This window comes from Miniopterus natalensis, chromosome 1, assembly GCF_054644295.1.
Source record: "Miniopterus natalensis isolate mMinNat1 chromosome 1, mMinNat1.hap1, whole genome shotgun sequence".
Classification (NCBI taxonomy): Eukaryota; Metazoa; Chordata; class Mammalia; order Chiroptera; family Miniopteridae; genus Miniopterus; species Miniopterus natalensis.
This window is the reverse complement of record NC_142081.1, coordinates 201653754-201724402: the sequence shown is the minus strand read 5'-3', so window position 1 is coordinate 201724402 and position 70649 is coordinate 201653754. Positions and strand designations below refer to the sequence as shown.

The window sequence follows — 70649 nt, the reverse complement described above, 5'->3', positions numbered from 1 at the left end:
AATATATATATATATACAGTCAAAGGTGGTTAAGCACACAACTGAGAGTACAGATACCAAGTTATGATGAAAAGTACCTGGCAATTATGTGATGTTAGGAACCAAAGTTAGCTCCGTAACTTTAATCTCTTAAAAAGCTCCAATAAAGGAATTGCAGGTGACCTGCAGAGAAGGAAACGTCCCAGCAACTTGTCACTTATCAAGGACCCTGACTGCTGCAGTGATACGGGGCCTTCAGGTTTCTAGTGGGAAAAGTATTTTAAACTCTGAATTCTGTCCCTGTCAAATCGTTAGTCCAATGTGAGGGCAGATTAAAGACAACCTGAGAGCAACTTACGCCCTTTCCTATAAAATTAACTGAAGACGGTCTCCGACATAAGACATGTGTCGGGACAGAGAGGGCGAGACCTGTGACTTGGGACTCCCTGGAGCTGACCCAGGGAAGCTACTGCAGGGGCTGTCGGGAGGATTTCCACACCCCTGGCTCAGGGACACATCCCTGGGATGGGGACAGGGAGGAGGGCTGCAAGCAGCAAGTCTTCAATGGGGACGCTTCAAACACTAGAAAGACTTAAGGATATAAAGAAAAGCAGGTGATGGAAGAAGAAAAGGAAGACAATTAGAAAACATGTCTGTAACCACAGAGGACTCAGAAAAGTGGGGCATGGGCCGCAGTCATAGCCCAGGCACCTCCCTGAAGAGGTAGGAGGTCTCACGATGCTATTGTACTGGAGGACAAAATATAGATACACCTATCGAGGTGCACATTCTTTAAAGGGACTGATGACGGCAATGACCCCTAGGAAATAAACCCAGATAATGATATTTCTACTGTGGGGTGAGAGTGGGGGGAGGCGGGTCTCAGAATCTCCACCCTCTGCTGCAGGGGCAGGAGCTGGCAGGTCCTCAGGGGCACTGCAGTGGGGAGTGCAGGGCTGGCAGCGGCTTCCTTTCATTTTCTGCTCTTTCCTCACTGTCCCATTTTGTTTCGTGTGCATATTTTATTTTAACAAATAAAAGACATGAGAACGATAACCTGGGCGGATTAAAGGTGACGGAGGACTGAGTGGAAGCTACCCTGCCACTCTCCTGGGACCAAACTGGAATGACAACTAAACGACAGGAAAACCATCCTGAAAAACCAACTGCAACTGAAGACAAGCTGGACGGCACCCCCATAACCAAGGAAGAAAAGGGAAGATCGCAGAGACGGGTAGGAAGTGCGGAAGCACGAGAGTGCTGCATAGGCTCCCACAGGCAGCAGCTGAAGGTCCAGAGGGAGATCTCAGCTGTGGGGGGTTCCCACTGAGGACTCTGGGGCGTCAACCCCGGTGGGGCTCCCCAGCCCAGAGCACCAGATTTGAGACAGGTGCCCACATAACATCTGGCCCTGAAAAGCAGGCGGGTTTCTATCAGCCAGGGAGGGATGGCTGGAAATGCAGGCCCCCTCTTCAAGAGCCAACCCACAAAGTTTGGTGTGCAGCCACTCACCTTGGGCTCCAGCAGAGGGAGGACAGAGTGGACCGTAGCTGTGTGGGAAGAATCTAGGCCGAAGGCACCCCTCTGGATTCCGGTGCGGAGCCATTCCCCCAGACTGCAGAGGCAGACACTGACCTTTCCAGCAGGTTTTGCCTGAGGAGGAAGGAATTGCCCCCACCCTGCTAGAAAACCTCTCGCCCTACCCCCCTGGGGTTTCTAAAGCAGGAGGCTCATTAAGAGAATCAGGTTTATCAGCCTGCAGGCAGAGGCAGACCTCAGAGTGCTTTGAGTCTCTGCCTGATCTGCTTCTCAACCTGGGCCTTGCAAAAGCAGACTTAGGTGTGCATCTCGGTCCTGCCAAAACACACTCAGCCCTGAGAGAGGGGACCTCAAGCTGTGGGTTGCTGACAGCTCCAAACAGGATGCTCAAAGCCACTCACAAACAGCATCTGGCATTGGCCTGCATTAGAGACCCTCCAAAAGGACAGCTTGACCCAGCAGGCCAACCTAGTGAACAGAAACTTGCCCAGATAGGCAGCTATTAGGGCAAGCTTCAGCTTCTAACAGACCCCATGCAAAACAGGTCCACTGTCCTAAGGGTTTTACCTGTTCCTTTTTGTTTTATACAAACAAAATTTATTTGAAATGCAGATGTCCAGGGCCTATCCCCAGAAATTCTTCAGCTGAATTTGGAGTAATATCCAAGAATATGCATTTTAAACATGTTTAGATATTTATATCTGGATTACTGCCTGAATTTTACAACTGGCTTCTGTTTTTGTATTTGCTGAGACACAATGACAAGTAAATGGGCTTGAATTTGGAATGTCAAGATGGACCAGATATATTATATTTGAAGTTAATGTAATACTCAACATAAGATTAGTGGTGTACGCCTCTCTCGTTGCTTTCTATTTGTATAGGGTTAGATATGTTTGTATTTCTCAAGGTACCGCTTCCCATTTTAAGTCTCTTTTTGCACATTAACTCCCTCATATGTGCTGATGTCTATTATGTATTTGTTTAACAAACCAATTAAAATCAGTATATTTACTTATTTACTTTATAATCAAACCTCCATTACGCCTCTGACTCAGACACTCCAAAATCCTGAGGCTGTGCGTTCCTATTGCCTCCTTCATAAAGTAGTAAACTCCTACCCTATTACTTAATGAAAAAAGAACTTTCCTACACTGAAAAGGGTTATTGGAAACAAGGGGAGAGACGTACAGAATTATATAGTTACAAAGATGACGCAAGAAATTGAGCCAAGACAGACTTTTGGAAATGGATTTGTGCCCCTTTTTTGTGGCTCTTACATTATGATTATTTTCCTAAGTGCTAATGAAAAATCTTCAGGGAGATGATGGCATCTAACAAAGTCATGACTTCAGGGATGCGTGACCTCCTTCCAGTCAAAAGAAGAAAAAGCTGCCTGACGTAACATTACAGGCATTAGTTAACTCCTATGCCCAAGTCCAAATTCAGGTGATGAAAACCCATAGCCCTAAATAAAAATTTAACTCTCTCTCTCTCTCGTTTTTCAGCATTGTGCCCAGAAGAGGAAGATAAATGGAAATAGGCATCTGGGGTGAAAAATTATACAAATTGAAGGGAGATATAAAAATTATCAAACGAAGGCTGAGAAATTCAGGAATATGGTCTTAGAAATTTATTGTAATCTCCGAAAATTAAAAGAGCATAAACCCAAAGAACAAAAACCACTTTCTACACAGAATTCGCATACAAGTGCCTAACAGAGCGCACGCCGTCCTCACACAATCAACCTCACACAGAAGGAAACGGCAACGGGACGCACTGCCCAGCTCTGGCCCGGCCGAGCGCGGACGCGGGAGGTCGCGGTGCCCGCGGCGCGGCTCTCAGCGGAGCGTCGGGTCACCACCGGACAGCGCGGAGCGTTCCTGTGTTTGCTCAGGAAGCGCTCCCGGCGTCCCCGAGGCGCCCAGGGTGCCCGTCACGGGGGCTCCTCCCGCCCGCCCTGCCCGCCGCGGCCGACCGCACAGGACCCCTGGCGGGCGGGGCTCAGCGCCCACGTTACCTCAGAGCGAACCGCGACGCCCAGGCGCCTGGGGCCGCCTCCACCTCCGCTCTCAGCCACTTCCTCTCCCAGAATCCCCGGTAAATCTCCGCCTCTTCGTAACCGGCGGAGCCTCTGAACGGACGGGGCGGGGCCAGAGGAGACTCAGCCAATCAAGGCCGCTCGCCCGTCTCCACGGCGACCGCGCCGGCCGCTCCCTTCCTGCCTGCTGAGCTCCTCTGCTGAAGGTCCCCGCGGTTTCTGAATCGTGTATAAAATAATCTAATAAATAAAACAGACTGAAGAAGAAAATAGATCCAGAGACACAGAAGCACGGAACAGACTGAGGACTCTCAGCGGGGAGGCGGAGGTGGGGGAGTGGGTGGGGGGAGATTCATCAAAGACCTTATGTGCAGACGCAAGGCAACTGCGTGGTGAAGGACTGGGGGGGCGCGGGGGGATCCATGGGGACAAAAGGGAGGGATATATGTAATACAGCTCAAATAAAGTCAGACCCGCTACCAAAAGCAAAGGAAGGTGCAGGATCCAGGCGACACACAACTTCACCACATGGGCGGGGAACCAGCAGGCTCAGTGGGCCCTTTCCTGGATCCTAGCACCGGGTGGGGTCCAAGGGGTGGTCTTGGGGGAGCATCTTTGGAAGCCTAAGGACTGCACCAAGTAATGCTAATGTAAGAAATTCAAACCTGTGAAGATTTTTTGTGAGTTTATTGTAAATGGTATACATGCAATCCATTGGTGATAGATTAGGGAGGTGGGAGAAAGCAAAGCAGGGAAACCTCTGCGATTGGATAAAAAGTACAATGATAGACACATACTTCTTTTACATGGGTGGGTACAGGATAGTTAACAGCAGTTAAGATATCAATAACAATGAGAAGATTCCTGGTCTCTGCCCTGTTGCATTGAGGGCCTGGAAATTACTTTATTTTGCAAAGACATGTGTTAGGTATGTCATCTCAGATGCAAAAGACAACAGGTTAATGTGAAAATTAACCTTTCTCAGTGAAAAATACTGCCTCAGGAAAAGGCTACGAACCATAAGACTCTGATTGCTCAAACCGTATGTCCTCTGGCCACCAGGCCGGTGTTCGAGCGGTGGGAATGAAAGAGACAGACAAAGTTATGGGATCAGGAGGACTGCTCTCTGACGAGGAGCAGCCCCAAATGGCTTCAATGCCTTTAGTATATAGTAAGTGACAATTGGTAATGAGGTGAGGGTGATACAAAGTAGTGCCTTCAAGGCTGCATAAACACTCTTTCAGAGTAAACTCCCTGCCTCCCGTGTGAGCCCAGACCGTGGTAATTTCTTTATCTCGGCTCCTCATGGGAACTTGTGGGGAGGGTTGAGTCCTTGACTTCAGACCCTCAGGTGACATGGGCCACGTCCAGACACGTCACCAGCTCCCAACAGGCTGGAGAAAGGGCTGCTTTACTTTCCCTTCTTGTCCAGGATCGGGAGGGCGAGGCAGTAATTCTAGCTAAAAGAGAATAACTACAAGCTTAAAACTAAAATAACGCCTGGCGAAGATGAACTGGCACCAAAGGTACGAGGCATGTCTTCCCTCCAGTCTGTGCAAGCAGACACTCTCAGGTGACTGAGGATCTATCTCCCTTGTGATGTGCAAGGGCCTCAGAGGGACTCCAGAGTACAATTGTAATTAGACTTTGACCCATCTGGGAAGTGCATATAAGGTTTGGTCGCTCAGCATTCAGGATCCTCAGGGTTGTTTTAGACAGCCTGTGAGAGAAACCGAGGCACGTAAACTGAGCGAGGGTGACCATCAGGCTTCGCAGCCCCTGAGAGCCTCCTACACAAACAGCACACACTGACCCACCAAACTGATCCCCAAGGATTCGGCTCGCAGCCGTGACCCTCGCACCCACACTCTCGCCGTACACTCCTATCACCCATGTGTTGTTACGATTTAATAGGCCTCACCTGCCCAAGTGGTCTGTTTAACCTACACTCTCGCAGGCCTCCTTGCTCCAGGAACACTGTTGCATTTGTCCCTCAGTTAAAAACTGGACAGGAACCGTTAGACAGGAATCACTTTCTAAGACAGGAAATAGAACCTCCTCTCTTTACCTGTGCCCTAGTGACATTGTAGGGAACATCGCTGGGCTAGCTCTTTATTTTATTTTTAATATGCTTTTATTGATTTCAAAGAGAGGAAAGGAGAGGGAGAGCTAGAAACGTCAATGATGAGTCAGTGATCGGCTGCCTCCTGCACGCCCCCTGCTGGGGATCGAGCCTCAACCGGAGCACGTGCCCTGACCAGGAATCGAACCTCGAGCTCCTGGATCCTAGGTCGATGCTCAACCACAGAGCCACGCCGGCCGGGCTGGGCTAGCTCTTTAAACTGGCAACTGATAACCTGTATCTGGAGGTGTTTAATGCCAAACTCTTTGCAGGAAAAGAATAAAGCCAGTCGTCCTCAACACTGTGGCTTGAAGGACAAGGTTAACTGTGGTCTCTTTCCTCCCTGCATCTTTTGGTAACTATGGAGCCCCCCACCCCCACCCCCCCCACCCCCGGAGACTGCCACACTGTGCAGGCATGGGTGGAGTATTCAAGAGCTACTAGGCACTCGCCACTCCCATGACTGGATGAGTTGGTCATGGACCAGGGAAGTTTGCACTAGGGACCTCGGGGACTGCAAGACAACATCCATACACCCAGGAACACTGTGAAATCACACAAGGCCCTTCCTGCAGCTTTTCTCTCTTAGGTCACTAGTTCCAATGGAGACAGAGTTTTGGGGGGGTTTTTTTAAATATGTATCTTTCTGGATTTCAGAGAGAGGAAGGGAGAGGGAGAGGGAGAGATAGAAACATCAATGATGACATATAGTCATTGATTGGCTGCCTCCTGCACGCCCCTGACTGGGGATCGAGCCTGCAACCCGGGCATGTGCCCTGAACCAGGAATCAAACTGTGATCTCCTGGATCCTAGGTCGACGCTTGACCTCTGAGCCACACCCAACCAGGCTGGGGAGAGAGATCTTTGCCCTTTGGCTGGAAGGATGTTCTTTTCTTCACTTTCTATTCCTTCCTTTGTGTCTGTAGTTAAACTCAGATGAACTTCTTTGAACTTTTTGAAATACTCAAGGTAGCACTAAGGGTTAAGGGTTGAGAGACCCTAGGCTACAGGTCAGGGTCAAGAGAACTAAGAATGAAGGGGGGGGGGGGGCTGCTCTTTAACATTCACGTTTCTGTTGGAGTTGCTTTGTGAGGGTCTGAACAGGACATGATGCTGGATAAATGAGAGCCTAAAATATTCTGACTTGGAAAATGAGGGACACCTGGCAGTTTCTAATCTTCCTAGACAAGGCCCACAGGGCTCACCCCCGGGGCCGGAGGTGCTGTCTCTGGCTGGCTGCCCAGCTCACATGCAGGGAGTATGTCCACCCTCCCTGCGACTGGGCATCTGGGACTGTTGGGAGGTCTGCCCTCAGGGCACGAGGAAAGCTCCACATCCCCTGTCCCCCTGGGCTAAAGGGACCCTGCTGAGGTTCTCAAGCAACAGGACCACTGCCCGGACAGCCCAGAGACTAGCAGGGATGCCTCTGACTTTTGGCTGGGAATTTATGTCTCTCCGTAGATGGGAGCCAGTCCACAGTGTCTGCAGATACCCCATTGGGGTGACATACCCTTGTGGGTGAAATGTGACTGAGTCCCTCAAGCTTTGGTTTTATCTGTTTCTTATTTTTTAACTTATCTTTATTGTTGAAAGTATTAGAGATGTCCTTTTTTCCCATTTACCCCTCGAGCCCGCTCCCTTCCCCTCCCCTGGCCTTCCCCTCACTATTGTCTGTCCCTTACATGCATAAATACTATTGTCTGCCCCTTACATACATAAATACACAGATCTGCCAGTAAGTCTGCACTTTGGCCCTCATGAGGGCCAGATCACAGAAGATGAAAATGCAGCCAACAGCGGATACTCCTGGCTGGTGAGAAGTGTTTACCTCTTCCCCTGTCCTCTGGCTTCACACATCCCTCCTGTGGCCTGGTGGGAGCCCACCTTCTACATGCTAGATCATGGGTGGGCATAACATAGTTAGCTCTGTGTACTGAGTGGAGTTTGTATGAACAGGGAGCTCCTGCTTAAGGATCAGACGGTGAGGGGGAACAAGTTGGTACAGACACAAAGGAGTGGCTCCTCCCTGTGAGACTCCTGCTCTGAGTGGACAAATGGACTCAGACATATAGATGATAAGTCAGAAAAATATCGTGTGGTCACCATCGACAGTTGAATCTCCATGCAGGATGAAAGAATCCTAACCCTGACAACCCTAGCCCTAACCACCCTAACCCTAAACCCTAACAACCCCTAACCCTAAACCCTAACAACCCCTAACCCTAACACTAACCCCTAACCCCTAAACCTTAACCAACCTAACCCTAACCACCCTAACCCTAACCACCGTAACCCTAACCCAACCCTCACCCTAATCCCAACCCTACCCTAACCCAAACCCTAACTCTAACAACCCTAACAACCCTAACCCATAACCCTAAACCCTAACCTTAACCCCTAACCTTCACCCTCACCCCTACCCTCACCCTCACCCTAACCCTAAACCCTAACCCCTACCCTCACCCTAACCCCTAACCCTCACCCTCTACCCTTATCTTGACCCTGACCCTGGACCCTAGACCCTGACCCCAACCTTAACCCAAAAACCCTTACCCCTAACCTCTAACTTTAAACCCTACCCTCATTCCCACCCTTGATCTTTGACCCCTGACCCTGACCCTACCCCAGTGCATTGTGCTACAGGATCTGATTATATCTGTGTCATATGGAAACTTCCTACCACAGTGGAAGAGCTGGACTCCTCTACTGACACTGTAACATTATTTCTGGACAAAAACTATGACTTCACAAGATTAATATCCTTTCAAGAAAAAATTAATACAAAATAGTCCAAAACCCCCAAAGTAAAACAGGTAAACACTTCAGGTAATTTAGCAAAAACAAAACTAAAAACAAAAACAAATGGCCTCTAAATATGCAACAGAAACATTAATCCTCATAACCCATTCCATACTAATTAAAATAGCACCAACAGCAAAGGGATAGTCACATTCAACGGTGAATAGTCACATTCAACGTATAATCTCTTAGAAAGAATGTAACAATTTTCATTCTCACGAACTATCTGGAAATATCCCTAAAAACTGTCTGACTCAATCTCTCTTCTCAATTTATAGATTACCTTATGGAGATAAGCAAGTGCACAAAAGTTTATTATAATGATGCTTATCACAGGGTTACTTTGTGAACAGCAAGACCCAGAAACAACCAGATTGTAGACTGTTCCATCTCTGTGATACTATGTAGCCAATAAAAACCATGTTTCCACAAATGCTTCTGGGGAAAAGACTGGTTATGAAATGAATATGGCATCAAAGATGCTACTTACTATTCCATGGGAGGCTTAACTCCAAGCACAGATGAAAACACACAATAGTGACTCTTTCCCTATGGCTACCTAGGGGTGATGTCCACATTCTTTCTAGCAAGCAGTTTCCTTTGGGTGGCAAGATTATGATTGATTTTATTTTTATACACCTTTATAGAACTTTTCTAAAATGGACACACATTATTTTAAAAATAAAGCAGTCTTTTAAAGGTTTCAAAGTGTTAAATAAATGTTATCAAAATCACTAACACTACATTTTCAATAAGATGCAAAACTGACGAAGTCAGTAAACATGATTTATTGTGTATAAAAGCAGTTTCAGTACAGAGAAGTCAGGCTGCCCCAGGCCGCTGCTGACTTGTCATTCTCAGTAGTTGTCTGTCCCTCCCCAGGGCTGCTGAGGACACCCAGACGGCCGGCGTCTGTCCAAGAGTGCCCAGGCAGCACGTTGCACAGTCTCAGGCTGTGGCCTGGAGGGCGGCCACACAACTCATACCTTTGCTGGTCACAAACACTTTGCACAATTCACAACCCAATTGCTAAACACCATAACGGACATACAAATATTTCCCTAGGATCATTCTGCATTTACAGGAGTCATTTGGTCACAACCAATGTGGTTAAAATACATCTTAAGAAAAATAAATATTCTGTACAATGTATTTACAAGGATTAATCGTCCTGCCCCCCACAATTACTGCAAAACCAGGAAAATATCGTGTGACAGTCAAGCATGTTAATGGCTGTTACTGTCAACTCAGCACAGAACACAGGCTTCAAAACCCAGAGTCCTTTTTCAACCATATTTGTAAGTACACAGTTTCAAATTTTTATATCCTCAGAAGAAAATAACTTCTTAAAGAAGGAAGCTGAAGTGATTTCACCTGGGTTCCCTTACCGTCTTTCAAAGATGAACAGAGCAGCTCCTACTCGTCCCAGCTTGAAGCCCGGCCTGAGGCAGCACTGAGTCACAGGAACACTGGCTGCAGCTCCAGAAGGACCCATGGGCCCAGCTCTGACGAGATGATGGGGAGGGCCCTTTAAAACTTGAAGAGGTCGATGAAGTGCTGTGGGGACACGGGCATGAAGCAGCTGTCAGGGTCCGTGGCCGTGCAGGGGTGTCCCGAGTCCTGTGGGAGGAGGGAGAGGGTTACCCAGATCGGACACCGGCTGTTGGTTTAAATGGCCCACAGACCCGTCTCAAAGGCAAGGAGAGTCATGAAAATGGCACAGGCCGTCTCAGTACAGAAACCTCCCAGCAGATTTCTGCTCTAGTAGATGGACAGACAGGTGGCCCAGAGTCCGTCCCCGGCAGCTGGCCCTGCTTAGAGGAAGGAAACTTCTGGGGTTTCTGCCGCCCTCATCCTGGCCATGCTCCCCACCGGCTGCCCCTGGAACCCCGCTGTGCTCGACAGCAACTAAAGGCCCAGGACTGCACTGAACAGGAAAACTGGGTTTAGTGTGAGGAGGCTGGTGAACCTAAGAGAACAAGGAGCCTGAAGGTCACAGCCCATGGTAGTCAGAGGCCACGTCACGTCAGCATAGCGTCTGGGTGGCTGTGGTTGGGACATGACCACCCAGGTCTGTCCAGTGCCTTTTACCAGAAGGAACTTCACTGGGCATGTCTGGAGCTTCCCCTAAGGCTGGCCTCTCGCTCAAGTGCAGGACTCTGAGGTGTTTCAAGAAAACCCTTTTGTGGTGGCTGAAATAAGCCCGACCGCTGCAGTCTGGCTGCAAGTCACAGGTGCAGGCCGTGCGCCTGGCAGCGGAGGCTGCACCCTGGGTGTCGCAGGGTCCCAGGCAGGGCAGGCACGGCAGGGTTAGCCTCGAGCCGGGCGCGCGGAGAGGTGCGGGTACCTTGAACAGCAAAGCAAGGCGGCAGTCCTCGGAGGTGTGCAGACAGATCGGAAGGAGAGCGGGGGAAGGAAAGGAGACAGGTTAGGAGGAGCTGGCTGACACACGCCATTTGTGACAACCACCGAAACCACCAGGTAACACGTGGGCAGTAACAGTGTTACTGACAGCGCAAGACACCACGACACGCCCCTCAAAGACGGTCCTCAGAGCAGGACCCACGCTTCATTTCCCTCTGAGTCTCAACTGACCAGCCACGAGTGCAGTAACCCCTGACCCTCGGGGTGCTCCCTGGGAGGACCCGAGGCAGAGCTGACATTTCCACGTAGAGCTAACCCTGGAGAATGTGGAAAGTCATTCGGGGCTGTCGTGGTCCCATCAGCCACCATGGAAACTCCGCTCACGTGGGAACCAGGCCCAGCACTGAGGATGACCACGCGTGGCAGTGACAGCGAGGGATCCACTATCCTCAGGGCCTCTCTATCCTCAGAGTCTGCTGCACACGGCGAGTGTGGCGCCAGCAGCAGCCTCGTCGCCTCCTGACCACGTGTCTCTGGGCTGTGTCCTCTCCCTTGTGCTGGACTTGACCTCCCACTGTTCTGTGCAGGACGCTGTCCAGGCTGGCAGCTGGATCATCAGATCTGTGATGTCCACAAGGACAGTGTCACCCAATGACACATTTCTCAAAAGGTGTTCAGGTCATTAAGCGGCACAGAACTAAACAAACAACTGTAGTGTTTCCAGGTAGAAGGCCGAGGCCCCACCCCGAGGAAGGGGCGGGTGGGCCTGTAGGATGCCCGTGGGTCAAGCTCACACCAGCCTTCCCAGTGTCACCCTTTTCCCAGTGAAATATCACGCCGAGCACATTCAGCACCAGCCCTAACCCTAACCCAAGGCAGAGCATGGACAGCGTTCCAGGAGAGACGAAGCTGACGTGTGAAGCAGTTTGCCTGAGCGTGGGGAACTTGTCTTTATCAGACATAGACAGTGGAGAGTAAGGCAGGAACAGGGGAGTCTCGGGAGGAGGGTTCCTAATACCCTGAACAGGGAAAGTGCCACAGATAGTGTCCACATTTAGGCTTCTCACTGAGTTAGACTTGTTGATAGGCAGTCAGCGTCTGATTAAGTGTTGACCAAATAATGAGAAAATGCACGTTTACTTTTGTTTTTTTAACATATCTTTATTGATTTCGGAGAGAAGAAAGGAGGGAGAGAGAGAGAGAGAAACATCAATGATGAGAGAGTCACCGATCGGCTGCAGCCCGCAACCCAGGCATGTGCCCTGACGGGGAATCAAACCCGGATATCCTGGATCCTAGGTCGATGCTCATCCGCTGAGCCACGCCCAGCCGGCCTGCACGTTTACTTGAAATCCTCTGACTCATGTGTGGAGCTGAGAGAAGAGAAGCCCTGGGAGGCACCCTAGGGTGGGACTGTCCCTTAGAAGCTCCGGACGGCAGCCGGGACGGCTGCGGGGTGAAGGCCAGGTCTGGGGAAACAGATGAGCGGAGGTAGGTCTTCCTCTTTCTCAGGGTAAGGGTGGGAGAAGCCGTTAGCCAGGAAGCTGCATCCGCCCAGGATGGGGGCCTGAGGGCACCAGGCAGGCCTGCCCACCTCACGCCCCTCGGGACATGCCCCCACATGCTGCAGTCACCACAGGGGGACAGTCATCCAAGGGCGGGCAGTGGTCTAACGTCTGGTTTTCAATGGCTCTGACTCAAACCACAGGACACGTTCTGCATTCATGAACCTACCCCTGCCCGGTGTCTGGTGACAGACATCCCATCACCCTCTCATCACACAGAATTTCCCATGTTTTAACCACTGCGGTTAAAGTACAGAGAACTGCCCCGCCCCAGCCTGCACACCCACGCCCTGCGGGTGGTACCTTCCAGAAGAGGGTGCTGCAGTGCCGGCAGAAGTGCAGGGTGTCCCCGTAGTGCTCTCGCGCTGGGTAGCACTTCCGCAGCGCAAAGTGCATCAGCTTCCACTCGACGTGACCGTTTTCCGAGAGGATCAGGTGTCTACAGAACTGGACACACGCAGTTCTGTCAGAATCAGCGGATGGTTTTCACAGCGTAGGGTTAGGTGCAAAACTATTAAAAGAGGCAGGTAGTGCATGACATGTTCAATTGCTGGAATTAAACTCACCTGGATCAAATCAAAAGGGCCAATCAAATACACCACGTGTCCCTACTAGGGGACCCATGCAGCCATGACACAGATTTAAGTATTTGGATCTGGCATGATGCCCATGATATACTATTAAGTTTAAAAATAGGTCTAAGCACTAAGCCAGACACCTGAAACTAATATAATACTGTATGTCAACTGTAATGGAAAAATAAATTTAAGAACGTAGTAAGTTACACACATCCTATATCTGATATGGGCACGGGGGCTGCCCTCACCCCATGCCCGAGGGTCAGAGGGCAGCACAGGCTCTAACCCTGGAGGCAGGAAAGCAGGGGCCTGGCGGCTGTGCTGGGTCTGACGGTGCAGGAATACACGCAGGGAGGAAGCGGAGAGCGGCATGCTGCCTGCTGTCAGAGAAACCAAGGCTCAGGGAGGCGGCAGACTATAGAGGACACAAGTGGACTGAATCTGACTCACCATACGGGGGAAAGACAGGAAGCCGGTGACTGCAACACACTACGCTTTCGACACAGGGAAGAAAACTGGGTCCTGTTGTTTCCTTTTGGGTTATATTAGACTCACAGTTCTTTTTTTGTTCTTTTTTTTAAATATATCTTTATTGATTTCAAAGAGAGGAAAGGAGAAGGAGAGAGAGAGAGAAACATCAATGATGAGAGAGCCATTGATCGAGCCCGCAACCCGGGCATGTGCCCTGACCGGGAATCGAACCCTGATCGCCTGGATCCCAGGTCGACACTGAACCGCTGAGCCATGCCCCAGCCAGGCACAGTTCTTTTTAAGTATGACAAAAAATAAACCATACAAGCTATGGAAGGAAACCATAGCAATCTTCATAAATTCTGATTATTTCCGATGCTGCAGCTCTGCACCTGTGGGGCTGGGAGGGACCGCCACACTCACCTGCTTCTCAGCAAAGTGATACTGACACAGCGTCTTCCACGGCCGCCTGTCCTGGCTGAGCGTGCGCAGCATGGGGCTCACCTGGCCCAGGGTCACGTCCCAGCCATCGGAGAGCCGGTACAAGATGTTGTTGAGCATGTGCAGGGGCAGGTCACTGAGCGTGAGGCCCTGGTTCACCTGCGAGAACCGGGACAGGACCCACGGCCGCCTCAGGCACCAGAATCTTAACAGCCAAGGAGACTGGTCTAACACCACCCTGCACCCCATCCTCCGTGGTGCGTGAATCCAGCATCAGTGACCCCACGCCCTTCTCTCCACAGCCAAGGCGGAAAACTCTCCTATATTTGGGGACTATATTTATAGTGAACTTAAAATCAACATATTACAAAAAATAAAATTATGATTATAAAACCTTCTCAATCGTAGATATTTTAATAGTTGGGGCTTTGGAAAGTGTTTGAACATAAAGCTACATCCTTACCATGTCTACTAGAAAATCCATGAGATTCCACACTTACTCTTCCACTCAGAAGGGGGGCTGTCCTTTGACCTGCTTGCAATGCACCTCACAAGCCAAGTGTCCTCACATCCCAGATCACACAGTGCATGTGGTCAGGTGAAGAAATACTCAGAGGGGACACTGACTCAGTCCCCTCAACCCCAATTTATAAGAACAGAGCCCCCCACATGCAAACTTCCCTTCAGGCTCCAGGGTAAATCCCTCCTGGGCTGTGGGGCTCACGGCTCTCTCCTCACACAGGGCTGAGGGCTCTGGGGAAGGCAGGGCCTTGGTCTAGAAGAAGATGAGCCTGCTGGGTCTCCTCCTGTGCCTGGTGACAGCCCCCAAGGTGAGGGTCTCCGATGTCAGACAGGGGTCTATGGGAGGGGTTGTGACTGCACATGACTGACAGGGACCGGTGCCCCTTGTCCCCAGGTGTCCCCTCCCAGGTGCAGCTGCAGGAGTCAGGCCCAGGACTGGTGAAGCCCTCGCAGACCCTCTCCCTCACCTGCACTCTCTCCGGGGGCTCGGTCACCAGCAGTTACTACTGGAGCTGGATCCGCCAGAGCCCTGGGGAAGGGTTGCAGTGGATGGGGTGCTGGACAGAAGCACCAGCTACAGCCCAGCCTTCCAGGGCCGATCTCCATCCTGCTGACACGTCCAGGAACCAGTTCTCTTTACAGCTGAGCTCTGTGCCCACCGAGGACCCGGCCGTGTATTACTGTGCGAGACACGGTGAGGGGAGGTCAGTGTGAGCCAGACACAAGCCCCGGTGAGGGAGTGGGGGACTGCAGGGGGCGCTCACGACCCTCTCAGCACAAGGACCAACCCCAGAGGCTGCTGTGGACTTGGGGGAAGAAAGGGTCTACCTCTTGGGAGCCGGGATTTGCTCTCAGAGTGCTCGGCCGCGTCAGGGACACTTCTTTCTGGCTCTAATGCCTCCTCTTCTCACGGCAGACAACAAATGAAGAAGGGATAGTGCCTGTCTGCAGGTGAGACACGGCCACGCCTGGGGGCCTTCCCTTCCCCGGCTCCTGCATGTCCTTCTCTTTCTTGACAAAGAGCCACGTGAGTGCCCTAGTCTTCCTGTGGTCGAAAAGCTCCCACACAGAGAGACCAAGCGCAGTCCAGGCACCTGTGTGCTGAGCTCAGGCTCTCTGACCCCTACATGCCCACCTGTCCCCACTGGTTTCCTTCCTTCTGACAGGCACACCTGGCCCCACAGAGGTTATGATCATCCCCCAGGACCTCCACCCCCAGGTGTCTGCTCCCTGCCACACGGTTCCCTCTTGCTCCTCACTTACTGGGGGGGATGTGGGAACCACCCCCACAGGACCCAGTCATCTACTGTTCAGTTCTCACCAACTCTGACCTAGACCCTGGGCTCCAAGGGCCTGGAGCCCTGCTCACTCTCCCCAGCTCCCTCCACCATGACCAGTCACAGAAGAAAGTGTCAATAAATATGGGGCCAACACGCGTCCCAATTTCCTCTCCTAACGACCACCTAACGTGTCTGTCCATCAAGGTCACCCCGGGTCCTTGAATTTGTGGGAATTTTTGGCTTTTAAATTCCACACAATGTACCTGTATTGCATGGAGGAAATATCTAATTTTAAATGTTGCTGTGAAATTTGTTTCATTTTTATTAATTTTACATTACATTAAAAATTGACATAATAGCATTTCTTGGAAAACTATTCAGACACAGAGGTAGGCTGGTTTCCAGCCCCACAGGCCTGTTGTGAAGACGAAGTCATGACTCCCCAGGACTTAGGCGCACTCACGGCCCTTCTCTGAAGTGCACAGGCAAGGAGGGGGGGCCACACGCGCAGGCTCCCCTGAAGGCCAGGGTCCCTGATCTCCACGTCTACCTCATTTCCTGATTGAACAACACTGAATGATCGCAGCCTCCCCACAGGGAACTTTGCTCTCCAGGGTGACACAGGTGTCACTAGCCAACAATGAAGCCTGGCTCTCAGCCCGCAGCCCCCTGCCACCCCCGGGTGAAACAGGCAGGGTTGGTTGGGAGGAACACACCATTGCCCTGAACCCAACCTGTTTAGAAAAGGAGAGGTTACATGGAGACTGAGGGAAAACTTGGTGCACAAGGGCACGATTATGGGGAACTGCCATGAATTGGCCCTAAAGGAACTTGTGACCACTGCCACTAATCCTGGGACATGCATCCACAGATCAAGAACAGCTGCTGACCAGGTCTCCTCTCCAGGCCCAAGACTTGGGCTCAGTTAGGGCTCCTAGAGACTTACAAAAACTATACAGGACGCCAACATGCGGCTTTCAAGCTTTAGTTCAGAGTGCTGGGCAGCGAGCTGTCAAAGAGAGCTGGTGTGCAAATGCCCACGCCGCTCGCTCACCCGTGATGAACAGCAGGACCCCTGCAGACACCCAGAAATGTGGGCTTGAGCTCTGCCAGCTGGTTATGGTGACATATCTTTGGGTGTTTCTTCTATGTTGCCTATAGTTGTACAGGGGTCAGAAGGCTGATTGGCTGTTTAGGCTTCACCTTCTTCTGACACTTGTGGCACTTCTTCCTCTCTTTTCACTCCTTCGACCTGAGAGGTCTTGATAGTTTTCACATTTGTGGCCATTCCGAAGAGGACCGAAGCTAGGAGAGCATACAGGCAACCAAAAACCACTCTCAAATAGATTATGGACATATCACTTGGCCGTACTGACCGCCTTCTTCTTGGAGGGGGACCGCTATCCATACTGTCTCCGGGACCTATGGCTATGCACCGAGGAGGGTCCCAGCCTACATGGCAATGGCAGTGATTTTTACTGTTGCAAACTCCCCTAAAATTGCATCTCGAAGGAGTACAGTTGTGCCTTATTGAAGCCACAATACCACTGCAGAGGCCCTCAATACAGAACTTTCCACCACCACAGGGGGCACCAGTCTTCACAGCACCAACATCAGTTGCTCCTGTCCCGCGGTGCGTACCCACCCCAAAACACAAGGTCCCGCTGATCAGAGACTGGTGGAATCCCATGTGGTCCTGCAGCCGAGGCAAACGAGTGACGTTGACACACTGTAGGCGCCCACACTTAACGTCAGGGTCCTTACAACCCAGTATGTACATTGTCCGGGTGAGCTTACAGTGTCCAAATCGGTGGCCCTTTGTGTTGATGCTGTAGCAGGCATCTGGACCGTTCCGAGCACTTGCGCCGAAGATCTCCTTGCAGTGCATGTTGAGGTCAGTACAGTTTCCATGATAGCAGTAGCCGTCTTCAGAACATGGGGTTCCATCTTGCAGATAAACATCCTCAGGACATGTGCGTCTCGACCCGGGGCAGTACTCCGGAAGATCACAGATGTTTTGCATTGATCTGCAGAGCCACCCCGCAGGTGCATTGGTACAGTTTGCGCAGCACCTGCCTGAGTTACAGACACTCCCAGACGTAAGTGTGCAGTCATTGTTGCAGCATTCATTGCTATAACACTGCTTTGAAGGATCCACAGTCACACTGCTCATTGTTGTCCACCACGTAGTTTCCACATCGTTCCTCTGTCAGGCTTCTATTAAACCATACGCTTTCCACTTGGAATAGGCAATCTAATTCATTTAACATGAGCTCGATTTGAAAGTCAAAATAGGAACAGTTACTGAATGCATCTGTCAACCCAGGGTATCTGGACATAATGCATGTGGTTCTCCGCTGGCAAATACAATATTCTTTATCATATTTTAAACCCATAGTCCTCTCAGTCTTCTGGGTGGCTACAACCCCTATCAATAAAACATGTCTGGCTAGGTGAGCCATAAAGACAATAGCTCTAGGCTCGCAAAAACTGTAGAGAACTGAATCAGCCTCAACGTCATCGGGTGAATCTCTATTCAAAACTAAGCCTGTAAATGGACGAAGAGGCGCATAAATCTGATGATGGTAATTCCGAGAAAATGGGCCATCTGGCACTTCATAGTTGTGCATATTGGCTGGCTCTCCCCTGTTATAAACGACTACGACGCTGATATAGTATGTTACATCAAGACTTCGGAAAAAGAGTTCATTATACTACCTAACTTTATTAGGAATTCGACACATCTTGTCACATTGCTTTTCGCAGTGTAAAGTGAGTGGGAAATCATGAGGCAGCCTCTCATCTTTCCTCGGTGGGATGCGTAGAGCTTACTACTGACCCTGGAGACTAAACTGACGTTCACCTGAGACGACAGGGGGTGCCTCTCTTCCTTGTGTCCCAGCGGGAACATGGGTCCTATGGCATTGGTGTCTGCCACTATCTGAGAAACTATGTGTTCAAACCTGTGGGAATCCTTCAGGGGTTTGATTTCATAGGCAAGGTCATCCAACTTCATGATACCGTCCAGGCCCCCATAGCACGTGTCCACGGTGACCATGGAAAGAGGGACATCCTCCAGGTAGCCGAGGTAGTAACAGTCCAGAGGGACAAAGGCGTAATCCATCTGCAAGGCTCCCTGGTCATCCTGAGTCATTATCACCAGATCTCGGGGCCAAAACAGTTTCTTTCACCGCATGTGAATAACATGTCTCTGGCCCCCAAAACTCAGGCTGTAGGAGAGCCAGCCTGGAATCCAAACACCTTTGCCAAGGTGCAGCTCTTCCCTGGGAATCACCACCTCGGAGGAGATGTAGCTCCACGAGGAACGGCCTTGAGAACTCTGGACTGGAGCCAGCACCACCCAGAGCCCAAGCAGCAAGAGGGGCACCCTCAGGGAGACCGAGCCCTCCACCAGCCTCATGCTCTTGGTGGAGGAGAACCGTCAGCGGGAATGGAGAAAGGGAAGGTCCTCAGTGAAGCCGGGCCCCAACCCTGTGCCTGGCCACTTCCTACCAAGAAGATACTGAGGGAAAACCTACCCTGGATGGGTCAGCTGAGGGGATTAGGTAACAGTTACAGGGCGTGGCACTGGGTGTGGCTGCACTTGCTTCCAGCTGGGGTGGAGCTGGGAGAGGAGAGGCAGTGCCAGGTGGAAAGAAGAGAGGAGGAGGAAGCAGGGTCAGGTCAGGCTTCCCTAGAGCACCAGCAGATATGCTACATAATTACAGCACAGTAACATTCCCCTTCCCTCAAGCATGTGCGGATATGCTACATAATTACAGCAGAGTTACATTCCCTGCCAGCTCGCTTTCTCCTTGGCAGGCGGAGCTGGGCTTTGTTAATTTTACCTTCATAGGTGTTCAAATTATTTAATTCTTTAACTACATGTGTCTCATTCTGGTTTGCAACTAAGAAGTTTTCAAACTGTGAGCTCCTTCTGATTCCTGCTTGAAGCTCTTTTGGACTTAGTGAGGAAATCACCTCCTAGTGTCCTACCGGATGCTTCCTGAATCAGGAGGCTTTCCTTTTCTTCCCCCATCTGGTGATAACACGAAAGATTTCTGGCCCAGTGGAAACCAAGGGGGTGTTCCCTTGAGCCCTTCTGTGTGGTTCTCGCCTGGCCCTTGAGCATTTCCTCATCTGCATGTGCTGATCAGCTCTCAGCTGAAGACACAACGGGCCTCTTCTGGTGCTCAATCTGAGGAACTAGTATTTCACAGATTCTTATCCAATTTTGTAGCTCTTTAGTAAGGGATGGGAAATTCATGAGCAGGTCGTGGTAGGAAGTGATCATTATTTTCCCCATATAGGGGGGCCAGTTCCCCTTTATTTAAAGTGTATTGTAGTCACTATTTAAACATAATGTGACTACTGATACATTTTGAGGGTTGTACACCGTTTCTCTCTCTGCTTTCTAGTGTCCTGCTGGCCCCCATTCCTTCCCCGTTCTATGACTTGTGGGTCCTCACAGAGTGCTAACCTCCCCCCTCATACTGTGATGGCGACAGACTCCCTCACTCCCTCTTCACTGTGTCCACGGGGGGTGGAACGTGAGTACCTGGCCTCTCAAAGTCCAAGTAGATTTGCTCTTCCCTCTAGGACACTGTGGATGGGCTGAGCGTTGGCGCCACTTCATGCTCTTGCAGCAGCACGTGAAGTGTGGAGGCTGCAGGGTGCCAGCACCCACGGGTACCCGAGTGAAGGGAGAAGCCTCCGCCTTCCACCAGACTCTGATCTCTGACCTCTCATCGCTGATCTCTGATCTCTGGGAGTTGGTGACTTGGCTGGATGAACACGTCAGCAGAAATTAAAGATGCCAGCCCTGTGCGATCTGCTACCTGCCATGCCCTGGAAAGGCCAGTAGAGACACCTTCTGCAATGGAACTTTGGCTGCCCGGAGATGTGTGTGTGTGTGTGTGTGTGTGTGTGTGTGTCCCTGAGAGATGCAGTTACAAAGGAATTTGCAACAGAAAAGGAACTGCCATAGCCCTGTAGGCTGGGACCCTCCAAGGTGCCCTCAGCAGGGTGCCCATGGGAGTGTCAACAGTACAACCTCCAAGAAGAATGTGCTATTTGACACAAAGCCAGTCACCAGTACTGTGTTTCTGCCTGATAGGCACTCTGTAGCAGTGGCCACAAATGCGTGGCTATCAGGGCCACCAACGCTGAGGAAGTGACACACTCTGAGCCTGGATGGGTACTGTCAGCCTTCCTACCCTGGAGAACCACAGGCAGTACAGGGAACGATGGGTCTGTCCCAGCCTGTTGAGAGGATGATCTTGGCAGGAACCTCTGAGGCACCCACCCAGGACCTTGTGGCCCCACCTGGGCCAGGTTGTGTTGCACTGGCTCCTGTGGAATGTCATGACTGCAGACCCCAGCTCAGCAACGACCTTCAGAGGCTTGAACTACAAGGTCAACTTACAGGCAAAGGAGAGAACATGGCAGGCCCAAGGCCACACAGCGCAAGGGGAATGGGGACCTGGGGCTCTGCCCTTATGAGAGTACCAGGGTGGGGAAGCTAGGATTTCGAGGGTGAAGTTAAGGAAGGAGAGTGGGGGTTGGGGGGAGAGGGACAATCAGGGTCCTCAGAGTGAGGGTTCTCTGTTAGAGAGAACATCATCAAACCCACTTATGAGGCAGCATTACCCTGATACCCAACCAGAGAAGGAGCCTGCAAGGAAACAGAACTACAGACCCATATCCTTGCTGGAGCCCCGACATGTGCAGCTTCCACCCCAAGCTCAAGACCCCTTCTCCAGGGCCTCAGACCCTTTTCTCTCTTTCTTTAATTTCGCAGGCAAAGTTTCTCTCCTCCTCCAGAGTATCTGGAGAGCCTGGGTGTAACCAACACCGGGGTCACCTAGAGACGCAGATGCGGAAGGAGACGGCGGCTCCTGCAGGGAACTGGCTGATGCAGCTTAGGGGTCACTGAGCACTGAGTCTGTCTCCACATGGGATGCCGGGTCCTGGTGTTCGGGGCAGGAGGTGAGGAGGGAAGATGACCAATGGGATGGAAACCCAAACTGGAAGAGTCCCAAGCCTGACCTGGTAACAAGGTGTCCTGTGGAAGCTGGGCATCTTTCACAGAGCTGACCTCATTCACCTGCCTGCTGCTGTCCCCCACCAGGTGACCTGGGAGAGCAGCCTCACCTGAGTCAGCCGACAAAGCACTGCCAATTTCTCCTCCTGCCCTTTCTCTGGTTTGTCCCCTCATGCAGGTTTGGGGTCTTCAAGGGGCTTCAATCTGTGGGCCCGAGAATGGTCACGGGGGACTCTGCTGGGTCTGTCCTCAGGTCTGGCCCAAGGCTCACCACCTGGTAGTGTCTGCAGTGTCCCGGCTGTAGTGGCCGCCACCCAGAGTCCTCTCCAGTCTCAGCCTCAGGATGGGTGGAAGCGAGTCCCAGGGCCCAGGTGGACGCAGACCCACCTCTGAGTGTGTGGGAGTGGCTACAAACCCACATGGCACTTGGTACTGTTTATAGGATAAAGGACAGGACACTGTCTCAATCATCTGAGACTCCTAGACACTGTAGCACATGCCCACCCCACATGGAGACCTTCCAGGCCCTCCACATGCAGCCACGAGCTCAAGCCAGAAACCATTTTACCCAGGCCCGAAAGTAGACGCATGCCCTCAACTGACACTTCCCAACTGCGGCTCTTCTGTCCTCAGGCAGGAAAACTACCAACATAAGTCAGTGCCCTCCACAGCCACACCTGCACAGGTGGAACAGGGACTCTGTGACCAGGTGAGCTGCCCGTGATCAGGACGGGGAAAGGAGACGACCATCTTGATGTTTGTCAGAGACGCTGACCCCTCCCCGAGGCCTGCTTTTCTGGGTCCCCTGTTCCTGCATCAGCACCTGCTTCTGCTTCTGGGGACACACCTTCCCAGTGTCCTCCATGGTCCTGCCCTCAGGGCTCCTGCCTGTGTTCCTGTGAACGGGCACAGGTGCCCACATTCTGGTGCAGCTGGGGTGAGGTGAAGAAGCGTGGGGCCTCAGTGAAGGTCTTCTGCAAGGCTCTGGATACACCTTTACCAAGTACTACTTGCACTGAGTGGGACGGGCCCAGGGACAGGGACTTGAGTGGATAGGTGGATTAACCCTAACAGTGGTGGCGCTGGATATGCCCAGAATTTCCAGGGCAGAGTCTCCATGACCGCAGACACGTCCACGAGCACAGCCCATGTGGAGGTGAGCAGCCTGAGAGCCGAGGACACAGCCATGTATTACTGTGCGAGAGGCTTGGTGTGCAGACCCACATCCTGAGCCTGTCACAAACCCGAGGGACAGGGCAGCTGTGCTGGGCTGAGGAGATGACAGGGACCATTAGGTCAAAGGCTTTCTTAGAAAATCAAGTTAAGTAATTTCAGGAAATGTACAACAGGAACATGTATTCACCAATTTTATTGGAAATTTTCATAAACCAATCACGAGCTCAGTAAAACTCAGAGACTCAGAAATGCTGAAGTGCATGAAGCTGATAAAAGCCTTCACAACAAAGTATTTGTGGAATGTAGACTTGCCACCACAGGGTGACTCTGTGTTTAACTCTGTAAAAAATAGTGCAATGTTGCCCTGGCCAATTTGGCTCAGTGGTTAGAGCGCCAGCCTGTGGATGGAAGGGTCACGGGTTCGGTTCCCAGTCAATGGCATGTACCTGGATTGCAGGTTCGATCCAGCCCTGGTTAGGGCGGGTGTGGGAGGCAGCCAATCGACGTGTCTCTGTCACATCACTGTTTTTCTCTCTCTCTCTCTCAACCCCTCCTTCCCTTCCACTCCACTCTCTCTAAAAATCAATGGAGAAAATATCAACAACCAAAAAATTTCTGCTGTCTCCCACCAGACTGCTTCTCATTTCCACCAGCAAGTGGAAGAGAGTTTTGCTGCTGCATGTCTCTGCCAGGGCTCAGTGTTGTCCACGTGGCTCTTCAGTCATGCTCATGAGTGAGCAGTGGTCTCTTGCTGTCTTATTTGCATTTCCATAATGAAAAACCAAGTTCAGCACCTCTTGGCAGCTTCTTCGATGAGGTGTATGGACAGATCGGTGCCCTTTTTAAATTGAATTGTTTTATTTTGTTCATCAGTCTCCTTTTTTACTCATGACGTGAGTTCTTTGTCAAAAACGTGACTTGAAGGCATGCCCTCCAAGTCGGTGCTGGTCTGTTCACTCTGTTCTCAGTGCTTTTCTCAGAATGCAAGTTCTTAATTTTAATGCAGTAAAATTTATTAAATTGTTCTTTCACAGGCAATGTTTTCGGTAGGATATCTAAAAAGTGACTGTGAAGCCCTAGCTGGTTTAGCTCGGTGGTTAGGGCGCTGGCCAGGGAATGAAGGGCCCAGGGTTCAATTCCAGCCAAGGGCACGTACGTCGGATGCAGGTTCCATCCCCGGCCCTGGTCCGGACGTGTGCGGGAGGCAACCGATCCATGTCTCTCTCTCCCCTTCCACTCTCTCTGAAAACCAATGGAAAAAATATCCTTGGGTGAGGATTAAAATTAATTAACTAATCAATTAAAAAATTAAAAGTGACTGTGAAGTCCAAGATCACCCAGAATTTCTGCCATGTGTCTGAGCCCAGGACACAACATACAAAGAACATCAACGTAAGTGAGTTGGGATCATTCTGAATTGGAGATTTGTCCTTCATACACCAATCATTTTCTTTCTCTATAAATATTTGAAGTTCTTGCATATTTATTCTATAACTTGGGTAAAGAAACAATTTGTTGCAGATTTTCCGGATCTTTTGCCACTGGGAGCTCTCGGTTTGCTCCTCCACGGCCTTGGTTTCCACCCTCCTCAAATCTCCTCAGCACTAGGAGCACCTGCAGGCTCATCGTCCGTGTTCCTCTCCCCAGCCCTAGAAACAGACGGCTCTTGGATGGACTGCGGCTACTCTGTCGGGCAGGAATGGTATAAGGGACCGAAACCAGGGCATCAGGACAGGGGTGGTGGCATCACCGCCGTCCCGTGTTGTGGTCGCTTTGGAACCCCTTGGCGCTCAGTCCCAGGGGCAGCTGTGTGTACACTAACTCAGGGACATACAGGTATTTCTGTAGCTATTTCTACATCTAAACTTCGGTACTTGGAGCAGATGGATGTGTCCAAATTGAACCCAGGAACACAGGGACCTCTCTAGCCCTCCGTCCATGTTTGCTGGAACTGTCCATCCCAACAGCAATGGGCCCAGCTCCCACCACAGACCACGCACTCGTGTAACCGTTCAGTTCCAGGGGCTGGTGACATCGGAGCCATGCGCCTGCATCCCTGTTGGCAACCTTCATCAACTGGAACACAGTGCCGACGAACTGTGGCTTAGCTTCTGTCAGACATGCTGGCTCAAGTCCAGAGTTACTTAGCTTGGCACATTCTCACCCCATCTCCTTCCCAGAAGTCTTTTCATAGACTTGTGATTCAATTGGGTACTTTAAAACAGTCTGCGTTCCATTCTGGAAACACCGATCTCCTAAATAATTTTTTAATTCTATACATTCATGTTTCCCTTTGTGCTGTCAAGGAGCATGGTTTTTGACAAATTCATAGTACCATCAGTTTCACATGGAAGCTCCACCACCCTTTAAAATGCCCTTTAAAAATCTCTCTCCAGCCCAGCTGGCATGGCTCACCGGTTGTGCATCAACCTAGGATCCAGGAGATCGAGGTTCGATTCCCAGTCAGGGCACATGCCCGAGTTGGGGGCTTGACCCCCAGCAGGGGGCATGCAAGAGGCAGCCGTCAATGACTCTCATCACTGGTGTTTCTCTCTCTCCCCCTCTCCCTTCTTCTCTCTGAAAACAATAAAGATATTTTTAAGTCTCTCTCTCCAAATTCCTAGCAAACGTTGGTCTTTTCACTATATCTATAGTTTTGCCTTGGCAAGAATGCAATATATATATAAAAAGTCATACAGTATGTAACATTGTAAATTGTTTTATTTTGTGTAATTGGATTTCAGTTTCGTTCTTGTGTTCTCAGAGTTTTGTTCCTCATTGTTTAAACTGCCGCGTAGAGTTTGGTTCATCAGGTACACAAGAGATGGTCTGTCCACTCAGGTGGAATGTGTGTGCCCTCGGTTTGGATAATTATGGGTGGCTCCACGAAGATCATTCACGTGCAGTGTTGTGTGTGCCATGTTCTCAAGTCTGTTAGGTGAATACTGAGTGTGGTATCTGGATCATATAATAAAACTACGCGCTGTTTGTAAGAGTGTTCCTCAGCAGTGACTGTGACGGGAAGGCCGGTCAGCTGACCGGGTCAGGGCACACGCCCGGGTTGCGGGCTCCATCCCCAGTTAGGGTTGTGCAGGAGGCAGCCGATCAATGATGACTCTCTCTTCATTAATGTTTCTCCCTCTCTCTCTCTCTCTCTCCCTCCCCTCCCCTCCTCCTCCATTCCTCTCTCTAAAATCAATAAAGCTATATTGATTTCAAAGAGAGGAAGGGAAGGGGGAGAGAGAGAAACACCAATGATGAGAGAGTCGGCATTGATGGGCTGCCTCTTGCAAGCTCCCGAGTGGGGATCAAGCCCAAAGCCCAGGAATGTGCCCTGACCAGGAATCCCACCCTGATCTCCCGAATCCCAGGTCGATGCTCAACCACTGAGCTGCGGCCACTGGGCAGCTCAGCCATTTTCACGTGTAAAGTTCAGTAGTGTCAAGTACATTCACATTGTTGTGAAACAGGTAGATCTCCAGGACTTTTTGTCAACACAAGAAACATTCAAACTTGTACAGAATTTTTATAAGTTTATCTGAGCCAAAATAGTGGCAGTTTTGCAGTTTATTTTATACCTTACAATCAAAGGAAGAGACGGTAATGGGGTTACAGGAAATCCATTGACGGTAGATTAAAGAGGCAGGAGAAAGCAAAGCAGAGAGGTCTCTGAGATTGGATTAAAAACAATGGAGAGATACGTTCTTCTTTTGCATGGGTGGGTCCAGGACAGTAAACAACAACATTTTCAGCACGTAGAGATGGCGTGCGGGAAACGAGACAACATGAGGGGCTCTGTGGTCCCTGCTCTGGTGCACTGGCTGTGCCCTGAGGGATCCGGAAAAAGGGGATCCCTCCGACATTCCAAGGTGTGTTATCACAGATGCAAAACGACAACAGAAGGGCTTACGTCAGGTAAAAACTGACCTTTGTCAAGGAAGCTGCAGGCCGGGACGTGACCAGCCAGGACTGACGCGCAGTGAGGAGTTTTTATGTCCCGACCACCCTGTGCGGCTGCTGCGGGTCTCGGCGCCTCGAGGCCCCGCGCGGGCTTCCTGAGCCCTCGGGTTAGCACGCGGCCCTTCTGGTCCACAGGCTGTGTCTTGCGGAACTGAACCTCTATCCCCACTCAGCAATAACCCCCACTCCCACCCCCCAGGCCCCGCAGCCACCATTCTGCTTCCTGTTTCTACGAATCTGACACCTTTAGATGCCTCATATTATACGTGGAATCCTATAGCATTCGTCTTTTGGTGATTTTGTTTCTTACTTAGTACAGTGTCCTCAAAGTTCATCTCTGATGTGGCATATGTCGGGATATGTCAGAGTGTCCCTCCTGTTTAAGGCAGAATAATATCACATTGTATGAATATATCACATCTTGTTTACCCATTGATGCACTTGGGTTGCTCCCACCTTTTGACTTTTTGGATTGTTTTTGCTATAAGGAATATTTTCGTGATTCGAGGATAGCACATATTTACAAGAAAAGTCAGTAGTAGGAATCATGGGTCACTTCGTGGTATTTGTGTATTTATTCTAAGCAGCTGTACAGTCTTAGAAGAACGTTCTGGTCCACTGCGTTCAACCTTGTGCCCTCTGATCACATGTCTTGCCCTCCTGTATACTGTTGGTTCCTCTGTGCTCACTATCTAACGGAGTGTGACTCACTCGGCTACTCTGGGATAGGTCAGCTGAGGACACAGGAGTGTGAGATGGCACCGTCAAATACAGCGCCTCGTCAGAGGCACTGCTTCTTCCTGGTTGAGATTTCATGTAAAACTACATGTTTGAAAAATGTTGTGTGATCACTTGAGCCAAGTAGCATTTTCAACATCCTCTGAGGATTTATATTTTCATCAGTTCAGTGCCCTGCGCAGGACGGTGAAGTTTCTGGATCTAACAGGTGGTGGAGAGAAGGTTATTCCTGGTCTTGGGAAAGAGACAAAGGCGGGGAAGAGACAGGAGGGGTGGGGAGTGTCAACAGTTTTTTATTTTATTTTATTATTTTTAAAAATATGTTTATATTGATTTCAGAGAGGAAGGGAGAGAGAAATAGAGAGAGAGAAACATCAATGATGATCGGCTGCCTCCTGCACGCCCCCTACTGGGGATCAAGCCTGCAACCAGGGCATGTGCCCTGACCAGGAATCCCACCCTGATCTCCCGAATCCTAGGTCGATGCTCCTGAGATAATAACTAGAAACTATTTGGGGCTCTTACCTACATTGTAAACATCTACAGCAGATGCAATAGCAATATTTAAATAATCTTAATATAATAAAGGATGTCACTTTATTTTAAAAATTGATTATTTATTAAACACCACTGCAAAGATATGGGCTTTAGTTTCATGAGACTTTGAAAGGATTATATCAAGTATTTAAAATTCAGAGTTTTAACTTATATTTAATACTATACTCTTAGTTACACAATGCTCGTTTTGTTCATAAATAGTCATCTTAACACAGTAACATCAGGTATAATACATAATATCTAATCCATTAAGTCTTACCAATTTATGACCTGATGAGACACTCTTGTGGACAACATTCAGCCCTTATAAGCTAGAATAACCCTCCAACCATGTGAGGGCATCACAACTTTTAACCTTTCAGCTCTCAATCATTATTATGTCACATTCCCCCTCTGACGCTGAATTCTAAAAAAATTCTAGCAAAGAGTTTAAGTGAATAAATGTTTTAATCAAATAGCCTTTAAAAATCTTTTCTAGCAAAGTTTTATGTTTTACCATGATTACACAACTGGTATTTTATACTTATTTTTTTAATGTAAAATAAGTTCATATTTTATCTGGATACTTCAAACTTTAAATTTCAGCATGGACTTTCAGGCCATCAGGAATGCTTGTCAGTGAAGTCAATAGAAATGGAATCAATTACAGGTTTAAGATCATGATCCAGCCCGGCTGGGCGTGGCTCAGCAGTTGAGCATCGAACTAGGATCCAGGCGATCACGGTTCGATTCCTGGTCAGGGCACATGCCGGGGTTGCGGGCTCGATCCCCAGTCGGGGGCGTGCAGGAGGCAGCTGATCAATGACTCTCATCGTTGATGTTTCTATTTCTCTCTCTCCCTCTCCCTTCCTCTCTCTGGAATCAATAAAGATATGTTTAAAAAAAAAAAATCATGATCCAGAAATTATGATTTAACACCACAGCTTGCTATAGACAGCTTTGTAGTCCTGCAGAACGAAACTGGAATTCTACTGTTTGATCCACACCCACCTATGAGTTTCTAAATTATAGCACAGGTAGCTGGATCAGTTATAATCTATATTGATCATTTAAATGATCAAAACAGCAATTTTTAGACCTAAATCCTAGTCTGTCTCTACCACTCCCCCATTTCAAAATTAGACAACATGATAGAAATAATAAAATGTTACTTTATGTGTTTTATATAATAGCGGTAACAATGTGCCCTATTCAGAAGTGGTCCTACTGTTCATCCTTGTACGGGCACATAAAATTGGGAGTAGGAAGATTTAATAATGATACTAATTACTTCATTAGAATATAATCTTATATTTATTAAATTTTTACCAAAAAAAACTTTAAATTGGGCATCTATTTTAATCACTAAAGGGTAATATTAACATTTTCTGCCTGATAAGAATGCTCATTTATATTTTCAGTTGCCAGTATTCCACAGAAAAGGCAACCCACATATTTATGGGCATATTTTTGCCTAAATTAACCCCCTAATGATGTAATGGGGTAAGGGGGAGAGGAAAGAAGGGGGCTATTGTTAAGGAAGACCAACATGTACAAAGCTATAGAAGGCTCCAAGACGGCTTTGTAAAGAAAACTCTGCAGCCATTTCCAAAGATATTTGACCCAAATGCAGGGCTTGGAGTTATCCTGTTACAGGTTTTAGACTTTTAATGGCATTTTTGTATTACACATTGTCAATTAAAAGTGTCCCACACAATCTGAAGAACTATTAGGATTTTTCCAAATGTAATCTCACAACACGTTTGACTTCAATAAAATCATACAACTTTACTGTCATTTGTCAAAGCACAGCCTTATAATGTAATCACCTGGTGAAGGCAAAAATCCATATTTATGAGTATAAATAATAACTTAAAGTTGTGGTCATTTCATGACCATATTACCAAAATGGTTTTTGAAAGTTTAATGCAACTCTTGTCTCCTATCAACCAAAATAATACCACATTTTTTAAAATGTTCTTTTGATAATTTGTTCTTTTGTGGGACAAGTTCCATGAGAGAAGATACAAAACCTAGCCATGTTAAGCAAAGTAAATGCTTCCTGAAATATATGTATGCTGGTAACTTGCTTGTAAGATTTTGATGAGCTGGTCACTTAAAGTGCAGGACACCTGACACTTTGTTAAAAGGCCTGCCAACAACAAGCACTGTTGTGATAAATGCCTGGAAAGCCTTTGGAAAACAGAATTTAAACCAGCCATAAAAAGCAAATTTAGTTATTTCACTATGAAGCTTACAGAAAAAATTTTAAAGTGTGTGTGCATTATACAAATGCATAGTAAAATTTGAACTTAATAGCTATATACATTTAAAAAAATAAAAACATCTATATCAAAATTTTCCTGAGCATGCATTTTCAAAATTAGTTGCTACCAAGTACACAGGGGTCACACTTGAAGAGTTTCAATCACTAAATTCCAACATGTAAAAAATCCTTATTAAAATCTAAAATAAACTTAGGTAACTGAAGGGCATGTGGATGAATTTAGATTAATTTGACTTAGCTTAATATTCTCCAGGTCCGTCCATACTGTCCCAAAGGGCACGAGATCCTTCTTCTTTACAGCTGCATAGTAAACCATGGTGTAATGTCCCACAGCTTTTTTATCCACTCATCTACTGATGGGCACTTGGGCTGTTTCCAGATCTTAGCTATTGTAAACTGTGCTGCTATGAATATAGGGGAGCATACGTTCTTTCTGGTTAGTGTGTCAGGATTCTTAGGATATATTCCTAGAAGTGGGATCACTGGGACAAAAGGCAGCTCCATTTTTAATTTCTTGAGGAAACTCCACACTGTTTTCCATAGTGGCTGCACCAGTCTGCATTCCCACCAGCAGTGTACCAGGGCTCCCCTTTCCCCACACCCTCGCCAGCACTTGTCATTTGTTGATTTGTTGATGGAGCCATTCTGACAGGTGTGAAGTGATACCTCATTGTGGTTTTAATTTGCATCTCTCTGGTGATTAGTGACGTTGAGCATTTTCTTATGTGTCTCTTGGCATCTGCATGTCCTCTTTGGAGAAGTGTCTATTCAGGTCCTTTGCCCATTTTTTAATTGGGTTGTTTGTCTTCCTCTTGCTGAGTAGTATGCTAAGTGAAATAAGCCAGGCAGAGAAAGACAAATATCACATTATCTAGCTTATATGTGGAATCTAAAGAACTTAATAAACTGATGAACAGAATAGAATCAATGACATGGAAGCATAAACCGGACTGACAAATGTCAGAGGGATGGAGGAGGGCAGGTGGGTGGAGGGGAGAGAGTAACCAAAGTCTTTATATGCATATATGCACAACCCAAGGACACAGACAATGGTGGGGAGAGGGACTGGGAAGGGGGGGGTAGGACGGGGAGAGGGGGTCACTGGGGAGAAAAAAGGACATCTGTCATATTTAAAAAAAGAAAAACAAGAAAAACAAGATACAGAAAAGAATGTAGAATGTTACTCAATTTATGTGCTACAAACAAAGCAAGCCCCTCATATATGTATATGAATAACTGTAAGAACATAAAGAAAAAAATCATTAGGAAATGAACCATATTTATAGAATAAAACTGTAGCTATAAAAAATTAAATTTTTAAAAATTAATTGGAAATTAGATGTCTCCTAAAAATGAATATTTACTTAGAAATCTGTTCTAATATATCAATCATAATCTTGAATCTGTCCCAAGATTGAGCTAAAAACACATTCTGATCATTTCTGATAATTATCATTTCAATTTCAGAGGAGGAAAAATCCCATTTAATTGAGAATATGCTATAGAAAGTTCTTACAGCATAGTCCAGCAAGAACTAGGCTTAAGTGTACCATTATTTAGACAGTTTATGGCAAATTTATTTTAATAGAACAAAATAGAGAGCATGGGGGCAAAAAGGTGGGTGATTTGGAATTTCCAAGTCATTACTTGAAAACTGGCATGTGAAATCAAACAAACTTAAAAATGTTCCTAAAGGAAGTTATTATTTGAATAAATATGCTTAGCTTTGTTTGATACAAAATTTCATTTTCAGGTATAAACCACATTCTTTAAAAAGTTCACTATGCACTGTTATGTTATTTTTAATTGCTTTTTAGAGAGAGAGGAATGAAGAGGCTTAGAGAGAAACACCAATGAGAGAGAAACATCGCTGATCAGCTGCCTCCTGCAGGCACCCTGCTGGGGATGGACCCCAAACCCGAGCACGTGCCCTGATGAGGAATCAAACTGGTGGCCTCTTGGTTCTCGGGTTGACACTCAACCACTGAGCCACACAGACTGGGTCTGCTTTGAGAAATCCGAGACATGATAAATCAATGCTTGCTTCTCTAAAGATCAGAAATGCTTATTTTTGAATAGAGAAAGGGGAAAATGGAGCAACACTGTATGCTTCCAATTAATTATATATAGTCTTTCCATACATTATTGGGGAAATAATACTGGAAATATCAAAGATAAACTTACGGGGTAAAATTAGTCCAAACTTACCTGATAGAATGAAAACACTAGAAAGACTGTGTTCCCAGAAATTCATATAGAAAAACACATACACAATTACAGGAAACCTCAAGTATCTGTGGTTGACCCAAGATACTAAATATAAAAAAAGTTGTTTAGCATGTTATGCATTATATCAAATGCATCTCCTGGAAGATATGTAAAATGTATAGCTTAAAATTTGTGATTAACACAGTTTTGAAAAACAGTTCTAATAAGTTATTAATATTTTTAATAGATCATGTTTATTCACAAATGATTTATACTCCTCATTCTTTCAAAAGTAAAAACAGTTTATAGAGATTCAAAAGAAGAAAGAAAATGGGGGAGGGGAAAAGATGAAGATGGGAAAGTAAGCGGAAGCCAGTTCTGCGTCACTCAATACACCCAAGAAGGACTTGCAGGCTTTGCTAACAGAAAGCTGAGTATAACTGTTCTTAAAATTTAAGATACCATCACATATTATGTTTTTAGAATTGGCAACTCATTTCTTGAAACAAAGTATGTTATGATCATCCCAGACATACAACTAACTGTTTTTTTTCCTGGAAAAGTAAACAATACCTAAAACAGAAACAGCTGCTCCAAATAAACACAGAAATTTTCTGAAGCTCGATGGTCAACAGTCACTGTGAACAGAAGGAATGGGACTAGTCAGACCAACGCTTCTCCTTCCTTGTTCCCCTTCTCATGGTGTGTGGTCTTGGGAGAGACTACCTTATTTATCTTGGCACTGCCAAGGAGATGTGTAGAAAGATATATGTTTGGATTCCACTATTTCTGGGCCAATTGTCGCAATTAAAAACTAAAAAAAATTACAATGAGCACCTTCCAAATCATTAAGCATTTATAATGAGAATTTTTACCCCTGGTACTAAGCTCACTTTGTCATAATTCTTGGGTGTCTTTTTCCGCATTATTTCACTTACTGATCCTATTTTCCAGATGAGGCAGGGACAGTTATTATCTCCATTTGACAACTATTTAAACTGAAGACTGATGCTAACAGTTCCAAGTCCAGAATGGAGGCCTAAATGGGCCAAGATTCGCCAGAAAAGTGAGCACACACAGCATCTTAGACAAAGAGAGTAACCTAAGTATTTCTTGCAGTTTTCGGTTGAACCATGTTCATTCTGTTTGAAGGAAATCAGCACATAACCAAATTCCCAGCTTGCCATGTAAGCACCAAAGCTGTTTTGGATGGGATGTGGGCAGGCAGCTGGTTATGGTGGCAGGTGGGGAGGAAGGAGATGGCCTGGCCTTCACAGGAGCACCGTTAACACCAGACCCTACAACAACATTCCCCATTTTTACACCCTGCCTGTTTTCCAACCTACTGAAAACTTTTTTCTCCTGTCCAGAGCACCTGTCTGCTTCTGCCCATGCATGTTCCCTTTCTCTGAGGTCTCACCTGACAAGAGCTCAGTGTGAAGTCTAGGGTGGCAGTTTCCCTACGGAGGGAGTGCCTGAGCCGTAGACAGGTGGAGAGCTGACTTCTGGCCCCATCACTTACTGTGAATTCAGGCAAAAAATGGACACTCAGTCTCCCCCTCTGTCAGCTGGGGGTAGCTGCGCCCCCTCAGGTGGCTGGGAGGACTCAGTGAGGTGGAGCCTTCAGCTCCTGCCCGGCATGTGATCAGTGCTCCCTCCCTCTTCCCTTAGTCCTTTCCTACCTTCTGTAGGCTGATAAATCAAGAGGTCACCAAATAGTCTTTTAGCAGAACGAGCTCTCCTATTGGTGTCCAAGTAGCCAAAGCCCCCCCCCCCCCCACCTTTAACTAACTCTTGCACCTGTGCCGGCTCCCTCTTCAGGACAGTGTGAACCACAGCCTCCTCTGGTCTTCACACCCCTGCTCCTCTGCAAACCCATGGTCCCTGCCTGAGTTCAGGCCAGCACCACCTCTTCCCAGTGTTGTCACTGGTCTCCACCATCCAGTCCAAGCTCCACACTGTGACCAGCTTGATCTTTCTAATTTAGGGATTTAATCCTGTTAATTCTCATTTGTAAGAACTACCAACAACTTCCCCCTGGGGCCTAACGAATAAAGTGCCTCCATCATTGGAACAGTGCTGAGACTTTTTATCAGGCTCATTTCTTCCCTGGTCTCATTTCCTATCATGCCACCTCAATTCAGTTACCAGGATCCCCAGCTGTCAGCATTCACCGCTGGTTGGAAGATCCGTGAGGGTTTCAACAGAGGCACCAGCACTGAGACAGCCTGAGTGCTCACTGACTTTACTTAATAATAATGTATCAATATTTATTAATTGTGACAATTCTGGAGAAATAAAAACAAACCTATTGCATCAAACAGAAATCTAGAGGAAATGGGTCATTTCCTAGTAATGTAAACTTTAATAAAATAAGGAAAATACAGATAAATGCCCCAGCCAGGGACCTCTTCCCCCTGCTGGTTCTCCCCATTGTTCTGAGGCTTCCCTCTCCCAGGAAGTTAGGAACTTCCCTAAGATCTGGCCCCACCCAGGGTCTTCCCCGCCCCAGCCATGCCCGGGCAGTGAGGACACAAGGCAGAGGGAGTCTCAGAGGTGACCGATTCTGATGTCAGCTAACACCATTTGATTGAAAGGGACTGGGCACACTAACTGAAGTAAAAAAGTTAGTAATTTTTAAATGGTAGGAATAAGTTAGTACTTGCAAGTTTAAGAGTGGGTTTGGATCTGGCAGGTCAGTTCTCACGCTCTCACAGTGCTATCTGGTCCCTCTCAGCCCTCTGTCCTGCTCAGTGCCTTGGAGTGGCCCAATTCACAGGCACAGTCTCTCTCACTGTATTGGGGCCTCCAGCAGCTCCAGGCAGACACTCATTCACCACCCATTCTACCAGGAAGGGTTTCTCCGTCCCTTGGGTTCCCTATAGCCACAGCTTCGCATGCCTCTGAGCTAGCTCACATCACGCTCTCATTCTCGAACCCATCAGAGTGCCCAGAGGATGAAATGTGGGATTGGCTGGATGTGGGGTCAGGAACTGTTTGGAGTGGGGGCAGGTGGGATGAACTCCCAAAGGGAAGCTGAGGTGCTGGACATGGGCAGAACAGACGCTGGGTCGGTGATAGCAGCCGATTCCACATCACTGATGCCCACTGCACAGCTGCGGGATCTAAAGGAAGGGGTTCACAGGGTTGGGGCTGCAGCCACCGCTCCGTGCTCTTGCTGTCCCCCTGCAACAGCAGGAAGCTCTTCCACTTGATAGAAAAGCAGCATTGCTGTTGGTGGGAAACTCAAGGCTCCTGCCTTGGTCAACAGGTCCTCACATCTCAGAAACTGGCCCAGAGTATCTGCCTGCCCTTGGAAGGCACACACACCCCATGCGTGTGCCTGGGGAAAGGGAGCCCAGGAGTCATACCTGCCCAGGCCACATTAATCAGCCATCCCCATAAAACCGACCGGCTCGTTTCCCAGCATCTTCTGCCTAACTTTACAAAGAGCAGAGCCAAAGGCTAGGCTGGGAAGGAAATTCCTGCTCAGTGTAGCAGCAGCTCAGGGATGCTCTACACAGCGACTTCCAACCACTGTGCTGAAAGCATGTTTAAAGCACGCAACACCTGACGATGCAGTCAGGGGCACTGACCTCTTCTCCCTGACCGGACAACAGCTGTCCCGTGTGCATGAATCCAAGTTATACTTGTGTTTCCGTCAGGCAAAAAATGTATTTTTTTGGTGTGCCGCATAATTTTAGGAATTAGTTTATGAGTCATAAAATGCAAAAGGTTGAAAATTGCTGTTCCATACCACGGAGCATTTGGCTGGCTTTCCAGAGGCCACAGGGCCTGGGCCATGAACACCTGCTGGCCTCCAGTACATGCAGCCTCAGGGCGGAACTGCCCAGGCCAGACACTGTCCTCCTACAGCTGGGGTCACGGGGGTCACGGGCGGGGGGGGGGGGGGTCGCGTGCTGCTCCACAGCCGTCACATGGTCATGTGGACTCCCGCGTGTGTCACGTGAAGGGCACGCGGTGGGGCCACGCGGCAGTCACTGCGCGCGGCCAGGTGTCAGTCGCAGCCGGGAACGCGGGGCCCGGTCCCGACAGGAGACGCCGGGCAGGCCCAGGCAGGGGTCGCCTGTGCTCTTCCCACCAAGCAGCGTGAGAATGAGGGTCGTCCTCAGGGGCAGGTCCGGGGGGCCCGGGGCTGAACGGAAAAGGCTTCGCCGGTTGGCGCAGGTGGGGACTTGAGATGGGCCCCAGGGCTGGGCTGCGATGCCGCGCGCCCGGGCTCTGGGGCCTTTGGGGAAGTGCCCCGCTCGGGGCAAGTCGTCCCGCAGCGCGTCCCCGAGGGGGCCTGGAGGTAACGCGCGAGGGCCGGGGCCGGGGCCGAGGGACCGCCGAGCGGCGCGCTGCCGCCGCGGGTTTTCCGGACTCGCCCCCGGGGCCTCGGGCGCTCCCGGGGGTGACCCGCCCGGCCCGGCTCCGGGCGGAGACCAGTCCCGCACCCCGCCTCTCCCCGGGCGCGCCCCTGCGCCCCTCACACCTTTTAGCCTCCGCCCACTGCTCCTCGCACGACCCGGACCCGAACCCGAGCCTAGAAGCCCGACGAGGGACGCCGGCCCCGCACCCGGGAAACGAGGGCTGCGGCTCCAGGCGGCGCGCGCGGCCTCGCGGTGGGCGGGGCGCGGCGTGGCTCGCCGGCGGGCGGAGTGGGCGGGACCCCGCGGTGGGCGGGGCCACTGTAGGGATTGGGCCGGCGCGCCGGAAGTACGTGTAGGGGCCTCAGAACTCCCGGCCGCTCGGGGCCCGGAAGCGCCCGTCCCTCTCGTGCGTATTTCCGGCCCTCGGCCCGCAGTGAAGACCGCAGGGGCTGGCGCCGGTGGGTCCGCCGGGGCGCCCCTGCCCCGACGCTCTTCCTGCAGCCCGGAGCGGCCGCCGCGGGGCGGGACCCGGCCCGGTGTGGGAGCCGGTCCCCACCGGCGGGTGCGCATGATGCGGCTGGGCTCCGGGGCCTTCGCCGCGGCCTGCGTGGTCATCGAGGTGCTCGGGGTCGCGCTCTTCCTTCGGGGATTCTTCCCGGCTCCCGTTCGCTCCTCTTCCAGGACCGAGCACCAGACAGAGCCCGCAGCGCCCGAGCCCTCGGCAGGTACGGACCCCTTCCCCGCGCCCCGCTCCTTGGGCCCAGTTTTGCCAGACGGACCTCCTGAGCCCCTCCTCTCGGGCTTCTCCCCGGGGCGCCCCGCCCCCGGGACCCCTCTTCTTACCGCTCCAGCCTGTTTTTCTGTATCTGTCCCACAACTTTGTGGCGGCCGCCGCTGTCGGCCCCACTTCGACCCTCCTCCCTCGTCACCGAAAGGTGAGCTTTCCACAGCCGGGTCCCGCCTCCCTTGGGCTCTAACGCGGGGACGCCCGCACCCCTGCCCGGAGCAGGCTCTGAGCCGCCCAGTTCCTGGCACCCTTTTTGCCCAATGAGTCACAACAGATAAAGATTCCTGGTTACACCCCTTTTTGTTTGTTTGTTTGTTTGTTTTTGTTTTGTGGTGGGGTTTTTTTGTACATTCCTTCGAGACCTCTTCTTAACCAGTAGTGAAGACCACCCTGCCTGGACCCCTTCCTGGCCTCACCTACCCAGCAGTACATACCAGGTAGAGGCACTCCTGTTTTGGACCAGGTCCACACCATAGCAGCCACTGACCATGTAAACACACTTTGTAAATACTCACCCTTCCGCTCAGTGAAGCATGGTGCTTTTAGGTTAAGCTGCCTAAGTTTACCATTCCAGGACCCTCAGGAAGGGACTCCCCTGCCCGAGAACTCCTCATCATGCTAAGGTCATTCATAACCTTAGTACTGGGGCTCTCTGAGCTTACTGAAAGCCTCTCACCACCACCCGCACTGTGGACATTTTTCTTTGGGTTGGTACCTACAGATATGACAGGATACATGCCAGAGAAGTGGGTAGAAACTAGAGTATAGGTGATTGAATGCTAAATAAAGTTTAAAATTCAGTTTCGTTTTTTCTTTCAAACACTTTTAGGAGCCAGTTCCAATTGGACCAAGTTGCCCCCACCTCTCTTCAGTAAAGTCGTTATTATGCTGATAGATGCCTTGAGAGATGATTTCGTGTTTGGGTCAAAGGGTGTGAAATTTATGCCCTACACAACTTACCTTGTGGAAAAAGGACCATCTCGCAGTTTTGTGGCTGAAGCAAAGCCCCCTACAGTTACTATGCCTCGAATCAAGGTGAACGGTTTTAATATTTTATAAATTGTGGCCTGGCTCTTTAAGAGGTTTAGAGGGGCTCTCTATAGTATTTTACTTGTCCAAATTTAACTGAGTTTGCTGCTCTCAGCCTGGCTGGGACAGTAGAATGCTGCTCTTTAGATCCATAGTCTAATCCCTGGGTGTTCCATCCTGCAGGCAATGATGACAGGACGCCTTCCTGGCTTTGTCGATGTCATCAGAAACCTCAATTCCCCTGCACTGCTGGAAGACAACATCATCACACAGGCAAAAGAAGCTGGAAAAAGAATTATCTTCTATGGAGATGAAACATGGGTGAAATTATTCCCAAAGCATTTTGTGGAATATGATGGAACCACCTCATTTTTCGTGTCAGATTATACAGAGGTCAGTTTTTAAAACAGGAGACATGTGTCCTACTATATAGACAGCATTGTTTGTAGTGGTGTTGGTTATTGTATTAGGAGTAGCATGGAGACATTGTCAATGTGGTTCACTCACACAGTCAGTTACAATCAGAGATGTAAGACCTGGTGCAGGTATAAGCCTGCAGCATAGGCAGCTATGCACTGATTGGTGAGTATAAAGGATCCAAAAGCGCTTCCCAGAAGGCAGCCGTGTAAGCTGAGTTTAACCGGTGAGTGGGGACGTCCTAAGGGGACAGGGTAGGTGGCAACGGATATCCAAGGCGGAGCCTGAGGACTCCATGGCTACCCAGGACCCCTGGGACTTCTGGTTCTTCTGGGAGGGGGACAGTGTCTGGAGTGGGAAGGCATGAGGGCAGAGGGCGAGCTGGGTGGACTGGTCCTGGGGCATCAGCCCCATGGTGGGAGCGCCATCTCCAACAGGGAAGAGAGTGTGATTAGAGCCCTCGTTGGAAAGTTGAGCCTAGGTGCAGAGGGAGACCCGTGGGCAGTGGCACCCACATGTCTGGACTTGGCATTGGGATAGACAGTCTTGCACACCCAACCCTGTCCATTTGCTGGGCCCGGTGAATCCCCCGCATTCCTGCTGACATGGGTGCCCTCTGCTACAGTGGCCGGAGCAGACAGCAGTCGTGACCAGTGGTGGCTGGGCTTCCCTGTCCTGTGTATACTCACTCGGAAACACTTCTCTCTACTGTAGACTTTTCAGTGGCCGGGAGGTGGGCCAACCGAAGAGTCATGCTGGCTGGGCTAATGGCTGCTGGGGGCTGCATCTCCTTCCTCCTGGGATGCTCTTGTAGTGCACACAGGTGCCCCCACATCACCCTGCTGGCCCCTTAAACCCTGGACACTGTCCTGTCTTCACTGACTGCCCTCCACCCTTAGTTGCTGCGCTGTGACTTCACACCTGTTTTCATTGGTCCTCTGCTCAGTGAAGCCCCAGCTGTGGCCCCACAGAGCTGTGTCCTCAGACAGAGCCTGTAGGACAAGTCTGTCCACAGCCTGGAGACAGACATGACATTAGTGACAGCTTGGTCTCATACGGTGTTTGTTTAGCTCTTTATGGCAGTTTTTCCCCCCCTTGGGCTTTTCAAACTCCCAGGAGTCCTGTTAACCTAAAATAAGCCCCTGTAGTTCATAATGACCACACCCTTTGTCCTGAGGAGTGAAGACAGGAGGAGCCAGGAGCTCTTCACAGGCACTTTCCCCTTCAAGGTGGACAGCAACGTGACGCGGCACTTGGATGGAGTGTTGGGAAGAGGGGGTTGGGATGTGTTGATTCTCCACTACCTGGGGCTGGACCACATCGGCCACGTTTCTGGGCCCAGCAGTCCCCTGATCGGACACAAGCTCAGCGAGATGGACAGCATCCTGATGAAAATCCACACCTCGCTGCTGTCAGAGGTGAGCTGCTGTGGGATGTTGTGGTGCTGGAGGTCCTAGTGCCCATGTTTCCGAGGGGAACTAAAGCTGGAGCATGGTTTTGGGCTGCCTGAGTGATGTTGCCCCCAACATCCCTCAGATAGCCTCATTCAGCATGTGCTGCCACAGTGGTGCCCACCTGCACTGGTTCCCCTCCCAGTGTTCTGTTCCTCCACCCAGTCACATCTAGAAACCTGTATCACCGCCTTTCTGGGTGTCTGTGGGACTGAGGCTGTATTTGGGAGAGCAAACAGAATGCACAAGCCTGAGTGTTCTCAAAGGTGATGGCCACAGGAAATAGGGCAGGAGGAGGAGGCAGTGTCTGCAAGGCTGGACTTTCAGCAGCCTGAGCAGAACAGTCACGTGAGATGCAAGCAGAGACTGGACATGGGGCAGATGTGCCATTGCCAGGCCAAGAACAAGGGTGAGGTAGAGCCTGCCAGGCATGTCCAGGGCAGCAGAGGCCACTGGCCAGAGCCACAGGCAGCAAGGTGGCTGAATTGACACTGGCATGCAGGGTAATGTGCCCACAACCTCCCAGCTTGGACATGACAGAGATGTCCGGACCCAAACCCTCTGCCACGAGAGGCCCCAAGTCAGGCCTCCATGCTGTGTAATCTCCGTGGGACTCTACTCGTTTTGTGCATTACATTGTTTGACTTTGGTCTTTTGACCTGATTGTAAGCTCATAGCTAAAAAAACACACAAGAAACTGCTAATGTAGAAAGAGCAACTGTTGACAAAGCTAAACCTGAAGTTCCTTGTTAACGAGAGTACACGTTCTTGTGTAAATGCAGCTGAAACGTTCCCTTTGCCTTACAGGAGAGAGAAGCCCATCCGCCCAGCCTACTGGTTCTCTGTGGCGATCACGGCATGTCTGAGCATGGGGGACACGGGGCCTCATCCCTGGAGGAGGTGAACACTGCTTTGCTCTTCATCAGCTCTGCATTCAAAAGGAAACCTGGTGAGAATTCAGAAATGTTTAACAGGTTGGAACTCTATTTTATTTCTGTTTTCTGTCATCTGATTTTAATTTTAAAAGCTATTTTTGGAAGGTAAGTTTGAAACACCCTAAGTAATGGCAGAATGAATTGTAACAGGGCGAGGGGCAGTCAGGATTGGGAGTTTAGATTTCTTGCCCAGATTCTTAAAGTACAAATATCCTATGTGGGAATTTTGTTGAATGAGTATCACTGCCTGGATATCTGGAACTGTTGATGAGAATTTCCCATGGCTTAGAGACTTCTGAGCCACATATATGAATTGAAAGGAACTTAAATACTTGAACTGCCTGAAAAGTATACATTATCGGATATTATATATTCAATAGTCATGTCAACAGGCGTCACAGGCCAATCTGAGAAGGATTACCTGGGGACTCATCTATCATCATTGACACACCCAGCTCTCCACCCACACATGTGTGGGCCCCTGTCACCTGCAAGGCCTGCCTCCCGCATTCAGCTGTCTCTCCATCACCCTCCCTGGGAGCCTGCCTTCCTGTGAACGTCACAGAGCCCACCACAGCACCGGCCTCCACACCTTGCTGTTCACACTCAGACCACAGCAGGGTCCCATAGAGCTGAGTGAGAGCCAGTCCTATGCCAGAAACAGCCTTCTCTTCCCTGCCATCGTCCCGCAGGTTCCCGAGCTCTGTGGTGCAAATGACACCCTGTGGAAACATGATTCACAGACCTGTGTTCACAGAACTACCACTCACGAGAGCCAGGAAGTGGAAGCAAGCACCCAACCCAACAGACAAACGGACACTTGCATCCACATGACAGACATTCCTGAGTGGCAGGAAGGGGAGGAAGAAAGACACTAGGTGGCGGGTCTTCATTGTCAGCAGGTTAGGGCTACTGTTTTAACTAAAGTGGGTCTTTGTGTCTCCTCCCTGGGAGGCCTGCCTGCATCCCCCAGCCAGGGAGGCCCCAGGCGGCTATGCATGTGGATGGCCTGCAAGGCTGCTTGGTGATGGGCCTCAGTGCCAACAGTGGACTCTGGGTTTATTTAATTTGTCAGTTTGCTTTAAGAATAATTCTGTTCTATAATCATTGTGCTCAGTTTGCGAGCCAGGAATGACTCCTTTTGGTTCACTCAGCTGGGCAGCGCCATCAGCATGTGTGTTGGGACATTTCACCACCTCTTTAGTGGCCACGGCTACTTCCTGCCACCCCAGCACCCCCCACTTGCAGCAGCTGCCTTCCCGCTGCCAGTTCTGCCTCTCCTGCTTCATGTACAGGGGCCTGTGCTCATGCGGCTGGAGACTGTGTCAAGGTTCGTGCACATTGTTGCTGTGCCCGATCTTCACTCCTTCCTACCACTCAGGAATGTCTGTCATGTGGATGCACATGTCCGTGTGTCCATCCATCGGGAGGGTGCTGCGTCCACTTCCTGGCCCTTGTGAGTAGTGGTGCTGTGAGCATTCATGAACAAGTGTTTCTGAGACACATTTCCACATGGTGTCATTTTTTCCTCCATTACACCTCTGCCCCACCTCCCTTCTCTGTGCCGATGTTGTCAGGTATATTTCTGCTTGTTACCGGCTGACGTAATCCCACAGCCAACCCTGTGTACAGCTGGCCCTGGCACTGGGGCTTGGACTGTGAGGTGGTCAATGTGAGCATTGGGGCTCACAGCTTGGTGGTCTCAGGATGATGGTCGCCCACCACCAGTAAGTGCCAGAAGAGTCTTGATTTGCTTCAGATCAAGCACCTAACGTAAGAGAATATGAGAAGAAAAGTAATAATATTGGAGTGGAAAATTTTCCAAGCGTAACCCAGAAGCCATCAGTAGAGGGTTGGACAAGAAAAGATGAATAAATTTTACCCAATTAAAAAAAAATTATATAACCAAAAATTACCACAATCAAAGCCAAACCTCTACAAACACACTAGAGTGAGAGACTTGTACCAGACACCGCCTGCCGGGCTTGCATTGCAGCATATAGGGTGTGGGGGCTGGGTGTTCTCTTCACAGATAAGAGAACCTACGACGCTGAGTTTTGTCCAACCCCTTGCACTGGATGATGGCAGAGCCGGTCCAGAGCCCAGGGTCCTGGTGTCACACCCAGTCTCCTCACAGGAGTTAGTCGGACAGCCAACCACTGCTGGGCTAGAAGCACTGCACGTGCCCAGGCCACAGCAGGCAGAGGCTTGTCTGACTAGCTGGCTCTGGGACTCAGCCCTGCTGGACCCGCCTCATTCCACTCTCCCAAGAGAGGTGCTGCCACCACCCTGGAGCCACAGGGAGTCTGCATCAGCTTCTCCAAGGGGCTGTGTGCACCACTCTGAATCCGAGAGGCAGCCCCACCAGGGATCCGCCCTCACCCTCTCCAGGGGTATGACTGTCACCCTCGCTGAGTGACATCCCTCGGGTGAACATCTGCTGAGCCACCTGCCCCTGTGCCTGCCTGCTGTAGGCTCACTCGGGACTGAGTATGTGCTGGCTTCTCCCTACGTTGTCACTGCTCCAGGGAGGCACATGACCCACACAGTGGAGTTCAGTCTGTCCACTTACAGAACAATGAGGTGCTTTCATGGGAATCTATAGGGAATGGTTGGAAAAGATGGGTGATTGGTGTTCGTTGCAGAAGATCTGACATGTCTGAGAGCCTGGCCCTGAAACTGTTTTCTTCCCTAGGTGATGTCAGGCCCCCAGCACGTGCTCAGCAGACTGACCTGGCTGCCACACTGGCAATAGGGCTTGGCCTGCCTATTCCAAAGCACAGTGTGGGCCGCCTCCTATTCCCGGTTGTGGAAGGCAGGGCGATGCGAGAGCAGCTGAGGTTTCTACACCTGAACACAGTGCAGCTCAGCAGGCTGTTGCAGGAGAACGTGCCATCATACGAGAGAGGTTAGTCGGCTGCTGATGTCTGTCAGGCGTACGTGACCTCTGTCCCTGACTACTCGACTGTGGACTGTGCCCTGTTATCTTACAGCCCCGGCCATTGCCGTGAGCAACACCCACAGAGGCCATCATCTGAACAGGTTCTTTCATAAGTTTATTCACTCAACAAATACAGAGTTTCTTTCACTAAGTTTCTTTTTGACCAGGGACCATTACAAGCTCTGGAGACAGCAGTACAGGGGCTCTGCTTATGTCTGGGAGGGGGGAGAGAGAAGTAGTAGCGTCAAGGGGGGATGGGTGCCTCGGGGACAGTGGGTCCTCCAGAGGGGTGGAGAGTGCATGTGGGTGAGGGCCCTCGAGCAGCCTGGCCTTTGGGTCTGGGAGGGAGCATGTGGCAGATGCAGGGTCTTGTGGTGAGGACATGCCTGCACTTTGAAGGAATGACCAGGGGCCAGAGTGGCTGGAGCAGAGTGAACGCCGAGGAAGGCATAAGGACATGAGGTCATAGGGGTGTGAGGGCCCTTTGGGACACTGGGCTGAAGTAGGGGTTCTGGCCTTCACAGAGCCCAAGCTCTTGGACTTGCGTTTTCCGAGGCTAGCTTGGGCCATGACAGGCTGTGCTTTGTGCTGCAGGAGAGGTGGAGGCGGCTGTAGCCCTTTGGGGACGGTTGAGGGTGTGGAGCCCAGGCAGTGGCAGTGCAGCTGGGGCAGGGGTGGCGATCTGGATGTTGCTGGCAGAATGTGCTGGTGCCTATATGCTGGGCCCGAGCGAGCCAGAGGTCAGGAGTACCCGGCTTCAGCTGGCAGTGAAGGAATGGGGGCCTTGATGAGGTGAGAATGGTAGGTTCACCACGTAGTGTTTGTGGGTGAGGGGGTTGGTGTCGAAGCCAAGTAGGCAAAGAAAGAACTTCAAGGAGGAGGAAATGCATAGCCGTGTAGAGCGCTGCTCATGAGGGTGGTGCTGGTACCCGTGTGGGGTGCTGGTTGGCTGATGCAGCAGCAGAGGTGGGGCTGTCAGCCTTGGGCCTGTGCTCAGGGCTCATACAGCGTGGATGCCAGGCTGTGCACCTGGCCTAGTTCCAAGAGGAAGGAAGGCCGCCCTCTGACCTTGGGGAGCAGGGCACTGCCATCCCAGCGGGGGAGCAGCAGCTGTTGGGGCTGGGCTTCCTGGAGGAGCCCTGGCTTTGCATCGGGTGGATCCTGCAGCCACATTGCTCATTGGAAGCGTAGGTGGCAGCAGAGCTAGGGAGACGGCTGTCCTGCCCGGAAGGGAGGATGTGGTGACGGGGGCTGTAGACAATGCTAGCTGCTGCTGAGAGGCGGGGCAGGCAGCTGCGCTGGGGACATGCACACGATGGAGACACTGTCAGGCCTGCTTACCTAGTCCTCGCACGGAGCATGAGCACAGGAAGTTTCAGTAAAGCCAAGGCCTGTTAGCCCGACACATTTCTGGATGGTTTTTCTGTTGCACATCATAAGCAGTTGAGTGAGAGAGAAGAGCAGGGGAGAGGGCAAGGTCTGGGCAGGATTCAGGAGTAGGTAGGGCGGTGGGCAGGGAGGCCGATGTCCAAGGATGTGGTCCATGACCTGGCACACACAGGAAGAGCTCACCTACATCAGGTGTCAGTTTTCCCCAGGCCACGGATGACCGATATTTGAAGTTATACATGTGCATTTGCCTGTGCTGTGTCTGTGTGACATGTTTCTCTTCTTGTCAGAGCCTGGATTTGAACAGTTCAGAATGTCAGAAAAGCTGCACGGGAACTGGGTCAGACTGTACTTAGAGGAAAATAACTCAGAAGTCCTTCTCAACCTGGGAACCAAGGTCCGCAGGCAGTACCTGGATGCCCTGAAGGCCCTGAGCCTGGCCCTGAGCAGACAGGTGGCACACTACGACATCTACTCGATGGTGGTGGGGACCGTCGTGGTTCTGGAGGTACAGTGCTCATGTGGCTTCGTGGCTCAGGTGTGGAACAGACTTGATAACCCAGCCAGAACATTACAGTGTAGAGTCTGTAGGATATCACTGTTCCCAAAAATGAAAAAATAGGCATCTTCCTGCTGTTCACGTGGGTCCTATGCACACAGTCCTGTCAGGGCCAGGCACTGCTCACCGCAGTGCTTCAGGTGCCGTTCTGGGCAGTTCTCTGTAGGCCCAGCGGTCATGGACGTGGCCCTTGCTTTCCTGTCGCAGGTTCTCGCCCTGCTCCTGCTCAGTATCCCACAGGCCCTGGGCGCCACAGCTGAGCTGGAGGTTCCCCTGTCGTCGCCTCTGTTTTCTCTGCTCTTCTACTTGATGTTCCTGCTCCTCTGGGCCACGCACGTCGTCGTGTGTACCTCGGCCGAGGGCTTCTGCTACCTCTGCAGCCTCTCGTGGCCCACAGCGGGTTCGGTGATGGTGCTGGTCTCCGTGATGTTCTGCGCAGTTGTGTCTGCTCTGACCAGGACGTGTGTGGACGGGCAGCTTCTGAGGAGGGTAAGGCTGGTTCCACAGATGTGGCGCCATCTTTCTGGACTTTGTTACTTAGTCGATCTTTCACTCACTGGGCCTTGGGCAAAGCCCTGGTGTGCAGCAGGCGCATTGTTGGCTGGGGCAGGAAAGGAGCTGGTGAGGGCAGCCTGTCCCTAGGTTGTGGGTGCCTACTTCAGACTCTGAGCTCTATGTTGTCATATCACAGGCCTCCCCTGTCAGGGAAAGACAGGGTCCTGTAACTGTCATACAGGATCTATGCAGAGCTGCTGGTCACAGCCAAGTAGGCAGCTGGCTGATGGGATGTGCGTGAGTCAGACCATCTCTCAGGGTGTTTGGGCTGCAGCCCAGGGAAGGGGGAACGCAGCACAGACCCCTTCCAAACCTTGCCCTCCAACCCCAACCTGCCTGGTACAGGGTCGTCTTATTTGTGGACGATTTCCTTTAGAACTCTTCAAGCTTGTGGCCTCTCACACCCTCGTTTCTTAGCTGTGTGTGGCAGCAGGGCAGGACGGAAGAGGTGGGCAGATGGCCTGGCCCAGAGCCCGGGCCTGGCGCAGGACCGCATCTGTGGGACCTGCGTAGTGCAGGCTTTTCCTGGGCCACATGACTCTAGGGCCTGATAAGGCCCACTGTGCCTATCCGATGCATCCCAGCTGAACACCGGAGAATAGATACCAAGGAGTTATCCAGTGAGTTGCTAGTGCTCATCTTCACCCTCTCATGCTTCAAGTGGGTGCAGAGGGGATGGTACTAGGATGCCAACTTTTCATTTCAATGGAATCAACCCTTTCAGTGGAAACTTCTGAAATTCTGGAACATTCATGGAGAAGTCAGAGGTCTGATTCACTGGGAAATGTCCTCAAGATTCTTTGATTTTAGTAGCAGGACTGGCTGTGGCCACCTGATGACCCAGGCTCGAGAGGGCGAGGACGTTGTATGAAGGATTAGGCCAGGGACCAAGACAAGCTCTCTCAGCCCTATACTGCTCAGGCAGTTCAGGTCTAAACAATCCACCATGTCACTCAGCTTAGGACAGGCTTGCCAGGGTGCGGACAGCCAAGTCCCCGGCTGTGCCAAGGAGAGTGGGCCGTCCCTCCAGAGCAGGGATCACCGGTGAGTGTCACGGTGAGTGAAGCTCTGTGACCAGCATGCAGCAGGTCATGTGCAATTTTCAGATTTTCCCTTACAAACACACCTTCCTTTTTACAGAATCTGGCCCTCTCCAGCTCCTGGTCAGAGCTGAGTCTCCTTATCCTCGCTGGGACTGTGGGTCACGCCCTGAGTCTGGGTGCAAGCAGCTTCGTTGAGGAGGAGCACCAGACCTGGTACTTCCTCCTCAGCACCCTGTGTCTGGCCCTGGGTCACAGGAGCTACAGGGATTGCTTCCTGCGGGATGGCAGGGAGCCGCAGCGGTGCTCACATGTGGAAGGAGCATCTGCCAGCGTGGCACCAGCTTTGCAGGACAAGAGTACTGGCTGCGATGTGTTAGAGGTCAACCAGGAACATAAGAGCCTGTCCTCCCTGGACACACTCCCAGGCCATGAGAAGTGCATGATGCTGGCTGGCCCATGGCTGATCCTCGGCTGCTGCCGCCTCCTGCGGTCCCTGAACCAGACTGGGGTGCAGTGGGCCCACCGTCCTGATCTGGGGCACTGGCTCACCAGGTGAGAGCATGCGCTGTGGCCACGGCTGCCTGGCCCCACGCAATCTCCTTTTTCCAAATGTAGATCTGTTTATTCTTCACCTTCAGGATAGACACAGTATTTGATGTTGGAAGAAGGGGAAAAATGCACCCTAACCTGTGAGTTGATGTTGAAGGGTGACCTCACACAAGGTTAGCCTCGTACGTGTGGTGTCTTATTGCCAAATCCCTGTCATCGGTGTCTGAAAACTGAGTTTTCAGTGACAGTCGCAGCAAGGATGTGGCTCACCTGCTTCCCAACAAGACGACAGGGCAGGGCTCAGCCAGTGGTTGGAAGCAGCACAGCTCTGCCCTCACCCTCGCTGGCTGCTGATTGTGCAGGTCCTTCAACACCTGGGAGAAGGTGCAGCAGGTGGAAGCCAGACAGGAAAAGGTCCAGGCCTGGCAGCAGTGCAGCCGTTACTGTCCATCAATGGAGAACTGGCCCAGTGAAAGAACAGTTTCCCGGGAGTGCAGTGGATAAGGTCAAGTCTGGTCGTTGTAAGGAAGGGCTCAGGACAGTCACAGACCCCTGCTTAAAGGAGGGGCTCCAGCAGGAGCAAGGAAAGTGCTCACTCCCACTAGCAGTTAGAAAGCTTCAGGTAAATGACAAGGTGTGACTTTGTACCTAACAATGTAGAGAAACAAAAGGGATAGAACCCAGCCTGGGTGAAGCCCAGGGACCCTGAAACCACATGCTGACACAGTCCTTCTGGAAGACAGCTTGACCTTGCCTCAGAGCCAGTGAGTGTGTTTACTTCTCTGGCAAGTGCTTCCTGGGGGATCTCTCCCAGCCATCAACAACATTAGCAAGCCCCTGACAGCCACAGCAGCCACGGGAGACAAGTTTTGGTGGGCATCCTGCTGCAAGCCCACTCATCTCACTTTCACAGCGGCCCTGGAGAGAGGACACTGTTGTCCCACCTGGGGTGAGGGAGCCAAGCCCAAGCCCCATGGCACTGGGACAGCACTGTGGCCCCACCCCTTGTTCAGAAAACTGCAGCCATGCAGGAGAATTTGCTGGTTCCCCACCCAGGTGCACTCACGTATGTGTAGGGCACCCCACCGCCCTGCCCGGCTCCTGCCCAGTGGTGCCCTGCCCAGTCTGGACCTTCCCGATACACTGGACCCGTCCCTCTGGCTGGGCTCCTCTCCTGTGTCACGTTGTCCCTGCCAGTTAGCAGAGGCAGCAACTGGACCCCACTGCTCCACGACAGACCTGTTTGGGGTGTCAGACTTGTTTTCTGTTTCTCTTTTTCAGTTATGGCAATTAACTCAGGACAGTACATGAAATGCTTAGTTCAAACCAGCAATGAGTGAGCACCCATGTGACCACCCCCAGAGCAAGGACCAGGCCACACGTGCCCTCTGTATGTTTCCCAGGCGTGTTTCACTTTATGTAACTGGGCAGAGTCACTCATCCCCTTGCAGCTAATGTATGTCTGGGCTTTGTTCTTGAGCAGTGCTCCCCGGGGCAGCAGCGGTGGGCATGGGCCAGGCAGAGAGAGGCCGACCCTGCCCTGTGACTGTTGCCTATGAGCCTCAGAACCTCTTGGGTTCTCCCACCCGGGAACGGGATCCCATAAGAAGGTGGTGTCTCCCGTGAGTGGATGTGCCCTGAGAAACATGTGGTCTGCCCAGCACCTCCTCACCTGTGTTGGGGAACACGTGTGGCTGCCTCAGAAAAGAGGTGCAGGGGACAGTGTTTTATACACATCACTGCCCTGGCCAGGGCGGAGCCAGTGAGGGGAACCACGGCAAGAAGCTGGAATTCATGTCAGCAGCCCTTCATTGTGAGAATCTCAGTTTGCATTTAAATCGACAATTTTCTTTCATGTTTTTCAGGGAAATCGGCTATTTTTAGTACAGCCCTTAAAAACCCACTCAGTATGGACCCATAACATCACCAGCTACACTGATCAGTAATTTCTGGCATTTTCCATTCCATTTCAGCTCTGACCACAAGGCCGAGCTCTCCGTCCTGGCTGCCCTGTCCCTCATTGCCATCTTCGTGCTGGTTCAGGGCAGGTGCTCCCCAGTGTCCAGAGCAGCCCTGGCGCTTGGCCTGCTGGGCGTCTACTGCTACAGGGCAGCCATTGGCCAGGTGCTGTCCCCATGGCAACGAGGCAACAAAGACATTTCAAGGTAGTGCACTGGCAGCCCCTGGGTTTGTCTCAAGGTCCCTCCTGGCTTGTGGCTCACACAGGCCCTGCCGTCTTCAGGGCACTGGGTTTGCTGTTTGTGAAGTGATCTCGCAACAGTTCCTAGGGCCCAACTGAAAGGGCCCCAGTGAACTGTCTCCCTCTCTCTTCTGGTGGGAGAGAGACAGTAATTCGGGAGGGAGAGGTTTGAAGGTCATATTTTAAAATAAGGGATTTTTTTAAGAACAAGGGATCTAAAGGATTTGGCTTTGTTTATCCGGGAGGTAATGAGGTGACAGAGGGCATTCCCAGCATTTGGGAAACACAGCAGAAACTCAGCTCTCCACGTTTTGCAGTGAACTGAGGAGGAGCCTCGTGCTGGCTGAGCCCGTGTCCATCCCTGCAGGTTGGGGGCAGCTGCTCTATAGTGGAGATGTGGAGTGTGGTGTTGATGACTGTATGAAACATGGAGAACCCTCTGTCTCAGGCATCCTCTTGGAGAATTTATGTCCAGAGACAAGTGGAGAGGAGGCCCAAGACGGGTGCAGACTGCTCTGCTCTCTGAGGCACCCACAGTTGCACAGAATGGAACACGGGGTGGTTGGCTAGCTGTAGTGGACAAGCCTCTGAGCTAGTGGGAGCTTGTGCTGGACTCTCACAGCCACGCATTGTTTAGGGAGCATTGTGTTTCTAGGACGCGCGGGGATGTGGAGCAGCAGGCTGTCAGCTGTGTGCGGCCTGACCTTAGGAAGTAGTCTTTCCTGTGTGAAAGACTAAAATACGTAATTGGCAGTGATTGTGTTTGGGACACGGATCGTAGATGGGGGTCTATCTTCCCTTCACTCAGTTCTGTATTGCTTGTCTAATCGGAGGGAGAAAACCAAGTGTTATCTCACAGAAGGTCTTGCTGAAAGCTTAGGGCTGAGCTAGGCCGTGTGGGTAGCCAAGGGGCACAGAGGCATCCCTGGAAATGACCTGCCAACTGGTGTGGGGAGTCGAGGTGATGCCAGGGCCTAGCTGAGGGGACAGCAGGGAGGTGGGCCTTCACCTGAGGAGGCAGCCAGGTGGGGACAGCATCTCAAAGAACGTGCAGTTCAGAGTCTGAGACTGGACATGTGCCAGGGCTGGAGGTCACACTTCTGGTGTTTACTGCAGGGTCATTTTTCTAAATCTCACTGTTAGACACGAATAAATCCCTCACTTCCTCTTGGGCCAATGCCCCAATTCCAGCATCACTCACTTCAAAACTTGGAACACATGTCTTACCTTTCCTGGGCTCACTGGCACACACAGGCTTTCTCCTGTCCCAGGCACAACTCACGCACAGGGTTCCTGTCCCGGGCATGGAGCACTCGCACAAGGTTCCCTTCCAAGGCACGGGGCACTCGCAGACCAGCATGTCCTGGGTGGTCTGTGCTGCTTGACTCACTTTTCCTGTAAAATGCTCTGTCTCCACCTGTCTGTCCCGATTCTAGATCCACCCTGGTTCCAGAGCTGTCCTGATTCTAGATCACCGGACAGCTGCTTCTCTCCTCTTGGGCCTCAGGCACTGCTGCCCATCAGTATCTAAAACCCTCCTTTACATTTACTCTTGGCTGCTCGTGCTTAAGCCTGGACTCAGTGGCCTCGTCCTCCTGGGTGCCACTCAGCCTGCCCTGGGGCTGCAGACACAGCCCAGCCCTCTCTTCCATCAGCTCTGACTACTCAGGCCTCCGCTGCTCTCTCCTTTAACCATGGGGGTTTGTCGTTAGCTCAGCTTAGCTCACCTGGACTGTGAGTGCACCTGACCTCAGCTCCATGGCAGGGCGTGGCCCTGGGACAGGCTTGAGTCGTCACACGGTAGAATTAACCATGCTTCCACTATTGGAATTAACTCATCATATTAAAAAGAGTTGTTTTTAAAATGCATAAGCCTGGCCTGGCCAGTGAGGCTCCGTTGGTTGAGTGTAGTCCCGTGCACCAAGAGGTCTCCAGTTCGATTCCCAGTCAGGGCATATGCCTGGGTTAGGGACTCTTTCCCCAGTCTGCAAGCAGGAGGCAGCCCATCGATGTTTCTCTCTCTCTCTCCCTCTCCCTCTGTCTCAACAAATCAATAAGCCATTCTTTAAAAAGTAAATTAAATGCATAAACCTTCCTGAGAAAATATGGAAGTTTATTTTTTCAAAATATATGTTATGATTATTTCACTAAAAATATTTTTATTTAGCATTACTTAAGCAATTAGCCTTTCTCATATAAAATATTTTCTTTGTGAAACTTATTTAAACATGTCCTAGGAACATGTATTTTATGCTCTTCGGCATAGTGTCAGCAGTTGTGTCTTTTGCAGGCAACCGTAAACGAAGTGCGGAGACACCTAGTTCCCAGGGCAGCCCTGTGAGGTGCAGGCGCCATTTCCCTTCAGTGACGAGTAACAGAGTTGAGCATCAGCAGTCCTGACTCACTTGCCCACAACAGCAGAGCTAAGAAGTGGCAGAGCCCAGACTCACCGCCCTACCTTTCTCCAGACCCCTGCTGGACTGCACAGTTGTGTGCACAGACACGTGCAGAGGCAGCTTGACCTGTGTGGCCATGCGTGTGTGGGTGGTGTCCACATCTGTCAGCTCATGAAGTTCCTGGCAGAGCCGGGCCCTGTGGTCCTTGGGCAAGAGGAGGAAGGTTTCCGTATGCCAGCTCATCAGAGGAGTGCATGCAGAAAGGGGCCCGGGGGCCATGCCCAGGCAGACACCCTCCTCCCCTGGCCACCCGGCAGGCAGGGCTTATGGCCTGTGAGCCCGCTGAGTAGACACACATCTTCATGGGAAAATATGTGCTTGCATTTTTCTAGGTGGTGCTAACAGGTCTAATTTGTTTTGGCTTTTTAGGGGCATCATTGAGGCTCGCTGTGTGTATGTGTCTGTCCTCGGCATTCTGTTCACGGGCACCAGAGGCATGCTTCAGTCTTGCGCCCTCGCTTCCGATGTCCCAGTCCAGCCCATGTGTCTGTGGGATGTGCACAGTGGACTGGTGCTCCTGGCAGCCTTGCTCTTCAGGCCCCATAACCTCCCCGTCCTGGTGTGCAGCCTCCTAACCCAGACCATGATGGCCAGGTTCGTCTGGAGGCCCCTGCGGCACACTGCTGTGGAGGTCGCCGCCATGCACTACTGGTTCGGGCAGGCGTTCTTTTATTTTCAGGTAGGCTTCATCATTATCATGGGTAGAAGACCACTAACACTTAATGTCATGTATCATTTAATTTTTCTTTGAGAAAGTTATACCGTAAGCTGGGAAGTTACACTGTTTGTTAGTGAAAGAGCTGTCAGTGGAATGGTAACTGATGCTCAGTCTCCGTGTGTTTTATAGGATGTAACACAGTCTGTGAGACGTGTGTGGTGGGTCCACGGCAGCTGAGCTGGCTGCTACACGGCTCCTGCCCAGCACAGAGCACATGTCCACCACCCATCTGCTGAGACAGTGTCTGTGCTCTCGTGCCTGGCAGTCAGCACATCTCTCTGATGTTTTTTTTTTGTTTTAGTTTTTTTAAAAGATATCTTTATTGATTTCAAAGAGAGGAAGGGAGAGGGAGACAGAGACAGAAACATCAATTAGAGAGTCATCATTGACTGGCTACCTCCTGCTCATCCCCTGACTGGGGATTGAGCCCGCAACCCAGGCATGTGCCCTGACCAGGAATCGAACTTCGATCTCCTGGATCCTACGTCCATGCTCAACCCCTGAGCCACGCCTGACCGGGCTCCTCTCCGATGTTGAAAGGCTCATCAGACTCAAGCCCAGGCCACCTCCAGGATAGACCTCAGTGTGCACGGTGAACTTGGAAGGGCACCTGGACAGGTGGATGGGGGTACAGCTCCCCTCCTTGCAGGGACCCAGTTACCTCTCAGCCTTCTTACTATGTGGCTCTAAGCCCCACCCCTGACCTGGTCACTGCCTGAGGCTCCTGGGCTACTCGCTCCCACTGTGCACCCTGCTGAGGACCACAGGCTGCTGGGCGGCTCAGCTTTTGTTTTCCCATCCTTAGGAGAGGGTCTCTATTTTCTCAAAGTTCCTGCCTCCTCCTGCTCTGTCCAGACCTAAAGACTTGTCTGTTTCTGTGTGTCCCGAGGTCGGCCTGGGCCTCTTCCCACCCTTTCCCCCTCCTCTCCTGGTTTTCTGCTGCTCCTGCCTCACCACAGCAGCCCAGTCACATGGTTTCTCTGTCTGTTCCCTGAAGCCTAGAGGGGTGTGGAGTGAAGTCCAGGGCAAGTGCCCCTTGCAGTGAACTCCTTAATGGCATTTGCTGGCCCCCACAGGTCCTTGGGGCTCTGCCTCGGTTTCCCATCTGTACACTAAGGGTCACATGGCACCATGTCAGGACTATTGAGGATTAAATGAATTAATCCAAGAAAGCCTGGCGCATGGTTCATGCCTTAGCTGCACAAACAGCAATACATTTGTGGACCTCCAGCCACTTTGCTCTTCTACCCTTGTCACACTTCCCCTCACCCTGGCATTTGAGACTGTCTTAGCTCCAGGTCTCGGTCTCTGGGGAGGGTGGCTAAGAGGCACCACGGCATCAGGGGAGCCCAGGTAGCCGTGGGCAAAGTGGACTGAAGGGGAAGTCGTACTCAGGGGTGACTGTCGAGGATGGGCCCAAGGTCCAGCAGTGAGGACAGGATATTGGGAGGCCCCCCACTGTGACCGCCTGGAATGGCACCAGCCCGGGGAAGACACAGTGGGGTTGACTGTGAGTTTGCAGAGCTGCAAACACCTGCAGGATTGTGTCCTGGGCCGCTGGGTACCTGGAGCAGAGGGGCCCTGCTGGGCTGTAAATGTCCTGAATTTCTGAGGAGAGGTTGCCAGCATCGATAGAGCCTGAAGGCAGAGAGAGGGGCTGAATGCCAGGAAACCCTTCCCTAGACCAGAACCCCACCCTCTTGTGCAGGACAAGTTGGGTGGCAGCAGGTTCCTCGCTACCAGCGAAATGGCCAAAGCCCTCCAGCCAAAAAGCAGCATCCTGTCAGACTAGACCTCAGGGGGAGTACCACCCTCAGCCTCCAACCAGGGCCCCGGGACCAGTTACCTCCCAGGGTCACATGCAGCCCTCAGACAGGGCCCTGGGGGTATGGGGGTGCCAGTGGGTCTGTGTTAAGTAGATAGAACAAAGGAAGTTAAGAATTTGCCTCAGTTCATCAGACTTCTGTCTATATTGTTTCTCAAGGACCTGACCTTGCCCTTGCTCCTCACTGTCTGAGGAGGCCAGCTGGCAGAGGGGCAGTGTGTCCAGGGTCAGCCAGGACAGCAAGGGGTGGATGGGAGGCCAGGGCTCTTGTGTGTTTTTGTCACCACGACCGTCTTCTCATCGTCACAGTGGCAGTGGTATGAGAGTGGCTGTGTCAGCGCTGTCTGTCTATGTTGCAGGGAAACTCCAACAACATTGCCACGGTGGACATCTCGGCAGGATTCGTGGGCCTGAGCACCTACGTGGAGATCCCGGCCATGTTCCTGACGGCGTTTGCGACATACACAGGGCCCGTGCTATGGGCCAGCCACCTGGTGAACTTCCTGAGTGCAGAACCCAGCAGGTGCAGCTCTTCCCCTGTCCCTCAGCAGTCTGGCACAGGGCTGTCTGTTCTCCTCAAGTGCAGGTCACCCTTTGCCAAGGTGATGGGAGTGGTGGCCTTGGGTGTGGCTACAGAAGGCCTGTGCTCTGTGGTGGGGGAAGGACAGAGTCTCTGGGCTGAGCACAGACACGCAATCCCCAGGCAAGGGCAGCAAGGGGCCAAGGCCTGTCCAGCCACGAAGCTTCTCCCAGGTTCCCCTTTATTGTTGGTGCCGTGGCTCCAGGAGGTGACTACTCCCTGGGTTCCCCCTCCGCGATAGGTTGGATCCCTACTGGGGCCTATGGTGCACAAGGACTCCCTGCAGGAGCTCAAGGTCTGGAGGGGCCTCAGTGTGGACCAGATCCAGAGCGCTGGGTCAGGATGCTTCCCAGAGCAGGGCTGTTGTGGGGGAGCCCATGGGGTCCGTGTGGGCCTGAGAGTAGAGGAAAGCGGCATACACTGTGCTGAGGGCCTTGCATTTAGGTTTTTAGTCCATTTTGAGTCGATTCTTATGTGGTGGAATTTGGTGATCTAGCTTCATTTTTTCCACATCTTTCCATTTTTCCCAGCACCATTTATTGAGGAGACTGTCATTAATTACCCCACTGTGCACTCTTGCCTCCTCTCTCGTGGACAAATTGACCATGTAGGCTGGGGTTTATTTCTGGGCTCTCTGTTTAGCCTTGATTATGGTGTGTGATCTTTTAAATGTGTGGCTGGGTTCAGTTGGCTAATATTTTGTTGAGGATTTTTGCATTTATGTTCATCAGGGACATTGGCCTTTAATTTCCTTTTTTTAGTTTCTCTGTCTGGTTTTGGAATTAGGATCATGCTGGCCACATAAAATGAGCTTGGGACCCTTCCCTCCTCTTTAATTTTTTGGAATTTTTTGGAACAGTTTAAGAAGGATATATGTTAATTCTTTTTTGAGTGTTTAGTAAAATTTGTGTGGGAAGCCATTGGTCCAGGACTTTTGTTTATTGGGAGTTTTTTTATTACTGCTTTGACTTCATTAGTAGTAAGTTACTAGTCTGTTCAGATTTTCTTTCTTGACTCACTCTTGGAAGATTGTACATTTCTAGGAATTTATTCATTTCTTACAGATTGTTCAGTTTGTTGGCATATAGCTGTTCATAGTCTTGTGTGATTTTCTTTTCAGCGTTTATATTTTATATGTGACAGTGTAGTAGTACATGCATATCACTTTAAAATAGATAACTGTGTGGACATGGGGGTGGAGTTTTCAAAAATACTTCAGATCGCAGTGGCCCTGGAGCATGGGGGAGGTGCCTACCTGCACACTGTCTCCTGGAGCATCTCAGTGCCCATTGGAAATGCAGTCTCCACCCACCAGACTGACCTGACCTAGTAGCCAGAATTACCTCATCATTTCCAAAATATCCTGGCCAGTGTGGCTCCATGGTTGAGGTTGTCCCCTGCACCAAGAGGTCTCCCGTTCGATTACTGGTCAGGGCACATGCCCAGGTTGCGGGCTCAATCCCCAGTAGGGTGCATGCAGGAGGCAACTGATCAATGACTCTCTCACTGTTGATGTTTCTCTCTTTCCCTCTCCCTTCCTCTCTCTGAAATCAATAAAAACACATCAAAGTAAGAATGTCAGCAATGCGTTTGTGCCTCAGGTGGCACAGTGGCAAGTGCTAACCCTGCCTCCCCCTTGTTAACAGAAGTTCAGCGCTGAGACACGCCTGCTTCTGCTACGCGCTGGTTGGCTCCATCCCAGTTGCTGCCTACATCATCCTGGTGACAGCCCTGCGCTACCACCTGTTCATATGGAGTGTGTTTTCTCCAAAGCTCCTGTATGAGGGGACGCGCCTGCTCATCACAGCTGCCCTCTGCGTGTGCTTTACCGCCGTGGGCCGGGCCAGTGCAAAGGCAGACCTTGGGAAAATAGCTATAAATGCAAGATTATCCTAAAGAGAAGGTGCGAATTCTACCATGTTGATGAATGGCTTCAGTTTCTCGGTTTACCATACTTGAACTAGAGTCAGTGGTAAGTCGCATCACAAGGGTCACTCTAGAGCGCTTGGTGCGAGTACGAATCAGCTTCCCCTGTCAACAGTCACTACAGAACTGCTGAACTTTCAATTTCTTCTGGGTAAGTTATGGTACGACCGAGTTTGTGTGTTTAAAACGGTGTATAAGAAGGTTGCGAGGTTGTCATGTGTGTGACCTTCAGAGAGCCCTGCAGGCCTGGGGGAGGAGGCTCTTTGGCTCCTTGGCTGCAGAGCTCTGACCCCTTCACACAACCGTAGAAACCAGGGGCCCACAGAGCTTTGCTTCATGTGGTTACAGCTGTTGGCACTGGTGCATTTGAAATTAAAACTAAGACATTTCAGAAACTTACTCATTTGAAAATGTTAATAAAAAATATTTTTAAGAAAAATAACTATTTTCCACAACAAAAATATTTAGCAAGAAGAGTGGCATTACCTTATATTTTTGCAAATCCCAAGTGTCTGGCTCAGTTGAAGATGGTTGGATTCTGCATTCGGTCTCTTGTGATGTGTGTACAGGTGACATGGTCTCGCAGGCCTGTTGCTGGAACGGGGGGAGTAGCTCATTCCTTTTCTGGTCCTCATGGCTGTTCTGTTCGGACACTTCACTGAAACTCAACAAATGACAGTCTCTTAAAGATGAGTCGGAGGAAAAGCAATGAGTGCATGTGAGACTTTGCACCTGAGTTAGTGCTGCACCGGCCTCAGGCACTAGGTTTCCACAGGTCCTATGTGGCTTTAAATGCCACTGGGGGAAGCTGGGGCATAGGACAAGGAACTGCACTGTTTCTGCAACTTCTTGTGAGATTTAAACTTCTGCAAAATAAAGTTATTTTGAAAAGGAAGCTTAGTTGCACTATACGGTCTGAAAGCACATCAGTGGGCTGGGCTCATTGCTTCTGTGGGGCTGTGAGGGACCCTCCCCAGCTGTGGTTCTGTCACTCTCGCATCTGGAAAATAAGGGTTCCACATGGTGGCATGGTTCGTTATGCAAAGCCACAAATCAACAGTTGCTTTGCCCAGTCTCATGAGAACTCTCAAAATGTTGGAAGCACAGGGGCAGATGTAAGTTTCTCAAAACTCTTAGTGTGAAAGCTCAAATGTCGTAATCAACAGCATCTATGGTGGGTGCTGCTTCCACGACAGGCCACTTGGTTTTCAAGGAAATGTATGCCCCAAACCATTAGGCTGCCATTCTCTCAGGCAAGCGTTGCGATCCGTGCTGAGGGGCTCTCCTGGAGACAGCCTCACGGTCTGAGGGGAGCAGGTGGGCACCAGGTACCCGGCACCAATCATAGATGGGGATTTCATCCAATCAGTTGTGGTCCTGCTCTCCAGGGTGTCCCAGAGGACACACTCTCCGCAGTTACCACAGGACACATCGTTTGGCACACTCTTGGGCCCACTGCTGCCTCTGCCTTTAAAGCTTCTGATTCCAAAAAGTAATGTGATCTCAGAGAATGGGGGGTTGAGCCCAGCTGTGCTCTTCACCAGCAGCCTTCACTCTCCTCCCCCAATTCCTCTCCTCCCCAGGATCTGCCCTTGCTTTTTAAGAAGTAATGATGTCACTTGTAATTTTTTTTTGTTAATGCTCACCTGAGAATATTTTTTCCATTGCTTTTTAGAGGTAGTGGAAGGGAGAAAGAGAGAGAAACATCAATGTGAGAGAGAAACATCAATGGCTTGCCTCCCGCATGCACCTCGACTGGGCAGGAATCAAACCTGCAGCCCAGGTACTTGCCCATGACCAGGAATTGAACCTAAGATCCCTCAGTGCGCAGGCCAACACTCTAACCACTGAGCCACGCCAGCCGGGGCTGCTGTTTTAATTTCAATGGCAACGCAGACTGAGTCTCAGTGGTGGGTACGTGTGGGTTATGTTGTGTGAAGTACTTTACGTTTAACACATTTCCTGGTGAAAATAAGTGTGAGGGAGAAGAGGCTGTCATTCTAAGTCAGACACGCAGCTGATGCTCACTTGAAATGTGGCTGGAAAGACTGAGGTGTGCTCTACATGTCAGAGGCAACCAGATTTCTGGACTTAGTATGGAAAAGAATGAAGAATCTGTGTCCTATGGGTCCCCCTGGAGCAAGCACATGCCTTGGAGTCATGGCAAGTGGCAGACTGCAGGCACCCTCCAAAGGCATGGCATCCAGCCCACATGATGGTTATTGAATGGAAAGCTGAGTGAGATGAGTTAGCAGAGTGTGGACTTGAAGGGCCTGCTGAGGGCATGGGGACAGGATCCTGGGGGTGGAGCCACTTGGCTGAGAAGGGGAAGATACGGAGTTTGGAAGGAAAGGCTGTTTGGGGTTCTGAGGGACTGAGGGATGGTAGTTAGCATGTGGTTAAGGCCCAGAGGTCTGGAAAGAGATTCAGGTTGTCACACTGCCCACCCCGTACCTGAGCTGACAAAGTCCCACAGAGGCTGCTTAGGAACAGATCCTTGGTCCCTGCATGTAGAACAAGGCAGGGTCCCAGCAACAGAAGAGACAGCACAGGCCTCTGGCTCTCAAACGGGCTCCATCCTAGGGACAGAAGCAGGTTCCCTAAACCTTGGTTTTCCCACCTGTGAAGTGACTGTGTTTGGGATTAAGGGAGACTGAACCTAAAGTGCTCGATAGATGGCCATGAGGAGCCCTCAAGACCAATTAGTCATTGACCAGCTGACACCTACAGGGGAGGGGAGTGCTCCAGGTGCCCCACAGGGTCCCAGGTGAGGGCTGGCCTGTGGCAGCTGGTAGAGCTTGGAGGGATGGCTGAGAGGGGCAGGAAGTGAGGGAGGGTGGCCTGTGTGCACTCCACAGGGGCAGACAAGCCCCTACATGGGAAAACTGAGGTTGTGCACTTAAGGAAAAACTAGGAGAGTCACACTTGGGAGGCAGGAGGGATGCTCAGGAGTAGGCCCACTGGGACAGGCGTAGCAGCCCTGGGGCAAAAGGGCCAGCGGAAAAGGCACTGTCCTGTAGGTGAATTTGAGGGGAGGGTCCCAACAAAGGTAACATACCACCTGGTCAGGACAAGGGGCCTGGGATTGAGGGCAGGAAACAGGCTGGTAGGTGAGGATGACAGAAAGATAGCCCCTAAAATGAGCAAGACTCAGGCCTGGTCTGAGGCAGAGAGTCCCGGAGAACCCTGGTCAGTGGAGAAGGTCCCTTTCAGAGCAGCCCCGGGGCATTGAACTCCCGTCCTCTGGCACTTTGGCTGTGTTCTCCAACTGGATAAGGAGCCTCCCTTCCCCAGCTCCGAGGCCACTTCTGCCCCAAGCTGCCATGGAGTTTCAGGAAAGTGATGTGCCAGTATAAATTTGCCAAATAAGTTATTATGGTTGCTACCTGAAAACATTTGCAAATAAGCCAAGGGTAACTTATTTTAAAGTTTTTCTCACCTGGCGGGCGTGGCTCAGTGATTAAGCATCACCCTATGAGCAAAGAGATCTTGGTTGATTCCGGGTCAGGCCATGTGTCCGGGTTTCAGGCCTGATCCCCAGCAGGGGGCATGCAGGAGGCAGCCGATCAATGACTCATCATTGATGTTTCTATTGCTCTCTCTCCCTCTCCTTTCCCCTCTCTGAGATCAATAAAAACTTTTTTTTAAAAAAACAAACTTTTCTCTTTGGGCAATCAATTTTAATGTTTGAGCTCTTTAAAGGTTATTCACCTGACAGATGCATTCAGGTGCGTGAGCACCCTGGTGACAAGGCTTCACAACTCCGTGCACGCAGGACCCCAGCCCAGCAAGGGCTACTGGCCCCAAGGTCTTCCAAGCGAGCCCCAGGCAGGAAGAAATGAGCAAACTGCCAACCTTGACAGTTCTGTACTGGGCTCAATCTTGTCCCCCCAAATGTTTGTCCCCTCAGATTATGACCTTATTTGGAAATAGGGTCTTTAAAGATCAGACTGAACTAGAACTGGGCCTACACTGATGACAGTGTCCTTACAAGAGACAGGGCACAGAGATGTACAAGAAGGCCAGGTGAAGGCAGAGGCAGAAATTGGGATGACAAGTCTACAAGCTAAAGACTGTCAGCAGCCACCAGAAGCCAGAAGAGAGCAGGGAATGGAGCTCTGAGACAGTCCAGGCCCCTGAGGTAGTCCAAGGAGCACCAGTCTCAGTCACCACACCTATTTATTCACAGGGCCCCACAGACTGGAGCACCTGGCCATTCACCTTTGGCCCCTGGAGGCCCACAGGGAAGGTGGGAGGGTCCAGCTGGGCCAGCTCCATGAGGTATAACTTTTCCTTCAGGAAAGGGGCAGTTCTTGAAAGTTTCTGAGTAGGAAAACATTGGGTCAGGAGTAGAGGTCAAAAAAGGGACCAGGCTGGCATTTAGGAAGCATACGGAAGACCGCGGCAAGTGCACAGGCCAAATCCAGGCCTGGGGTGACGGGCAAAATGCAGGCAGGCTGGGCCCCTCTCCTGTGCTGTGAGCAGAGCCAGGCAGGGGCGCAGGGCCAGAGCAGCCTCCATTCACCCACTCACCTGCCCGGCCCTCCTGCCTTTGGCACATCCAGGTAGGTCTGGCCACACCCGCACCACCAGGGTCTGCAAGGCCAGGATGAGAGCCCAGCAGACACAGACAGCGAGGCTCTGCTCTGTGGAGAGCACTGTGCTTTAGCACAGGTTGTATTGATCCTATAGCGACAAGGTTTTTATTGGCATCCTACTGAGGATCAATCGCAGATAAAGTGGCAAACTGAGGTCAGGGCTTCTCTAGGTGAAACTTGTGTGTATGAGCAGATTCCCACCAAATGCAGAGATTTTAAGAGAACTGTCCTAAACACAGCTCTGTGAGGGGACTCCCCAGGCTTTCCTCTCCCACCCCTGGAAGTCTTGAGAATTCAAATTGGGGACATGATGAGATATGCATACTGTCTTCCTGAGTTAAACTTCTTTCTTCCCTTTCATTGGTGTTTTGTTCCTGTGCTGAATCACTGTGCTGGAAAGTAGCAAATTAAGCAAAGACATTGTATCCCACCTGGAAGGTAAACCAGCTGACATTAGGCTTTTGTCTCTGTCTCATACTTAAAAACAGGCACACAGGTCCATAAAGTTTATACTTACTTACACACCAGAATTCATTTTTCTTAAGGTCTCTGCCATTTATCAGTTTTCTTTATGTCTTGGTGAGGAAACAGCACTTTGGGGCAATAATAACCTTGAGGGCACCGTGGGGCAGCATGGCATGTGCACAGACCTGGTCATGTGGGGAGCTCGACCCGAAGGTGACCCCAAGGGTCAGCACCAACCAAGCACAATGTCTGTGCAACACAGACCACCTCGGGGCCTAGGAACTCGGCCTGGCCCTCACCACTCGCCCAGACCCCAACACAGCCCCATTGTGGTTAGCTGTGCTGATCTGTTCCAGCATTTGCGTGAGTGAGCACCCCACCCGCCTGCCCCACCTGGCTGTGACAGAGTGTGTGGGCCAACGTGCAGCTCAGCACCCACAAGCTACCCTCTAAGACATGTTCCTTACATGCATGTCCTACAGTGCTGCAGCAGGCGTGCACCAGGCCACTTCCCCAAGACGGGTTCCACCTGGAGTCCTGGGTGCCCCAGGCAAGGCTGCTGGCCTGGCCCTCAAACATGCCCAGAAGGCAGTGCATGTGTGCATACATGTGTCTGTGCACATGTGTGCAATATGTGCGTATCATGCACAGGTGCATGTGTGCATGCACTCATTTTATGTTTGTATGTACTCCCGTGTTTGTGCACTTGTGTGTGTGTGTGTGTGCATGTGCATGTGGGCTCATGTGTGTGCACGTGTATGTGCTCCTGTATGCATGTGTGTGTACTTGCCTATGTGTGTCTGTGTGCATAGTTGAGGCTTCTGCTTGTGCTGGATCATGACACTAAGTGTAAAATTTAATCCCCAGCAGTTTGATCTTCACCACAAACACCATCTGAACTGGTTTTTAAATTAACTGATTGTTTAATTGAATCCAGTGAAAAATTCAGTTGTGAGGTTCAGGTTTGTGCTGCCAAGGCAGAACACCCCTCTTACTAAGGAACGGTGGGTAAACCCAGATGCCTGGAGCCCAGGAGCATCTGTTTATCTATCTTCAGAAAACGTGGCTTGTTTGGTGCCCACATCATGTTTTATTTTCATTAAATTATTCCCTTAAAAGTATGTTTAAAATTACAACTTATGAACTCAAGATGAAGCCATCTAAAAACGCTAAAATGTGTTTAATTTTGGTATTTCATTGTGATAATAAACTCCTGGTTGGGCCTCCACCAGGCCAAGCATTTAATATTATTCTGAGCAGCACAATAAGAGCCATTGTGAGAAAGGTCCAAGGACTGGCATTGGTTTCCAAAGAGCACAAAGAATCAACTCTAAACAACTAACTTAAACTTTCAAAAAGCAGGATGAGTGTGGACAGAGCACAGGTGAGTGTGGGACATCCGAGGGTATGGAGGCTTCCCAGGGAAGCTACTCCCAAGGACAGGAAGGCCGGAGGCTTCCTGATTCCACTTGTTCCCCTAGTGCCAGTCCTGGGAACAACTTTAGCTTTCGGATATTTGGGATTTCATTTCCTGTGTAAACTATAAAAATAAAACCCCGGTGTCCCACATCATTATAGCAGGGTCTATAGAGTGGGGTTAAGAGTATCTGGGAAGTTAGAAACATTTGCATCTTTAAAAAAATATCACCTAGTTTTTCCGTCACTTCAACGTTCACTTCTATGTGACCCAGGCACTCCCTGCTGCCCATCCATACGCCCACAGAGAAAGGATGCGGCTGGCTCCAGCTGGCCCAGCCTGCCCCATTGGCTCTGCCTTCTGCTCCATCACAGGAAAAGTGTGAAACTAGAGAGGCCACTGATTTTTATGTAAATCTGAGACTCATGAGGCATCTGACATGTGAGCTGCACAAATTGTGTAACATGAACCACCTAAGAGGACAAGGGTCTGGGGGGTCTGATGCCTCGCATCACTCTGACCCGACCACCCCTGCTGTGCAGCTCTGAGCCATCCCCACAGGGAGTGGGCTCAGCCCTGCTCAGGAAGCAGGAAATGCTTGGCGGGGCCTGATTGGTTTGACTTAGGTAGATGGGAAAGTATTTTTTAAAGTCACTTTTGCTGCCACTTATCACATTTGCTTTTTAGGTTGGTGGCCAGTGGGCTGCTGGTGTGGGGACAGGCGAGGGGCCAGGCTCTAAGGCCCCATGGGGGAAACTGCTTGGGTCATGCCCTCAGCCTGGCTGTATCCAGAGGCCTAATAAGGACACACATCTGAAGAGGCCTCTGGGCAATAACCGAGTAACCTGGACACGAATGACCCTTTCTCCTCAGGCAGCATCAATGTATCAGGAGAGGACATTGGCTCTTTGATCAGATATTTGAGTTTTACAATCATTGAGCATCAGGCCGATGGGTCTGTCGCCACTGAACGGTGAGAGGCCTCCACACCTCTCTAGCAGCCTCTGCTGCAGCTGGGCAGCCTGGCTAGACCCTGGCCAGGACGGGGGCTTTGGGCAGGACACCTGGGAGCTGAGGAGAGGTCTCACCCCAGAACCTGGACTTGAGAACTCCACCTCCACTCCTAAATCTGGGTTCTTTTTCACAATGAGAAGTGGACCCCAAACACTAAAAATACATGACACATTATTTCTTTCACTTTTCTCAACTAAAGGGTTTGTGCTGTGCTCCCTCCTGGCAGAGCACTGGTGTGTCCCCACTGAGGTTTGCTGGAGGCACACACCTTTCGGTCAGTGTGGGGCTCTCCTCTGAAGGAGTTCAGAGTCAATGCATACCTGCCCGACACCACAGTTCCCACGTGTGGGAGTCAAATCGCCTTTTCCCAGAGACTCTGAGCCCACGTGGCTCCCAGCCAGCCCCCGACTGAATGGACATTCACTTTACCTTCATCTTCACCGTCGTTTGGGACACATTTCATCCTGTGTGTGCAAATATGCACACACACATCCTAAGGATTTTAAACTATGACCTTCACATCAGTTAAGGGGCATATTTTAAATGAAATGGTATAATGTTCCAGTTAGCAGATAATGAATTAATCAACAGGCAAATCATCTTTGCCAAAAAAACTATGACTGGTTTTCCAAAACAGGATGGGGTTGTCTGTGGGTATGAACCAAAAATAAGCTCAGCTTTGCAGCAGAAACCTCATCATCAGCTCCCAAAACAAGAGATGATGGGGCCTGGTGCACACAGAAAACTGGCTTCGGAAGGGGGCTGGGTTTTGCCAACCTGCAACCCAAGTACAGCTGCTGGAGTTCACATCTGTCTGATCAATTCAACCGTTTCCCCCCCAAATGACCTGTGTGTATACACCCTCTAACTCCAATAACATAGCAATTAATTTAATAAAGGAACTCACCAATTTTAAATTGCAATAAATTTACCAAACATGTTCACTGTTTATGGAGCTTTACAATAAGAAAGTCTCGACAAAAGCAGGCACATCCGTGTACAAAGTGTTGCTGTCCGGCCCTTCTCCTTTCTTTCTTTCTCTCCCATAGTGATCCTTCTGTCCTCTGCGGGACGGGTCTTCCTACCAGGAATCACCCTGGCCCGGCGAGCTCTCACCGGGGACCTGGGAGCATCACCCAGGGAACGGACTTGCCAGAGAGAAGTGCGCTGGGGGCGAGCTAACCCCAAACATTTATTGTAAACTTTAAAGTGGAATCCCGATACGAACAGATACAGAAAAGAAGAGAAGCCTCCTGGACACAGAAACGGTAACACTGGAGGCCCAGTCTCGTGGTGGAGAGACCTCGGAGGCAGCTGCCGGGCCGAACAGCCCCTGGCGATGAGACACCACGGCGAGGCCTGGCTCTGCACCCCGCCAGCCCCGGTCCCCACGCGCTGCGGTGGCGGGTGCGGTGGAGCGCGGTCTTGGCGTGTTGGGGGTGTGCCCGGGGGGTCAACAGGCCCGACTTGGCTCCCAGGGGCGCGCCGCCTCGCAGGGCGGCCTGCAGCAGTAAGGATAGGAGGCGTCGAGGTCGGGGTCCGAGGGCGCGTACCCGGGCAGCTCCACGGACGGGTGCCCTCCACAGCACACCTCCACGCCTGCCTCGTCCGGCGTGTGGAAGCCGCCCACGCTGATGTAGGAGACGGCGTGGTGCGCCACGAGGCCCGCGCAGTCCCCCGGCGCGGCGAAGTCCGACTCCTCCGGAGACAGGATGGACGCCTCGCTCGGGCGGTGCTGCAGCCGCCGGCCCCGCCGGCCCCGCGGGCCCCGCCGCACCCGGGAGACCGGCGGCTGCGCGCGGAGCCCCGGGCCGCCGCGGGGCCGCGCCAGGGCCCGGCCTCCCCTCCGCCGGGCGCGTCGGCCGCGCCGGGCCTGCGACGACCTATAGTTCTTGACCAGCAGGAGGCTGAGCAGGCCCAGGAGGCACTCGAGCGAGTTGAAGACGGTGGAAAGCACCAGGCCCCTCTGGTAGTCCTTCAGCTGGCGGCACTTGGCGGATGTGGCGCTGTCCAAGGTGCTGCGGGCGCGCGGCGCGCCGGGGGCGGTGGCCGCAGGCCCCGGAGCCGCGGCCGGCGCGCGCGGGGGCAAGCAGTAGTGGGAGTACTTGCGTTCCACCAGGGACACGGTGTCGCCGTCGATCACCGCACCCGCGAAGGCGCTGAGGACCCCGAGCATGAACACGAGAACGCCCAGCAGGAGCAGGTTCTGGCTGTTCACCGGCCCCGCGGGCCCGACTGCGGCCTCCGGCTCGCCCGGAGCGGTCTCTGGAGCGCCTGCCGGGGCCGCGGGGACTCCGAGCCCCGGCCCCGGCCCCGGCCCCGGCCCCGGGCCCGCGAGGGGCGCGTCCCGGGGCCCGCAGCAGAGCAGGGCGGCGCCGAGCAGCGAGAGGCCGGCGGCCAGCAGCAGCCCCGAGTAGAAGGCGCCGGCGGCCGCCCCCAGGCGGAACGGCTCCCCGCGGAGCTCCGAGCCCAGCGAGAAGCACTTGAGGCCGACGGCGGCGGCGCTGAGCGCGCAGGCGAGCAGGAGGCAGGAGGAGAGCGCGGCGCAGGCCCCGCGGGCGCTGCACTTCATCCTCCGAGCCCGAGCCGGCCCGCGCCCCGCGCGCCCGCCGCCCGCCGCCGCCCCCGCCGCCTGCGCCTCCTCCCGGCGCCGCGCGGCCGGACCGCCGGCCTGGTGCTCATCCTCCCGCGTCCTCCCGGGCCCGCACCGCCGCCGCCGGAGCCCGCATCCTCTGCCGACACGGGAACCGGCACGGCGCGGGGGGCCGCAGGGCACGCGCCCCCTCCCCGGCCCGCGGCGCCCCTCCCAGGGCGCTCCGCTTCCAGCGCCCTGCCCGCGGCGCCGCCCTCCCGCGCCCGCGGCCCCCGCAGCCCCTAGGACGCCCCTCGGCCGCCTCCCCAGGGAGAGGCGCCCCCCGCGTGTCTCGCCACCTTCCTCTGGGCAGGGGCGCCCTTGGCCGCTGAGGCAACGCCACCCCCACCCCGGGGCTCTCTACCGGGGGCCCCCAGGCCCCACCCCCCCAGCGCCTCCCACCTCCCACCTCCGGCGCTGCTACGTCTGCGCGGCCCTGGCGACGGGGCTCCGCCGCCCTCCGCGTCCACCGCTTTCCCAGCGGCCACGACGCCTGAAGGGGAAGCAGGCGCCGGGAAGCGGGGAGCCGGTGCGGGGCCGGACGAAGGGGGCCTGGGGGCGGGAGAGGCATGTGGCCAGCCTGGGGGCGAGGGGAGGGGGTCGAGGGGCCCCGGGCGGAGGCGGGCCGGGGTGCCAGAGGGGTGGGCGGGAGCCTGGGCGCTGGGCGCTGGGCGGGGGAGAGGAGCGCGGGTGCTGGGACCTGCCGGCGCGGCCTGCAAAGCGCCGGCTCGCGCGCGTGGGGCGGGGGATGTGGGTGGAGGTGGAGCCTCGGGATAAGCCCTTCTCCCGGGTCCTGCAGGAACTTCCCGGACGCGAGTGGTGGCGAGTTAATTCATTAGAAGGCGATTCATGGCCTGAGTGCAACCGGGGGTCGGCCGGTAAATTGCCGCATTCGGACCGAGAGCCTCCAGCTGGGGGAGGAGGCATGGGGCGCCTTCCGCAGGCCGCTCCGGGCCCTCCGCCCTCCTCCGGAAAGGAGGCCCGGGAGGGGGCGTCTCCAAGGGCCTCCGGGGTCCCGCCGGGCCGCGCCTGTTCCCTCCACACCGTCCAGGAGCTGCGGTCGGACGCCTCCCCCCGCGGGCTAATCGCCGCGCTAACTCGCTGCGCCGGGGCCCCGAGAGCGGGCAGGCGCGTCCGCGCGAGGGAAGGGGCGTGCGTGCGTGGAGGGGTGCTGGGAGCGCGCACCGCCGTCCCCGCACCCGCTTGCCGGCGCCGCTGCGGAGACGCCCCCAGAGCGCGCAGCCCCGCGCCCCGCGCCGCGGAGTGTGGCGGGTGCCTCGCGTCTGGACAGAGCTGCGCCCACGTTCGCCGGCAGCGCGCGCAGGGGCCCCTCGCCCACCTGTCACGGAAACCATCTGCCTCCCGAATCTGTGGAGGCCGCCCGCGGCTCCCGGCGCCTTTGCGTGGGACTCGCGGCGAGAAGGCGCAGGTCTCGCCGCGTCTGGGCAGGGGCGCGGGTCGGGTCGCGCGGACGCGCCGGGACGGGGGCGGCGCCGCCTCTCCCGGGCAGGGCGTGTGGGGGTTAGAAGACGCGGTGTAAGGCGGCTTGTCTAATAGCCGCGGCACCCACGCGCGGGAGCGGGGTTGCCATGAGCTGACTTCCGAAGACTCTTTCGGTTTCCGGGGCAACGAGGCTTGCAGCCGCCTCCGTGGAGAAGGGCGGCGCCGCTCTGCGCCCCCAGGCTGCGGCTGCCCTGCGGCCAGGTCCGTTAGGCGGTGGGGCTTTGGGGGCAGAGGGAAGCGGGGCGCTGAGCCGCAGAGGACCCGCACCAGGCTGGGCAGCAGCATTTCCCCGAGACCGAGCCTCTCTCCTCCAGCGCCCCCCGCCCCCTCCCTGGGCTCCTCCGCCCCGACCACCTCGCTGCTCCGCACGCGCACCCTGCCTCTGAGCGCGCAGAGCCTTCGCACGCGCTGTCCCCTCCGCAGCGCGCTCCCCTTGCCACGCACCCGCCCCGCCCCGCCTTTCGTGTCTTACATGTTAGCGTGAACTCTCTTAAGAGTAACTAACTTTTGCTGGATGCCTGTTGTCCTCCATATACTATAATGAGTGCTTTGCCCAGGTTTTCTTTTATCTTTATTTTTTTTTTTAATGTTTTTGTTGATTTCAGAGAGAGGAAAGGAGAGAGAGAAAGATAAACA

General features: G+C 51.8%; 2 protein-coding genes across 3 annotated transcripts; one reads left to right on the top strand and one right to left on the bottom strand.

Annotated features, from left to right (window-relative positions):
* Positions 1-37580: 37580 nt before the first annotated feature.
* On the top strand, positions 37581-59279 carry PIGG (phosphatidylinositol glycan anchor biosynthesis class G (EMM blood group)). 2 transcript variants are annotated; one of them, XM_016195861.2, is made up of 13 exons: positions 37581-37749; positions 38641-38846; positions 39024-39233; positions 40487-40675; positions 41516-41657; positions 44339-44551; positions 46264-46481; positions 46740-47021; positions 48228-48682; positions 50653-50844; positions 53705-54014; positions 56238-56401; positions 58105-59279. In XM_016195861.2, the coding sequence occupies exons 1-13, from the start codon at positions 37593-37595 to the stop codon at positions 58352-58354; spliced, it is 2988 nt and encodes a 995-aa protein (XP_016051347.2). In that variant the 5' UTR covers positions 37581-37592; the 3' UTR covers positions 58355-59279. The 2 variants fall into 2 exon arrangements, with proteins under 2 accessions (XP_016051347.2, XP_016051348.2); XM_016195862.2 differs by lacking the exon at positions 40487-40675.
* Positions 59280-67331: 8052 nt separating this feature from the next.
* TMEM271 (transmembrane protein 271) lies at positions 67332-68450 on the bottom strand. Its single transcript, XM_087817216.1, has one exon. It carries the CDS (start codon positions 68448-68450, stop codon positions 67332-67334), a length of 1119 nt encoding a protein of 372 aa, XP_087673342.1.
* Positions 68451-70649: the final 2199 nt, after the last annotated feature.

Coding starts and splice junctions, on each gene's coding strand:
- PIGG (XM_016195861.2), top strand. CDS start 37,593: ATGATGCGGCTGGGCTCCGGGGCCTTCGCCGCGGCCTGCGTGGTCATC. Junction 50,845..53,704: donor GGCAACAAAGACATTTCAAG/GTAGTGCACTGG, acceptor TTGGCTTTTTAG/GGGCATCATTGAGGCTCGCT. Junction 56,402..58,104: donor CTGAGTGCAGAACCCAGCAG/GTGCAGCTCTTC, acceptor CCTTGTTAACAG/AAGTTCAGCGCTGAGACACG.
- TMEM271 (XM_087817216.1), bottom strand. CDS start 68,450: ATGAAGTGCAGCGCCCGCGGGGCCTGCGCCGCGCTCTCCTCCTGCCTC.